Source organism: Lampetra fluviatilis, chromosome 45 (genome assembly GCF_964198595.1).
Source record: "Lampetra fluviatilis chromosome 45, kcLamFluv1.1, whole genome shotgun sequence".
Classification (NCBI taxonomy): Eukaryota; Metazoa; Chordata; class Hyperoartia; order Petromyzontiformes; family Petromyzontidae; genus Lampetra; species Lampetra fluviatilis.
In genome coordinates, this window is record NC_136319.1 from 6,786,660 (window position 1) to 6,858,748 (window position 72,089).

The 72,089-nt window shown below is 46.3% G+C and overlaps 2 protein-coding genes across 2 annotated transcripts; both read left to right on the top strand.

The window, feature by feature from the left end:
• The first annotated feature begins 10,869 nt into the window (after positions 1 to 10,869).
• LOC144947496 (E3 ubiquitin-protein ligase TRIM11-like) lies at positions 10,870 to 34,028 on the top strand. Its single transcript, XM_078876721.1, has 6 exons — positions 10,870 to 11,427; positions 11,739 to 11,834; positions 20,313 to 20,546; positions 22,625 to 22,647; positions 23,047 to 23,150; positions 33,481 to 34,028. The coding sequence occupies exons 1-6, from the start codon at positions 10,870 to 10,872 to the stop codon at positions 34,026 to 34,028; spliced, it is 1,563 nt and encodes a 520-aa protein (XP_078732847.1).
• A 13,708-nt stretch (positions 34,029 to 47,736) lies between these two features.
• On the top strand, positions 47,737 to 66,354 carry LOC144947498 (E3 ubiquitin/ISG15 ligase TRIM25-like). The gene is made up of 6 exons (XM_078876722.1): positions 47,737 to 48,323; positions 48,853 to 48,943; positions 52,191 to 52,424; positions 61,133 to 61,155; positions 61,617 to 61,720; positions 65,768 to 66,354. The coding sequence occupies exons 1-6, from the start codon at positions 47,737 to 47,739 to the stop codon at positions 66,313 to 66,315; spliced, it is 1,587 nt and encodes a 528-aa protein (XP_078732848.1). The 3' UTR covers positions 66,316 to 66,354.
• The last annotated feature ends 5,735 nt before the right edge of the window (positions 66,355 to 72,089 follow it).

The following is a 72,089-nucleotide window of genomic DNA, read 5'->3' on the forward strand; positions in this document are numbered from 1 at the left end:
GGTATTTGGTGAGAGGGGAGACAGATGGGCAGGAGGATGGCGTGAAGGGTGGGCGAGCAGGCGGTGAGGGAGGGAGGAAGGGTGGCTGGGAGGGCGTGCAGTTGAGTGGTTGGGTCACTGGGTGGGTGGCCTCACGAATGACCACAGCGAACAGCCCCTGGCTCAACAAACATTTAAGCTTATTAACTGTATGACTTTCACTGTACATTTTCCTATTATGCGTAAAAAAATCGAGGTTTTAAATCAATATATATTCGTCCACTATTGTTAATGTGAATATTTTACATCCTGGACTCGCTGAGTTTGGCCCATTCTATAAAAAATATTTAATTCTATTTTACCAGGTAAGGCCCACTGAGGTTTATAGCTCTTTTCAGAAGCGACCTGGCCACAATTGATAGCTCAACGACGTGGCTTATTGCGTGGACATTTCTAGCAGCCAAACGCTCTAAACGCACTTTTCTAAGTGTGAAGGGAATAATCGGAGGATCCGGAGAAAATTGCACGCGACCACGGGGAGAGAGACAAGCAAACTCCAAGTACACGTACAAACATCGTGGTTGGGATCGACCCCACGACCTCTTGTATACCGGGTGAGTTAGTTAACATCTTCCAGCCACCGCAGCGAGATGTAAAAAAATCAGAGCAGCGACAACGAACAAGGAAACGAGCTGACTTCCCCTGCAGCTAAATTATAAACACCACGAGACGCGCCCTGGAATGTTGCACGCGGCAGCCCGTACTCACCTGTGCAGACGTGGCGTCACATTCACACACACAGTGTCAAGGTTAAAGAGTCGCAATTTATATATTTTTACAAAAACCCCACGGTAACCATGAAAACGGTGATGGTTTGTCCTATAGACTGGTTACACCCGCTTGGGCGAGGCTGTGTTTTCCACTATAAACCTCACCGTGTAAATTCTTATTAAAGATTTAAAATAATAAATAGGCTATCGTGACCAATATTATCCATAAAACGTGTTTTTGGGTTAGATCGCTTTAATATAAAAGTGTCGTAAAACTCGCCACCACCCAACACAACCAATGAGTAAGGTTTGTCACCTAAACAAAAAAACATTCCCGCTAGGGTGAGGCTGTGCGTTTTGCCCAGCAAACCACACAGCTGTCAGTTCGTATTCAAGGTTTATAAAAAAAAACGATTCCCCTAAACTAGGGGGGTCGCCAACCAAAACAAGGAGAGACATTTTTTCTTATTTTTTACATTTCGGTAAGTAAAATAGAAAACAACCAAATAATTATTTCAAGAGCCGCAATGCAACGTGGTGTGAGTACGAGAGACCAGTGGTGGTGGTGGTCCTTGATAAATAAAAACGTCTCACGAAGCAGCGGTCCCTCAAAGAGCCGCACGCCGCTACGGAGCCGCAGGTTGCCGACCCCGTGCCCCGAACAAATTGGCGTGAGCGTCAAGTAATAATAATTTAGTTATTATAATGTAATAATTATAATTGTTAAATTATAATTACTAAATTGTAATTATTTGATAATTAGAATTAAAGTGGAAATTGATAATAAAAAATGATTTAGCGATTTTCTTTTTACATTTTTATCTATTAATAACTTAATAACAATCTTGATTTGAAGCTATCGTGACTGCAGGAATCCATTCTCTTTGGTTCTTTCGATAAAGTCACGTAGGTAGAAAATAAAATAAATCCCGACGTTTCAGGCGCAACACAAGCATCCGTCATCAGGTGGGAAAGCATGGTCTGCAGCTGAGGGAGACTGTTTTAAAAGGTTTGAAATGGGTGTAACCCAAGGGTTGTGAAGAAGTGGCCGGGGCTAGTGATGTTAATGTGAGAAATTAGCATGTAACTGTAGAAAAGAAGAAAAGCGGCCTCCTCGACGAGGAAACGGAAGTGGCTATGTTAATGTGAGAGATTAGCATGATGTTAATGTGAGAAATTAGCATGATGTTAATGTGAGAGATTAGCATGATGTTAATGTGAGAAATTATAGGGGAGAGAAGTGGCTTTGTTAATGTGAGAGATTAGCAGGATGTTAATGTGAGAAATTAGAGGGCACAGAAGTGGCTTTGTTAATGTGAGAGATTAGCATGTTACTGTAGAAAGAAGGATAAGAAGAGCAGCTTCCTCGACGAGGGAGTACAACCCAACGGGTGTAATCCGAAGGGCCTTTGGATATGAGAGTGTAATCCAAAAGACATGTGAGCATGAGAGTGCAATCCAAAGGCATGAGAGTGCAATGCAACGGACATGTGAGCATAAGATATTTAAGAGAGAGGCATAGAGAGACACAGAGAGTCGAAATAACAGCTGACATAGGCAGGTTGGATGGAAACATCACTGTCAGTTAAGATTTTACCTGGTTAATAACGTCCTTCCAATGATTGCTCAGTTTCTACCCATCCTCTCGGTTGAAGTTGTGTCTGTGTTTATATATCTGGATGGCTTCATGCACAAATCTGAAGGGAGCCGGTAGGTTTGCAGATTACCTCTGTTGTGTGAGCCCACAGCGTTAAAACAATGATCGGCAATGGCAGAGGTATTTGTCCTACCGTGTTTCAGATCTGCCTTGTGTTCACGGACGTGGTCCGAGACATGTCGTTTCGTTTCCCCAATGTAACTGCTGCCGCAACCACAACTCAGTTTGTAGACAATAGGGTATTGCATGTCAGGAATCACATATTTTACAGATGGGATTCAATCACGGAATTTGTGTACTGTAAATAAACGAACCTGGATCTTGTGTTTGTTTAAGACTTTGGAAATCTTTTTGGTAACCCCTGCTATGTATGGTAAAGTGATGGTTTTGATGTGGTTGAGAAATTGGTTCAGTGCTGGCAGGCCATGTGGCCAGATGACAAACGTGTCATCTACGTATCTCTTCCACAAAGAAGGACGTAGGGTGGATGTCTGGATGGCATCTGTCTCAAATTTTTACATGAAAACATTCGCTACCACTGGCGATAAGGGAGAACCTATTGGGGTACCCTCATTTTGCCTGTAGAATGTACCATTCCAGGTGAAGTATTTGTTGGTAAGACCGTGCCTTCCCAAAGTTGGTACATCTGGATTCAGTCCTTGTTGGACCAAGTCTTCAATGATTGCAATGGTGTCAAGTACAGGTACATTGGTGAAAAGAGAGACTACATCGAAACTGACAAGCAAATCATCCGGAGAGAGTGAGATGTCCTTGATTAGAGAAACCAAGTGAGCTGAGTTAAGTACAGCTGAGGTGGACTTGCCAGTGAAAGGAAGCAGAGTCTCAGTCAGAAATCGGGCCAGTTTGTAGGTGGGTGAGTTAATCGTGGAGACAATAGGACGGAGCGGGGTACCTACTTTGTGGATTTTTGGAAGGCCACACAATCTGGGTGGTCTAGCAGCCGAAGGTTTTAGGGAGCTCTGCTTCGTTTGATCGATTAGAGAAGTCGATTTAGTGATGATATTGTTGGTTTTAGTAGCTAAGCAGTTGGTGGGATCTCTGTTGATTTTGGTATAGCTGCCATTATTAAGAAGGTCCTGAATTTTGTTGTTGTAAATTGTTGTATCCATGATGACAGTGGCATTGCCTTTGTCGGCTGAGAGGATGACAATGTCATCTCTGTTTTTTAATTTAGAGAGTTCAAAACGCTCGTCAAACACAAGATCCAGGTTCGTTTCAATACAGTACACAGAATCCGTGATTTAATCCCATCTTGATTTGGCGCTTTCGTTACTGCAGGAATTACTCTTTGGTTCTTTCGGTAAAGTCATAGAAAGATAAAAGAATAAATATAATAATAGCATACGATGTTTCGATTGCAACACAATCAATCATCATCAGGTACAAATGAAAGAGAAAACAAACCTAGTAAACTAAGAAATATAATGCAATACAACACAGATAGTCGGTTAATATAACAGTCAACACCCTACCTGGTTGACTACGTTATTCCAAAGATTGCTAAATTTAAGAGATAAAACACAGAACCGGAGACACATAGACATACACATAAGCAGAGAGAGATGACACAGAGACACACAGAGAAACAACGCCTCTGTGTCGAGGCATTAAATAGAGAGAGAGGGGGACAGAGAGAGAGAGGGGGGGTAGAGAAATTAGCATGTCCATGAGAGACCAGACGCAACAGCAGGAAACAAAGCAACACAACGAGGGGAGACAGAGAGAGAGAGAGAAACCACACTAAATCAAACAAACTTAGTAAAATTTGGAAATGTAATGCAATGCAACACAAATTCGGTAAACACACAATTAACGCATGGCCTGGTTGATTACGTTCTTCCAAGGATTGTTAAATTAGAATTTAAGTGTGAAATTTGAGAGAGAGACAAGACACAGACACGGAGACACAAAGACAGACACACGGGCAGAGAGAGACAGCACAGAGACACACACAGAGAGAGAGAAAACAAACTTAAAACTTCCCCGTAGAGGTGGTTCAAACTTGATTTGGCGCTTTCGTGACTGCAGGAATTACTCGCTGATGGTTTAATTCTCCGTTTTTCCTTATGTTTTGAGTCACGTGCAGAGTAAAGGACTTCAATAGTACTTTACTAAGCTAAGAATTGTGAGAAGCTAAGAGGTGTGCGAATGTATTTTCATATAATATTGTGATCAGCTAAGACGTTTGAGATGTCAAGTAGAGATTTTGTATATACACTAATATCGAGAATGCATGAAATGTTGTCCAAGCTGTCGGCTGGAAAAGTTCATTCTTGATTTGAAGTTTTCGTGACTGCAAGGATCCATACTCTTTGGTTCTTTCGGTAAAGTCACGTAGGTGAAAAAAAAAGTAAATTAAATCACTTACTTTAATTTATTTTTATTTTTTCACCGACGTGACTTTACCGAAAGAACCAAAGAATATGTAAAAGTTCAGTTGACCAAGTGACTGATACTCTCATGATAAGAGTCTTGATGAGTTCTGGAGAGCGCTAAGCGCAGTGAGACAGCAGGGCACAACAGGAGACCTACCGAGGGAAGTGGGGGACACCAAGGGTGCTCACGCGAAGCATTGCAGCTGCTGACAAGGAATGATGAGCAACTTAGCCACAGAGGATTCTGACTGCTGATCGAACCTGGTGTGCTGATAACCTACAAAGGTGCAGCGCAGCAGGTAATGGCTGACCATGAAGCTCATAATATAGGTTTTTGGGTCAGATCGCGTTATTTATAAATATGTCGTAACCCTCCACCACCCGACAGAGCCAAACAGTAAAAAATGTGTCACGTTTTCAAAGGACAAAATAATTCACTTCTTTAGCCCACCGGTGTGCTGAAGAGAGAATCAACAGCATTTTAAAATTTGAGTACGACGTTTCGCTGATAATTACAATCAGCTACATCGGGCAAGAATGGTGAAGCTCTCCTGTTGCTTCCGGTCTTAAATAGAGCAGCATCAGGGTGACGTCATCATTTAATTCAATTCAATCTGGTGCAGTGATTCGAGGCAAGGAGGGGGAGGGTATTGTAATTATATAGATTGGTAATCATTCAATTGTTATTCATTGGTATTTGTTTCCCTTATAAAAAATTGTAATTGTATTTATTTGATAATACGCTTCCAGGCTGCACTAAGTCTGTAGCTGACACATTTATGAATAACGCGATCTGACCCAAAAACCTATATTATGAATAATATTGGTCGCGAAAGCCTTAAACGTGTTAAATTGACCATGAAGCTGCTGACTCGGGAGCCCTGAGCACCCTCCAGCGTGGACCGAGCACGATGCACAGACCACAGAAAGAAGGCGCAACAGCGAGCAGCAGGGCCGCGAGCGCATTACAACTGTGGACGAAGCCTGCCGTTCTAAACATCATTGTGGGACTTGTCCAGAAAGAAGAAGAAAGGAGAAACATTTACTTGACAATCTTGATTTGAAGCTTTCGTGACTGCAGGAATCCATACATAAAGAACCAAAGAGTATTAACTTTACACTCACTCACTATTTTTAACTGTACCTTGTATCGGTTGTGGGCCAAGAAGAATCTCGGCTTGCATGCCTCACACACCATAACAAGGGCATTGTGTATGGTCGCCTTACCATGAGATAGACTATTGTCTTATTTTAATCACGTGATTGGGAGATCAGATCGTTGACGTTTTCGAACTCATTGACACGCGTTTGATGAGAACGCATTCTGTGCGAATTCTAGATTTGAAGCTTTCGTGACTGCAAGGATTCATACTCTTAGTTTTTTCGGTAAAGTCACGTAGGTAAAAAATGAAATAAAAATTAATAAAAATAAAATAATAAAAATCACGACGTTTCGGAGGCAATACAAGTCTCCGTCATCAGGTGCTGTATCAAATGTATCAAGTGATACAGCAAATCTGGCTGTGACGGTCCCACCTGATGACGGAGACTTGTGTTGCCTCCGAAACGTCGTGATTTTTATTATTTTATTTTTATTAATTTTAATTTCATTTTTTACCTACGTGACTTTACCGAAAAAACTAAGAGTATGAATTCTGTGCGAATATTGCCATTTCGAGGTGTTGCCTATTGGCTTGGTTTAACCACGTGATTGTGAGATTCGATCGTTGATGTTCTTCTAACCATTTAATAGGAATGTATTGTATGAACCCATATGCCTGCATGAATATGGTAATTTTGATATTAGCTGTGTGTTTGTCTGTTAATCACATAATCTTGCAAATCTGACTTTTGATGCTTTCTAAACATTTGCTAAGGATACATTTGCTAACACGTATGCTAACATTGATACTGTTGGTGTGGGTTCGCCTTAAGTATTCTTTGATCACGTGATCATGAAATCCGATCGTTGATGCTTCTGACATATTTGATATCTATAATTTGTTTTGGACACGCATTCCGTACGAATATTGATATATTTTAGGATCTGCCTATTGTTTTTTTTCATCACGTGATCGTGAAGATTAGGCAATACTTGTTTTTGTCATTTCATACGGATTGATGAGTACGTATATTTGCATGGGTACTGTCGTTGCTATTAATCCCTTTTGATAAGAGTTTGATGTTAGAGTAAGTTGATATTAAATTTGCTTAGATTAAAACAGGTTCCGAGTGCTTCTTTCCTAAATTCGTGCACCATCGTCGTAATGACGAACTGTGTCCTGCAGTGAGATCTGAATCCTGATACCTGTCATAATTACACAACATAATTGTTAAAGCGAGAATCATAAAAACAGAGCGAGAATCATAATTGTTAAAGGGAGAATTATTGAAATTATCACGATTGGTGAAACATACCCCGAGACAACGAGAGCCAACAACGTGATCACACACACACACATAATCACATACTTTTTAATAATCACACACACATAATTACATACATAATAATCAAACACATATACATAATAATCAAACACATACAATTACATACGCAATAATCACACACATAATCACAAAAACATAATCACACGCACACATAACCACATAAAAATCACAAACACACCCATATTTTGCTGAAGCAGTGGGGCGGAGGGCTAAGCAGCCATTCATGTGAGTAGGTAGATGGATGATGATGAAGTGGATGAAAATAATAATAATAATAATAACCATGATGAAAAATTCTAGATTTTAAGCTTTCGTGACTACAAGGATTCATACTCTTAGGTTTTTTTTCGGTAAAGTCACGTAGGTAAAAATAAATAATAAAATTATAGAAATAATAATAGCAATAAAATTATAAATCACGACGAGGCAAAATTCCTCACTTGATACAGTAAATCTAGCTGTGACGGTCCCACCTGATGACGGAGACTTGTGTTGCCTCCGAAACGTCGTGATTTTTTATTTTATTTCTATTATTTATTTTATTTTTATTATTTATTTTTACCTACGTGACTTTACCGAAAAAAACCTAAGAGCATGATGAAAAAGTTACAACCAACACCCACTCATTTGCACCCAACACCCTCCCACCCGGTCATCTGCCACTCCCTAACCCACGACCCACCCAGCCATCTACAGAGACCTCCCCCCCCCTCACATCTCCCCGCCAACCCACACTCATCTCATACCTGCATAGGTGCCCATCCAATCACCTGCCCATCCATTCACACACCAACCCAACTGATCACTCACCCACCAAATAACCTGGCCCCCCCTCCAACCTGCCCATCTGCTCACCCGCCCACCTGCCCAACCTGACAACCTATTCACCTGCCCACCGACTCACCCATCCTGCCGATCGCCAACCACCAGGACTAAAACCGCATCCCAAGAAAAAAATGATTTTACAAATGACCATCAGAGATCACGAGGCACAGATCGAACACATTAAGTTGATGTAGATTTGAAACAATTCCAAATTTAGAATTCACAGACACAGATGCTGAACAAACAAATGTTAATGACTGCGACGAGTATAATTTTTAGGGTTAGACTACGTGAATATAAATGTGTCGTTAAAGCCGCCACCACCTGACACAGCCAATCAGTAAGGTTTGTCACTTAAATAAAAAGTGCCAATTAGTTACGACTTCAGCACACCGGTGGTGTATTGGAGAGTAAATCCACAACGATGACAATTCGAGTATGACGTATTGCTGGTGATTACAACCAGCTTCATCAGGCAATAGCCAGAATTGTCAAAAGGTAAATGCTGTGGGTTTACTCTCCAACACACAACCGGCGTGCTATAGTAACTAATCTGAATGTTCTGTTTAAGTGACAAACCGTAATTCATTGGCTGTGTCAGGTAGAGGCGGGTTAAACAACACTTTTATATTTACGCGATCTAACCCAAAATGAAAATAAATATTAAGGATAATATGGCTCGCGAAAGCCTACGTATAACTTTAAAAATTTCATAAGAATTTACAACGTGTAGTTTACGCTAAAAAACCCAGCCTCACCCTATCTGGTGTAACCTGTCTGTGGGACAAACCATCACCGTGTTCATGGTTACCGTGGGGTTTTTGTATGAATATATCAATTGCGACTCTTACTCCCTGACACATCGTGTGTGAATGTAACGCCACGTCTACACAGGTGAGCAGGGCTGCCGCAGGGAACATTCCAGGGCGCGTCTCGTGGTGTTTATAATTTAACTGCAGGTAAAGTCAAGTCGTTTGCTTGTTCATCGTGGCTGCTCTGTGATTTTTTTTACATCTAGCTGCAGTGGATCTGAGATGTTAACTACCTCGCCCGGTATACAGCAGGTCGCGGGTTCGATCCCGACGCTGATGCCTACTGTATATTTGTAGTCTGCGTGTCTCTCTCTCTCATCATCATCCCGGTGTCTCGGAGATGTTAACTACCTCGCCTGGTACACAAGAGGTCGTGGGTTCGATCCCGACCCTGATGCCTGCTGTATATTTGGAGTCTGCATGTCTCTCTCTCATCATCACGGTGGCTAGGAGATGTTAACTACCTCGCCTGGTACACAAGAGGTCGTGGGTTTGATCCCGACCCTGATGCCTGCTGCTGTATATTTGGAGTTTGCATGTCTCTCTCGCCGTGGTCCTGTGGATTTTTCTCTGCTCCCTCTGCTTTCCCCTCGACATTTAGAATCCACATCACGCGTTTTGAGTTTTTGGCTGTGAAAATGTCCACGGGAAAAGCCACTTCGCTGGGCTTTCATTTGTGGCCAGGTCACCTTTGGGAAAAAGAGCTACGTAGCTCAGTGGACCTTACCTTGTGAAATTTATATTCATATTTTTTTTTATAGAATCTGCCAAACTCAGCGAGTCCAGGATTTAAAATGTCAACATTTGACAATAATAGGTGATGAAGACTTGTTTACGTGATGATGATTTTAAACGATGAGCAAGATTTTTTTATGCATATTAGGAAAATGTACAGTGATAGTCATACCGATATTGAGCTTAGACGAACGCCGATGTTTGTTTAGCCAGAGGCTGTTCGCTGTGGTAATGCGTGAGGCCACCCACCCAGGGACCCAGCCACTCAACCGCACGCCCTCCCAGCCCCCCTTTCTCCAGCCCTCCCACACCGCCCGCTCGCCCACCCTTCACACCATCCCCCTGCCCATCTGTTTCCCCTCTCACCAAATAACCACTCCACTCGCTCACTCAATCTGCACCACCACCCACTCACTCGCTCGTACCTTCGATTAGCACGAGTGGCTATGTACACTGCGAAATAATTTCAACATACACACTCACCCAACCACTCACCCACACACTCACCCACACACCTCCGATTAGCATGGTTGACTACGTACGGTGTGAAAGAAGTTCAACATACATACAACCACCGTCCACCCAGAATAAAACGGTGTGGTTGGAATAAAAAAACTAAAATATATATTGACAGATGAACAGAGGTCGCATGAAGCAAGTAGTTAAAATATTAGTTGATAAAGGTGGAAGACGATTACAGACTGCGAACCTTAAAAAAGGCCTTGCAAGAAAAAAATGGATAAAGACACAGATGGAAAAAAACAAGTTCACCTTTACATCAGAATGTTTGTACAAGGTGCGGTTCCATTGTGCAATGCACACAGCCTGACCCTAGCCGGTCAATCAGCCTGTGGGACAAACCATTATCGCTGTGTCCCTGGCTGCTGCTGCTGGGTTTTGTTTGTACAAATATTATATCACTTGAGACCAGTCAAAGCTATGTATGTTTGTTGGATTTCTTCCACACCGTACGTAGCCAACCGTGCTAATCGGAAGTGCAGGGGAAGGACAACAAACTAAACACAAAAATAAGTTTTAGCTCACAGTGCGTGACTGTAACGCCACGTCTACACAGGTGAGCCCAGCCACCGTGTGGAACATTCCAGGGCGTGTCTCGAGGTATTTATAACTTCACTGCAGGTGAAGTCAAGTTCATTTCCTTGTTCGTCTCCGCTGTGTGAGCTGCTGCAGCGATAGCTCCTCCGTGTGCCGCGGCGAGCGACTGAGTCCGAGTGAAGCCATGGGCCATGGCGAGCGCGTCTCCCAGTGATTGTGTCGACAGTGAGCTGAGCTGTCCCATCTGCCTGGGCACGTTTGACTGCCCCTCCACGCTGAGCTGCGGACACTCGTTCTGCCTCCGGTGTCTGGACGGTGCCTGGGAGACAGCGAGCAGCTTCAGCTGCCCGCAGTGCCGAGCGGCCTTCCCTGAGCGACCCCAGCTGAAGAGAAACGTGGCGCTCGCCAACCTGGTGGAGCAGCTCAGAGTTGGAGAGAGGATGGCTGCAGTTGTCTTCTGTGATGGCTGTGGTGATGGGGAGACTCGTGCAGTGAAGACCTGCCTCAGGTGTGAAATGTCCCTGTGTGAGTCCCACTTGAAACCTCACCTGAACAACCAGAGATTGATGGACCACGTCCTGGTGGCTCCTATTGTCAGCCTGGAGGAGCGAAACTGCCAGCAGCATGGAGACCCTTACAGGTTCTTCTGTAAGCAGGACGAGAGCCTCGTGTGCAGGGACTGCACCATCGCAGGAGACCACATAGGACATCGGGTCATCACGCTCAAGGATGAGCACGAGACACGTAAGGTGAGGCCCTCACGGAGTGAGAGCTACTCAGATACAGAAAAAAACTATACCTCAACTCGAGCTGATTAAAGCTGTCACTGGCCATAACAACATGGGAAGTAAATAATCAGTGTCATTGGGATTAGAAACATTTCATGCAACGAACATCACCATGAGTTGATTCTCTCTCCACCGTCCCTTGCCCTTTTAGACTTTTTCAATCAGTCTGGGCTGACTTCCTGGCCATCACTGTTGAGGGCCCCGTGTGTAGTGGGGCTAAGAGGGAGTCGCTCAGAAAGTGGAGTCTCCTCTGGTGACTTCGTCTCGTACAGAGTGGAGTCGGAGAGGAGACACGAGCGGTGGAGGAGAAGAGGAAGAAGGCGGAGGTGTCCGTGGGACAGATGAAGGCCACTCGCAAGGACGTGCAGGTACGACGCGTGGACTTTGTTACCCTGTGACCTCCACCCTACTTGGAGTCTGTGACTTTCCCTGTGAGGACAACTTCATAGACTTAAGTAAACTTTGTTACTTTTGAATCAATGTGTAGTAACTGTGCAGGATTTTGAATTATTATTATCGCTATGGGTGCTTGAAATGTTAACAAATACAACGTTTATGGAAAAAAGGTCATATCTGGTGAGACTGCAAAACATTTCGCAGGATAACTCGAATGACCTGCAATAGGTGAGATAAAATAACACAGTATGGAGCAACAACTGTATTGAATTAGAAACTATACATTAAATGAGTGAACATGATAAAATGCGACTGGAAATAGTCGATTAAATGCTACAATAAACACAAGAGATGCGACTTCAAGAGCGTGTAGGGAATGCAGGAAAACACTTTAGCGCTCATGACACACATCCAACTGTCAAGCAGACACAACACAACGTAGAGTCAATGACTTTAAAATATTTTTAATTGAATGTGAACGAATCGTGATGTATTAGTGAATCACTCTTTCAGTGTTGTACATTTTCATGGCAAGGATAATCACGTGATTGCATCTACTTTTGATATGTCTTCAATGGTATTGCTCTGAGCCTGTTTGCATTGTCGCATGCATGAGTTTCTTCATTTATTCGTTTCTCAATCCACTTGTCCTGGTGAAGGTCGCGGCAGCAGAATATTGAGTAGGACGATCTAGACATCCCTTTCCCTGGTGACAGACTCTAGCACTTCCTGGGGAATTCCCAGGCATTCCTAGGCCAGCCGAGTGACATAGTCCCGCCAGCGTGTCCTGGGTCGGCCCCAGAGTCTTCAACCAGTGAAACATTCCCAGGAGAGTTCCAGGGGCAGTCTACCGGGTCACATCCTTACCAGGTGCCCAAACCACCTCAACTGGCTCCTCTCGATCTGGAAGAGCAGCGGGCTCACTCTGAGGCTTTTCCGGATTACCGAGCTTCTCACCCAAACACGGAAAGTGAGCCAAGCAACCCTGCGGAGAAACCTCATTTCGGTCCCTTGTACCCGCGATCTCATCCTTTCAGTCATTACCCAAAGCTCATAACAATAGGTGAATGTGGGAACATAGATCGACCTCTAAAGCAAGAGCTTTGTTCAAGAACTCAAGTCCCACTTCACTACCAGGGAACGGCACAGTGCCTGCAACACTTGGAAAGCCGCACTGATCCACCGGCCGATCTCCCGCTCCCACTTACCATCACTCGGGAAAAAAATCCCGAGGTACTTGAACTCCTCTAGTAAGGGCAGCTGTTCCCTCCTCACCTAGAGAGCACACTTCACCATCTCCTAGGAGTGAACCATGACCTTAGATTTGGTGCGTTGATCCTCATCACAGACGCTTCACATTCGGCATCAGACCGTTCAACTGCACGCTGGAGATCACAGACTGACGAGGAAAAGAGAATAACGTCATCTGCAAAAAGCACCTCCATGCCCCCGTACTGAATACTCTCCATATTTCGGCTGTGCCTTGATATCCTGTCCATGAATATCACAAACAGGAGTGGAGACAAGACGCACCCTGGGCGGAGTCCAACACCCAGTGTGAACAACTTTGATTTGGCACCAAGAATTTGGACACAGCTCTCACTCTGGGAATAGAGGGACTGGATAGCACACAAAAGCGGCTCTGGTACATCATACTCCCACAGCACCACCCACACGACATTGTAGGGAACACGGTCATATGCTTTCTCCAAGTTTATAAAGCAAAGGTAGACTGGAGAAGCATAATTTCATGACCCTTCAAATATCTGTGAGAAGGAAAAGAGCTGGTCCATTGTTCCACGACCCTGACGGAATCCGTATTGTTCCTCCTGAACCTGAGGATCAACCAACTGGCCGGAGCCTCCTTTCCAGCACTCAAACATTGGCTTTACCTCTTTAGTTGGAGCACACCCTCTAGCCCCTTTTTTAAAAATGGGAACCACGACTCCAGTTTGCCTTCCATGCAACATTGAAGAGGCCTGTTAACCACAACACTCCTATACTGTCCAGCGCTTTCAACAACTCTGGGTGAATCTCGTCCACCCCAGCAGCTTTGCTGCTATGAAGGCCCTTGACCGCCGCAGTGACGTCCGAAGCCGTGATGGATCCCACCCCCCCAGCTGTTTCCATGGCTGCCTTCTGAGAGGAGGGCATGTTCACCAGATTGAGGAGCTCATCAAAATGTTCCTTACACCTCTTGGCTATCTGCTTAGTTGAGTTCAATGTTAGTGAGAACAGCCTGGGCCATGTCCCGTCGACGTAATGCGTCTAATGGTTTGCAAGAAGATCTTTGAGGCTGCCCAGTAGTCTCTCTCCATGGCTTCTCCAAGCGCCTCCCATGTCCGGGCTTTCACTTCAGTTATTGCTACCGCTGCCACCCTCTTGGCAAGCTGGTATCTCTCAATCGAGTTGGGAGGCCTTTTTCTGAGCATAGCTCGGAAAAAGTCTCTTTATTCAACTTGACAGCGTCCCTCACCACTAGTGCCCACCAGCAGGACCTACGTTTGCCACTTTCACAGGCACTAACTGCCTTCCAACAACAGCTTTTCACAGTCGCATCTACAATCGAGGTCATAAACATCGTCCACTCAGACGCAATGTCCATCACCTTCTCTGGAGTGCAGGAGTAGTTTTCCCAGAAGTGGAAGTTGAAATCTTTCTGCACTGGGTCTTCCACCAGACGTTTCCAGAAAAGCTGCACTATTCGTTTGGGCATTCCCCATCTTTCTGGTCGGTGCCCCAAGCATCGGATCTAACTTACCACCAGGCGGTGATCAGTAGACAGCTCTGTCCATTTCTTCACCCGAATGTCCACAAAATATGTCTTCAGGTCCAATAATACAACTATAAAGTTAATCATTGACCTTCGGCCCAAGGTGCGCTGATACCAAGTACACATCAGCATCCTCATGTTCGAACATGGTGTTTGTTATTGACATTCCGTGACTATTGTAGAATCCCAGTAACATCTCACCGTTCGGGCTCAGATCAGGGGGGACATTCCCCCTAATCACGCCTCTCCAGGTATCTCCATATTCTCCCACGTGAGCATTGACATCGCCCAGTAAGACTATGGAGTCGGTAGGCGGCACGATTGAGCACTGCACCCATCATCTCCAAGAAGGCTGAATACTCTCAATTGCTGTTGGTACATATGCACAGACAACAGTCAGAGTTGTCCTTTCTGAGAGCCAGGTCTCATTGAGGCGACTCTCTCATCCACTGGGACAAACTCGAACTGAACAGCACCCAGCCGGGTGCTTGTGGGTATCCCCACTCCCACCCGAGGCCTTGTACCAGAAGTTTCTCTGGAATAGGAGAGCGACCACCCCCGATCGAGAAGTTTGCTTCCAGTGCCAATGCTGTGTGGGGAGGTGAGACCAACTACATCTAGACGGTACCTTTCCACCTCCTCCACCAGCACCGACTCCCCCTCCCCCCTAGTGACATTACATACCACGTCCTAATAGCGAGCGCCCATTTCCAAGGTCCAGTCCTTCTGAGACCATCCTTCTCCCTGCCATACTATTGTAGATGAGTAGTGTGGCGACGTGACGCCATGAGCGCAGTGAGGCGCGATGACGTCATGTCATGGGGAATACTTAAGGGGGGACCCCCCGTGACGAAAGCGGGGTCGTTGTGGGATGGTGATGGTCTGAAGGAGGTCTCTCCTGCTCGTGACCGGACAGTGTTGGCTAATCCCCCGTCCGAGTTCTACGAGTAGGAGAGCCGAAGATACTGCCAGGTGTAGGGCTCATAGAAGTCTGCAAGAGTCGGATAGGGTTACGTGAATTGCTGCTCTCCTCGGTCGGGCAGTGTTGGTTGAGCCCCTGTCCCAACCCGAGTGAGAAAGCCCTAGAGATAGCCGAGCTAGGGACAGATAGAGCCTGAGGTCTGAGTGAAGGACCGAGTATAGGGACACCTATCTCTGGTGTGGAGCTTTTTTTTGTGTTTAATAAACCGGCGTAAGCCCTTACCAGGAAATCTGCCTCCGAGTCGTCATGCACTACGCAACACTAGCATCACACCCGCCCCTCACCTTTCGTCCTGAAGATGGTAGGCCCACAGGACAGCTCCACGTAGCCGGGTTACGTGGGTCTCCCACCCACTAGGCTCTTCTCGGCGAACACCACAACCGAGGCCTGGCTCTATGTGGTTGTCCTGGTATACCTTGTCTGGGTGAGGTTCTCTGATTTTGGTATTTTTTAACCACTCATAAAGTGATGTTTTTTGGACCATTATTTGTCTGGAACCTCCCCCCTTACCTGTTCACGAAGGGACAACCTACCAGGAACACAAGACTCCAGGCGACATAGGTCTGAGGGTCATTGAAACACACAAACCCCACCACCACGATAAGGTTACAAGTATCCAATGTCATGCAAATCCTACTGTAAAAGAGGGCATCAAGTCAGCTGGTGATAATGTACACAACATCTCCGTGTTGTGAAAAATATTAGAAATAAAAACAGATAAGCAGATAATAGGTTCCCATCAAATATCTACCTCTGTATAAAAATCATGAGAAATTGACACATCCCATTAGCCCCACGACGTGGGAGTGCATCATTTCAAAAGTATTGAATGAGTACAAGCAAGCTCTGGACTGGTTTCCACACCCAGTGTCTCAGTATCAGTCAGGTTTTCTGTAGTCAATGCTGGTGTGCTTCCCTATGTTTATAGGCAAGGACCTTCTCGTGAAGATATTGGTCGTAGTTCGATGCCAAATAATAATACACAACTCAACCATAATAATTTTATTTTTTGTGGAGAATATAACTAAGAAAATATATAAACGGATGATATTTTTTGCATTATAGATTTGTCTCTCCCCCTAAAATACATATTTCTAACATCCACAGTCTTCTGTGAGTGCATAGATATAGCAGCATTTATTCAGTATATGTGTAGGAAATAGAATGGATCACTACAGCGCATAGCGCGAGGTACAGTAGAATGAGGAATTGTGGGTGTAGCAGTCAGCACAGCAGGTAATGCCACTATGGGGCGTGGTGCTGGCTGCTGGCGGTGGGGGGCATGTGGGGACATGGCAACCCGGCTGGCTGGCGAAGCACGTGATGTGCGTTGGTGAGGGAGGTCGGGCAAAGGTGACCGAGGGGACACGGGGAGCATGGCCCAAGACCTTCTAGAGGGTTCCAGCAGGGGGCGTAGCCGAGGGGGGAGCTAGGCCACGCTAAGGGGCATAAAAGGGAAGCCCTGAGGCTGAATCGGGGCTGTCTACAGGTGGAATAGAACCCGAGGTGCTCCGTCTCCGTCTCCGGCATCGTGGGTCAGACAGCATGTTGGCTGCTCTGACCCGTAAATAGTTATCCCGTATGTGAACAGTGTGTAAGATATAGTGTAGAATAAAATTGTTGCCTCATCAAATAGTGTCTCAGAAGTGACTCACTACATATTTCCCAAATATACACATCTCACTCACCATGCAACTCCACCATCATTACACTTCCACTTAGAGTTGACAACTACCCAGGTTTGACTTGGACAGCACAGCCATTGGCATCTGTGTTCAGGTGGCAGGAATTTATTTGTAACGAAATCTTGTGGAATTGTGTTGAAGTTTATTACAATATACTGCACAGCTTTGATAAATATAGGCTGACTGAAATATGTCCAGGTTTGGTCCGAGGAAAAGGAAGCTATCCTATGTTTACTGTCATGCGTAGTGATAGGGCCCTGAATATTAATTGTTACACAGAAATCTCATTTTTCCAGTTACCCAGTTAATTTGCAAGGGAAATCCTTGATGCATCAGCATAGAACAAAAACAATATTGAGTTGATAGCTGCGGAGGGACATGCGACATTTGAAAAAAATGCGTAAGAGCTACGGGAGGAAAGAAAACATTAAAAACAAACATTAACAATATTAACAAAATAAACAAAAGGCGTATTGTACCAAAAAAGGGTTCATTAATGGTTAGAGAACAGATGAGTGCGAGGTGAAGTAAACATAATTGCATGCATGCCAATCGTGCTAATCAGAGGTGCGGGGTTCAGACAACTAAACACAAAAAGCAGTTCTATAGAAATTAGTTTTCAATCTAGATGATGAAAAATGCATAGCTCCAGTGGCTTCCTAATGTAATAATCCTTCTGGAGACGGCTTCGGAATCAGTCCTTTTATTTCCACTCCACGATACACTTTGCTCACTCACTCTCCGTTGCTGGCAGACAACAGAGAGAGGACAGACTACGCACTCAGTCTCCGCCGCGCACGTGGCACCCAGAGCCCCCGTCCGTGCGTGACCCTGCTCTCGTTAGTTTCAGTCTGCTCCCGATCGTTCCCTCTCACTCGCTCTTAATACCTTCGTCACGTGGTTCTCCCAGCCAATCATTGATGGACAGCTTCGACCATTCTCGATGGTTCCCTGTCAATCCCGGGACCACGCCCCTCATCCGGCTCCCCATTAGCTGGGGCCCCGAATGGCTAGGCCAATCACTCCTGATGACCTGTCGTGATCACGCCCGGGCCATGGTCCCTATCTCAACCCTTATTGGCTACAAGCAGGACCGGCAAGCCAATCCCCACGTGAACCCTTTATGGCTGTTATTACATCACCCCCCCCCCCCCCCCCCGGTGAAAAAATTTAGCCATCTCGGCTGGGAAAAGGGTGAAGAACCAATTCCGCAATGTGTTATTAGGGCACCAAGGTGCGTTTAACAATTTGAGGGTGAACCGGCGTTCCCACGCCTAACAACATTTAAAACAGTCACCCATAATAAAAAAAATCACAACATACATTAGGGCGCCCCTGCAGCGCAGTAACGACAGGGAATCAGCGAACCGATCAAACGTTAACGAAACGGAAGAGATTTCGACCGCGTACGCGACGCGGGACCCTCTCCGCTCCCAGCGCAAGGTCGCTTCGCTTCCGGATGGACAGGAGGTGGCAGGCTCGAAGAAGAAGTCGGTTGTTGGTGCTTGGTCACGTCCAGGGCGGGCCCCGTTGGAGGGGGGGCAGCGGGGGCTTCCTCAGCCCTCAGAACCTGTTCATCTGCAGGAGGCACAACACAGTCCCCCCTGGGATCAACAGGCGTGTCAAGCGGCGTAGTCGGCCCAGCAGAACCCGGCAGGTCAGCTATTGGGGATGAAGGACCGACACGCGCGTCAACATAGGGTTTAAGTCGCGAGGAATGAACATACCACCGACGTTTTCCATATTGAACGCGGATACTTTGCGAGTTCCGAACCTCTATGAGCGTCACCGGCCCCCGCCATGGCCTGTGCAGTTTAGGGGATGTGCCCGCCGGGACCTGGGGGCAGTGGAGCCACGCCAGGTCTCCTACTGACCAAGGCATGCGAGTATGCGATCGACGCGCGTACCGTTCGTTCCTTGCCTGAGCACGGGCCGTCGCACACCGGGCAGCCTCTCGCGCCTCCGTCACTCGTTCAAGCGAGTCACGCACGTGGCACCCAGAGCCCCCGTCCGCGCGTGACCCTGCTCTCGTTAGTTTCAGTCTGCTCCCGATCGTTCCCTCTCACTCGCTCTTAATACCTTCGTCACGTGGTTCTCCCAGCCAATCATTGATGGACAGCTTCGACCATTCCCGATGGTTCCCTGTCAATCCCGGGACCACGCCCCTCATCCGGCTCCCCATTAGCTGGGGCCCCGAATGGCTAGGCCAATCACTCCTGATGACCTGTCGTGATCACGCCCGGGCCATGGTCCCTATCTCAACCCTTATTGGCTACAAGCAGGACCGGCAAGCCAATCCCCACGTGAACCCTTTATGGCTGTTATTACACTAATATTGGAAGGAAGAATGTTCCAGACGGCCGCAGAAGTGCACCTGAAAGCGTGCGATGCAGTAGCCGTCTTTGTTCGATCTAGTGAATAAAAACACATAACGGAAATGCAAAAATAACAGCAAAAAGGTTGGGTCCAGGTACAGCAGCTGAAAGTGTGAAGTCCTGAGCTAGAGTGATTTTAAACAATGGAGGGAGGGAAAAGTGGCCAGCCTATGCTGAGAGGCATGGACATTCCAGTAATGTGAGGTAATTTTAATAACAGGTAATTTTAGTAAGTAATTAGCAGTTATTTTCTCCATATTTGTGCATAAAATATCTCAGTTGTATTGAACAATGTTTTTTGTATGTTTTGGGTAAGTACATTTGTTTTAGGAATGCATCTTAGGCAATATAATGGGACCGTATGGAAAATTATGTTTCGATTTACAATTGAATAGTTTCACTTAATGTTGTGATTATTTCCGCAGAGGAATCCAATTTAACGTTTTTATCTTACTTACCATATTATAAATGTGAAGGAACTATATACTTAAAGTTATCGACCTGTTCAATGAGATGTGAGTACAGAGACATAATGTGGTGGTAGGGCAAACTAGTGGAGTAGCCAGAAAACAACGTGACTTTGGTATTTATAGCATGGAATATGAATTGATAGCATCCGTCACACACCCTTGCAGGATTGCATGGTCCAGACCAAGGCGCGTATCACAGACGAGTTCAACCGCATGAGGGCGATGCTGGATAAGGACGAGAAGACGGCTCTGGATCGCGTGGATGTGAAGGGGCGTGAGCTGCTGTCCCAGATCGAGAAGAACATCGCTTATTACGAGCACGAGATCAACGAGCTCCAGGCAGCAGCCACGCGCCTGCGCACTCTGCAGGAGGAGAGGGACTCGCTCGCGTTCCTGCAGGTAGAGCTTTTGCGGAGTCAGGGAAGTACTCGCCTTACGAACACAACTCGTTCCCAGGCATGTTCGTAAGTCCAACCATTCATAAGTCGGAACACAACAATGTACTCTTTAAATGCCCATACAGTCGATAAAGTAACATAAATATAAAAAAATCCGTGTTATTTTCACTTACCTTGAGTCCTGATCCTCTTTTTCTTGTTGAAAGAGGTGCAATGAGTTATTACAATTGAATACAAACACACGGGGCACAAAGGCACACACACAAAAGACAAAGACACGTAAATAGACACCCACACGGACACTACAGAGACACACACACAAGGCACGCGTGCACACACTCCAACAGACTATGAAGGTGGCACCTCACATAAGAGGGTGAGTGGGCATCACCTCACCTGACCACCATTGACCACTGTTGCCTCCGCAGTGGTGATGTTTACACACTGAAAAAGTAAATCAGTTGAAGCTGAATCGACCTAGGGGAGGCCCAGGACCCATTCAGATAATCGTCACTGGTGTTGGTCGTGAGTGGGAATCGAACTCGTGTCGCTGGGTTGGTAACGCAGCGCGCTTACCATTGCACGACCACTCCCCCCACACTAATTTGTACACGCACGCACATACAAGCGCCGGCGCACACATGCACAAACACTCACTGCCAGCACGAGGCTGACTCATTACATCTCGCGGAGGATTGCTCTGCTGAAAAAACATTGTTCCATGATTAAGTTCACATTTTACGTCAATGTAACAAAAATATTAAATTCATGGAAGCTGGTTTGTAAGTCGGGTGTTCATAAGCCGAAAACTGCCTGTACATTTACCAAGGTGGCACATGCGAGGTATCACTAAGAACAGATAAACGCAACTTGCATTGTCAATACAATCTATGGCCCATGCGATCTGAAATTAAAGGTGGAACAAGTCCACCAACGTGAATTTCCAGTTAACATATATTAATTACTGCTATATTTCCAAATAATAAATACTTTATTAACACATAAATTCCTCGAGTTAATTATTGGCTGGTAATTTATATAGACGTTGCCACTACAATATCTAACCACATGGTCCTGTAAGAGACAGATTTTATTTACTTACCGCTAGATTTAGTTTATTCATGTAACAAAATGTCGACCAACCAAGAGTAATACTGAAACAGAAGAGCTTTTAACATCAGGAAAGCCACAGGAATTCGTTTTTTATCAGTCTCGAAAAGTTTAAACCGATCCGACGATTGTCTGCTTCAACAAGTGTTCACCCTCCATAGATGTTTTTTTGGGTTAGATCGCTTAAATATAAATGTCGTTAAACCCGCCACCATCCGACACAACCAATTAGATTTGTCACGTAAACATAACATGCCAATTTCGTTACTAGTTCAGCACACCGGAGTGTTGTAGAGTAAACCAAAAACATTTACAATTGGAGTACGATGTTTTGCCAGTAATTACAACCAGCCTCATCAGGTCACCGTCAAAATTGTGGAGAAATTCTTCTGTTTTGGTCTTAGAGGAATAAATGTGATGTCTTCACTGTGAACCAATCAGGTGCAAAGCCCAGAGTGGGAGAGGTGAGTTAATGTATGCATATAAATGACAATAGATCTCTATTATTAGTTGGGTTATTCAGTTAATCAAGACACAATGTACGTACGTTATAGTATGTACATTACCGACTTTTGGGCCAAAAAATCGTATCAAAGGTGGGCTTTTCTGAGGTTTTTGGGCCCGAAAATCGTCCCAAAAATGCTAGACAAAGATAACGCAATGCTCTGGGTGTAAGTCACCCTCGCAGTGGATAATTATTTCCAATTTTGGTTCACAATCACTGCCACTCGATGTCGAGTACCACGTACACCTCATTGCCCGTGGCAATGGTTTGAGAGGCCACACCTTGCTTATGAAAACCATCGAGTCCAAACGAGTCCACGGCTTTGTCTTATTTACAACCAACAACACTGGGATACGCAAATGGCTGAGTGCAGCTCAGCTCATCGCCTCTACCAATCACCGTGTGGTTAATGTGGCTGGAGGTAAATTGATTCACGTCCCCTGTCCTGTGTCTGACTCCTGCAGGTTCACCTGAAGGAGACAAACCGGTAGGGACACATGAAATCGCACAGATTTATACACGGGGTGACGCCTTGTGTGGGACATGGGCTGCGTGATGATGAGTGCAATATCGCTGTGTGGAATGATGCTGTGTAAGGCACTGGCTGTGATGATGTTGTGTGTGATGCTTCGTAAGACACTCGCTGTGTGTGATGCGATGTGTGATTATTGTGAGCGATGAAGCTGTGTGTGATGATGATGCTGTGAGTGGTGATGCTGTGTGTGATGCTGCATATGATGATGCTATGTGTGATGAAGCTGTGTGTGATGAAGCTATGTGTGATGATGAGCTGCGTGTGATGATGATGCTGTGATTGTTGATGCTGTGTGTGATGATGATATGTAAGACACGGGCTGTGTGAGTCACTCTGGTTCTGATCTTACAGGAGAGAGGCTCAGAAGGGATCTCCACCCTCATCTCCCAGCAAAACAGATATCGCATCTATCAGCGCCCTGCAGGGAGCTGTGGTCAACCTGCTGGCATTCATGTGTGAGTTCCACGGACTCTTACCACCTGTGCGTGTGTGTTATTGTGTGTGTACTTGGCCTGGCACAAGCGTCGTGGTGACGTCACCGCCACTTAGTGGCGAATGGCGGTTGTTGTTGTTGTAATTGTGCTTGTACAAGTATGTTGTGGAGCGGTAGTGCAGAAATTAGTGCACTGCGCTATGACCCTGGCGTCCCGAGTGTGATTCCTGCTCAAGGCCAACACCAGTGATGGATCATCTGAACCGGTCCTGGGCCTCCCCTAGGTCGACTCAGCCTCAATTGAGTACCTGGTGCGGTGTGTAAACATCACCACTAGGGAGACAAAGGCGGCCTGACGTGGGGCTGGCCACTTACCACCTGGTGTGCCATGCAGGCCTTCACAGGTGCTTGCTAACAGCACTTGCCCCAAAAGTTTGTTGAGTATATACGGGGGCATCTTTGTCTTTGTAAAGTGTATAGATCTACATTGAACTTCTTTCACACCAACCGTGCTAATCGGAGGTGTATGGATGAGAGTGAGTACGGATGTCCAGTGAAGATGGGATGGTTTGTGCACTGAGCTACAAACATCGTCACCAACAGGCTATTCACAGCCATGGCTAACATCAGTGGTGAGTGGATTCAGAACAAATTTTGGAGCCCTCCTAGGTACATTCAGCTTTAACGAGTACCTAGTACATTTTGTAAACATCACCACTGCAGACACAAAGGCTGCCTGTAGGATTTGTACGGTTCAATGATAAAAATGCGATATCCAGAATCACACATTTAGGATGCATAGGGTTTCGTGTTAATGCCTAAAGCTCCAAGACACAAAGGCACGTTGACGATTCTGTGTTACAATTCAGAGGTTAATCAGACAGCCAGTCAAGGGCTTGACCTTAGTTGACCATCTAAATCATTACCTAGCCAAAAAGGTAAATTACTAAAAAAACATATATCAATATACCTACACATTAAAATATAGCACATACACAAATGGGTGCAAACAACTATTACATGAGCTCTATTAACACTACACGTGTGTATAATTGAGTGAGGATGCTATTGCTATACTGCGTGTGAGTCTGACACACACCTTCTTAGGTTTTTTCGGTAAAGTCACGTAGAAAGTAAAATAAAGAAGAAGATGATTCCTTGCAGTCACGAAAGCTTCAAATCTGACACACACGCGCTATGGCTAAGATGTTTAGCATTCATTATTAGTGCATGAGGCAACAAGATACAGACATCTTGAGGATTCTTAGGGTTGAGTGTTACAGCCTGAAGCTCTCAGATTCAAAGGCAACTTTAGGTTATACTGGTAGGAACGAAGTGGACCAGCCTACAATAGATTATTTCGTCCGTCCGTCCGTCCAATGTCCGATTACGTGTAGCAACATCGCCCCCTACTGAAAACACTTGGCATGACCATACAAAAAGTGTAACATTCCCTTATAATTCCCTCAGATAGCTTTTAATTAAAACATTTACATTAATAAGGCTTTCCTGGCTAAACACGTGTAACATTCCCTTATAATTCCCTGAGATAGCTTTTAATTAAAACTTTGAAATTAAATAAAAAAAACTCACAGCACCCTAAAGCCTACAGCTAGGCCTAAAGCCTAGAACTAGGCCTCAAAGGCTCCCTTCGTATTGTACCCCCGCGTGTGTGCAAGGGAGTTAATGTTTAACAATGTTACATTCCCTGATGCTTTTAAATAGAAAAATTCAAATTTAAAGCTTTTACATAAATAATAAAAACATTTAAATTTAAAATTAACTCACGGCGGCCTAAAGCCTACAGCTAGGCCTAAAGCCTAGAACTAGGCGTCGAACTCTCCCTTCGTATCGTACCCCCGCGTGTGTGAAAGGGAGTTATGTTTAACAATGTTACATTCCCTCATGTTTTTCAATAGAACAGGGGCGGTTTCTTCATTAGGACGATTGGGCGACGCACCACCAATGTCATTCAACCACAGAGTCACGCTAGCTGTCACTGTCAGCCTCTGGATATAGTCCAATCAGCGTCATGTCACGTTCTGTGGAGTACCGCCTCTTTTTGGGCGATTTCACTACGGCTGAGAATCGCCCCGAGTGGCCCCATAGACTTACATTCAAAGATGTTTTTTTTCGAACGGGGGCGCTGCAATGCCTTCTCTATGGCTTCCGGGAGGGCATGCACTAACGTGCTTACGTCATCATACGTGCTAACGTCATCATACGTAAGCACGTTTCATCCAACAATATAATTTATCGCCACCTAGTGGAATCTTTAATAAAATAAACTTGAGTGGTTTGTTTTAATAGTGAGTATATAAACAAACAAGATGTATTGTAAGAGTCACTTTATTTTTCATTAATATTAAAGAAGTGAAGTTGCCTTTACATGCTTAAGCTGTTAATTTATTCATTGCATGGGTGGACCTTATCAATCATCCAGACATTTGCCCCCCCTGAGAGATTTTGCAGGAGCCGCCACTGCAATAGAAACATTTACATTTAAAGCTTTTACATAAATAATTAAAACATTTTAATTAAAAATTAACTCACAGCGGCCTAACGCCTACAGCTAGGCCTAAAGCCGAGAACAAGGCCTCACACTCTCCCTTCCTATCGTCCGATTCGGTGTAGCAACATCGCCCACTACTGAAAACACTTGGCAGGACCCTACAAAAACCTTTAGACTCAGTGGGGCTTTCCTGGCTAAACAAGTGTAATAATACATTATGTTTATATTCTTTGGTTATTCGTTCCTACCAGCCCACCCCGCAGGGTCCTGTTATTAGACAGCCAGGCCAAGGCATAAGCAGAGTTGCCCGTGTAAATCACTACACGGGCAACAACAAGTTAATTACAAAAGAAAACGTATCACCATGGTGATACGTTGATATAGACAGATATCCCTCGTATGGCCTTAACAGACTGTTGGGGCAAGTGCTGTTAGCGAGCTCCTATGAAGGGGTGGGTGGCCAGCACCACGCCCGACCGCCTTTGTCTTCCTAGTGGCGATATTTAAACACCACAGTCTTCACTACACTATCACACACACACGAGTGTACATCACTACACTATCACACACACACACACACGAGTGTAAATCACTACACCATCACACACACACGAGTGTACATCACAACACTATCACACACACACGAGTGTACATCACTACACCATCACACACACACACACGAGTGTACATCACTACACTATCACACACACACACTAGTGTACATCACTACACTATCACACTTACACACGAGTGTACATCACTACACTATCTCACACACACACACGAGTGTACATCACTACACCATCACACACACACACGAGTGTACATCACTACACCATCACACACACACACGAGTGTACATCACTACACTAGCACACACACACACTAGTGTACATCACTACACTATCACACACACACACACACTAGTGTACATCACTACACCATCACACACACACGAGTGTACATCACTACACCATCACACACACACGAGTGTACATCACTACACTATCACACACACACACACCAGTGTACATCACTACACTATCACACACACACACACACTAGTGTACATCACTACACTATCACACTTACACACGAGTGTACATCACTACACTATCTCACACACACACGAGTGTACATCACTAAACTATCACACACACACGAGTGTACATCACTACACCATCTCACACACAGACGAGTGTACATCACTACACTATCACACACACACACGAGTGTACATCACTACACTATCACACACACACACGAGTGTACATCACTACACTATAACACACACACACGAGTGTACATCACTACACTATCACACACACACACGAGTGTACATCACTACACTATCACACACACAAACGAGTGTACATCACTACACTATCACACACACAGTGTACATCACTACACCATCACACACACACACACGTGTACATCACTACACTATCACACACACACGAGTGTACATCACTACACTATCACACACACACACACGAGTGTACATCACTACACTATCACACACACACGAGTGTACATCACTACACTATCACACACACGAGTGTACATCACTACACTATCTCATACACACGAGTGTACATCACTACACTATCACACACAAACGAGTGTACATCACAACACCATCACACACACGAGTGTACATCACAACACCATCACACACACGAGTGTACATCACTACACTATCACACACACACACGAGTGTACATCACAACACCATCACACACACGAGTGTACATCACTACACTATCACACACACACACGAGTGTACATCACTACACTATCACACACACACGAGTGTACATCACTACACTATCACACACACGAGTTTACATCACTACACTATCACACACACACGAGTGTACATCACTACACTATCACACACACACACGAGTGTACATCACTACACTATCACACACACACGAGTGTACATCACTACACTATCACACACACACACACGAGTGTACATCACTACACTATCACACACACACACACGAGTGCACATCACTACACTATCACACACACACGAGTGTACATCACTACACTATCACACACACACAGTGTACATCACTACACTATCACACACACACACACGAGTGTACATCACTACACTATCACACACACACACACGAGTGTACATCACTACACTATCACGCACACCCACGAGTGTACATCACTACACTATCACACACACACGAGTGTACATCACTACACTATCACACACACACGAGTGTACATCGCTACACTATCACACACACACACGAGTGTACATCGCTACACTATAACACACATGAGTGTACATCACTACACTATCACACACATGAGTGTACATCACTACACTATCACACACACACGAGTGTACATCACTACACTATCACACACACACACGAGTGTACATCACTACACTATCAAACACACACAAGTGTACATCACTACACTATCACACACACACGAGTGTACATCACTACACTATCAAACACACACGAGTGTATATCACTACACTATCTCACACACACGAGTGTACATCACTACACTATCAAACACACACGAGTGTACATCACTACACTATCTCACACACACGAGTGTATATCACTACACTATCTCACACACAAGTGTACATCGCTACACTATCACACACACACACGAGTGTACATCACTACACTATCAAACACACACGAGTGTACATCACTACACTATCACACACACACGAGTGTACATCACTACACTATCAAACACACACGAGTGTACATCACTACACTATCACACACACGCGTGTTCATCACTACACTATCACACACACACACACGAGTGTACATCACTACACTATCACACACACACGAGTGTACATCACTACACTATCTCACACACACGAGTGTATATCACTACACTATCTCACACACAAGTGTACATCGCTACACTATCACACACACACACGAGTGTACATCACTACACTATCAAACACACACGAGTGTACATCACTACACTATCACACACACACGAGTGTACATCACTACACTATCAAACACACACGAGTGTACATCACTACACTATCACACACACACGAGTGTACATCACTACACTATCAAACACACACGAGTGTACATCACTACACTATCACACACACACGAGTGTACATCACTACACTATCAAACACACACGAGTGTACATCACTACACTATCTCACACACACACGAGTGTACATCACTACACTATCACACACACGCGTGTTCATCACTACACTATCACACACACACACGCGAGTGTACATCACTACACCATCACACACACGCGTGTTCATCACTACACTATCACACACACACACGCACACGAGTGTATATCACTACACTATCACACACACGAGTGTACATCACTACACTATCACACACACGAGTGTACATCACTACACTATCACACACACACACGCACACGAGTGTACATCACTACACTATCACACACGCACGAGTGTGCATCACTACACTATCACACACACACGAGTGTGCATCACTACACTATCACACACACGAGTGTGCATCACTACACTATCACACACACGAGTGTACATCACTACACTATCACACACACACGAGTGTGCATCACTACACTATCACACACACGAGTGTACATCACTACACTATCACACACACGAGTGTACATCACTACACTATCACACACACACACGCACACGAGTGTACATCACTACACTATCACACACGCACGAGTGTGCATCACTACACTATCACACACACACGAGTGTGCATCACTACACTATCACACACACACACAGAGTGTACATCACTACACTTTCACACACACACACACACGAGTGTACATCACTACACTATCTCACACACACACACGAGTGTGCATCACTACACTATCACACACACACGAGTGTACATCACTACACTATCACACACACACACGCGAGTGTACATCACTACACTATCACACACACACACACCAGTGTACATCACTACACTATCACACACACACGAGTGTACATCACTACACTATCACACACACACGAGTGTATATCACTGCACTATCACACACACACACACGAGTGTACATCACTACACTATCACACACACACACACGAGTGTACATCACTACACTATCACACACACAGTGTACATCACTGCACTATCACACACACACAGTGTACATCACTACACTATCACACACACACACACGAGTGTACATCACTACACTATCACACACACACGAGTGTATATCACTACACTATCACACACACGAGTGTACATCACTACACTATCTCAGGCACACACACACACGAGTGTACATCACTACACTATCACACACACACGAGTGTACATCACTACACTATCACACACACACGAGTGTGCATCACTACACTATCACACACACACACGAGTGTACATCACTACACTATCACACACACACACACGAGTGTACATCACTACACTATCACACACACACACGAGTGTACATCACTACACTATCACACACACACGAGTGTGCATCACTACACTATCACACACACACACGAGTGTATATCACTACACTATCACACACACACACACACGACTGTACATCACACTATCTCACACACACACACGAGTGTACATCACTACACTATCACACACACGAGTGTACATCACTACACTATCACACACACACACACGAGTGTACATCACTACACTATCTCATACACACGAGTGTACATCACTACACTATCACACACACACGAGTGTACATCACTACACTATCACACACACACGAGTGTACATCACTACACTATCACACACACACGAGTGTACATCAATACACTATCACACACACACGAGTGTACATCACTACACTATCACACACACACGAGTGTACATCAATACACTATCACACACACACGAGTGTACATCACTACACTATCACACACACACGAGTGTACATCAATACACTATCACACACACACGAGTGTACATCAATACACTATCACACACACACGAGTGTACATCACTACACTATCACACACACACACACACGAGTGTACATCAATACACTATCACACACACACGAGTGTACATCAATACACTATCACACACACACGAGTGTACATCACTACACTATCACACACACACGAGTGTACATCAATACACTATCACACACACACGAGTGTACATCACTACACTATCACACACACACGAGTGTACATCAATACACTATCACACACACACGAGTGTACATCACTACACTATCACACACACACGAGTGTACATCACTACACTATCACACACACACGAGTGTACATCACTACACTATCAAACACACACGAGTGTACATCACTACACTATCACACACACACGAGTGTACATCACTACACTATCAAACACACACGAGTGTACATCACTACACTATCACACACACACGAGTGTACATCACTACACTATCAAACACACACGAGTGTACATCACTACACTATCACACACACACACACGAGTGTGCATCACTACACTATCACACACACACGAGTGTACATCACTACACTATCACACACACACACACGAGTGTACATCACTACACTATCACACACACACAGTGTACATCACTACACTATCACACACACACACACACGAGTGTACATCACTACACTATCACACACACACGAGTGTACATCACTACACTATCACATACACACGAGTGTACATCACTACACTATCACACACACACACGAGTGTACATCACTACACTATCACACACACACGAGTGTACATCACTACACTATCACACACACACGAGTGTACATCACTACACTATCACACACACACGAGTGTACATCACTACACTATCACACACACACGAGTGTACATCACTACACTATCACACACACACGAGTGTACATCACTACACTATCACACACACACACGAGTGTACATCACTACACTATCACACACACACACAGTGTACATCACTACACTATCACACACACACAGTGTACATTACTACAATATCACACACACACAGTGTACATCACTACACTATCACACACACACACGAGTGTACATCACTACACTATCACACACACACACACACAGTGTACATCACTACACTATCACACACACACGAGTGTACAACACTACACTATCACACACACACACGCACGAGTGTACATCACTACACTATCATACACACACGAGTGTACATCACTACACTATCACACACACGAGTGTACATCACTACACCATCACACACACACACGAGTGTACATCACTACACTATCACACACACGAGTGTACATCACTACACCATCACACACACGAGTGTACATCACTACACTATCACAAACACACGAGTGTACATCACTACACTAACACACACACACGAGTGTACATCACTACACCATCACACCCACCTCGTGTGCCGTGCCGGACTTCACAGGTGCTCACCAACACCACTTGCCCCTACAGCCTGTGAAAGGTGACACGCGGGAGATGTTTGTGTTTGTTGTACACACACAGAGACGCTGCGGCGGTGTTGATATCCATGCTGCTTCTGCTGCTGTGATCCACTGCCTCCCACGGGCACTACCGCACAGTGGGGCTGAACGATGAATCGATTTCAAATCGAAGTCGCAATTTGAGACAATGCGATTTGCAAATCACAAAAGTTGCGATTTTTGAAAAGTCCTATTACTGTACTTTCTTATTGGAATGTTTTATTTTTTATTATTAGAACTTTATTGATTTAACTTAACAATTAATTCTAGATGTGAAGCTTTCGTGACTGCAAGGGTTCATACTCTTAGGTTGTTTCGGTAAAGTCACGTAGGTAAAAATAAATAAATAATAATAAATGAAAATAACTTAATTAAATCACGACGTTTCGGAGGCAACACAAGTCTCCGTCTTCACGTGGGACCGTCACAGCTAGATTTACTGTATCACTTTATATTATTATATTACTATTATTTTATTATTATTAGTTAATTTTATTATTTTTTATCATTATTAGTTAATACTATGTTATTTTATTATTATTATGCAATTATTATTTTATTATTAAAATATCTTATTAGTATTTTATGATTACTTTATCAATATTAATTTATTATTATTTTATTTCAATATTGTTGTCGTTTTATTTTTTTATTTTATTACTATTATTTTATTACTATTTTAATATTTTATCATTATTTTGGCGCTATTATTATTTTATAATTATTTTATGTTATTAGCATTTTATTATTATTTTATTATTATTGTGTTATTATTTATTATTATTATTATTTTACCTACGTGACTTTACCGAAAAAAAATTAACAATTGTTCTATGTTTGATCGTTCTATTTCAATTAAGACATTTTAATAAATACATGTTGGAAGCAATTCATATCTTTTAAGTTTTCAGCCTTGCATTAGAATATATAGAGCAGTTCACATTTTGATGGTATCATAACATGTTTTACATCTATTACACAGTGAATATTGAACTGAAGCTCGACTTTTAAAAATGTAGATGACGAGGCAGACAAACGCACCGCTGTACTGTACTTCTGTGCTCTCGAAAGCCGCGCCGCCTGCCTTCGACAACGCGCGGTGACCGGCATGGTGAAGTATGGTCAAATATCCCCCGCGACCCGCACGGTGTAGGGAGGCCCTCATCCAGCAGTGGATTGACAAAGTGCCCGTTACATGTCATCACACCGATAGCTACGCATTACAACGTTGTATAACAATGCTCATTATGAATTGCTCTACTGTAGTGTACGTGCGTGTTAGTGCACGAGTGCTGTTGTTATAGTGGTGCTGTTGCTACATGGCTACTGTGATTATCGTTACTGCAGACGGACGCTCACCGACTCTGGACCCAAACTCGGCCTACAACGACCTCCAGATTTCCTCGGACCTCAGGACGGTGACGCGGACCGCTGTCTCCCAGGGTCGCCCCGATCACCCGCACCGCTTTGATGGCTACTACCAAGCCCTGTGCTCCGAGAGCTTCTCGTCGGGTCAGCACTACTGGGAGGTGGACGTGGGGGGTGCGGCGGGGCGCTGTGAGGTTGGAGTCGCGTACGGGACGATCGCACGGAAAGGGAGTGGTAAAGAGTGCGGGCTGGAACAGAACGACTCATCCTGGGTTTTATATAAAACTAACAACAGCTGCTACGTGTGGCATGGTGGTGTATTGACCTCAGTGCCGGTGAGGGATCCTCCCCATAGAGTCGGGTGTCACCTGCACTGGGAGGCGGGGCTGCTGTCGTTTTACCGCGCCGACTCAATGGAGCTGCTGCACTCCGTCCACCGCTCGTTTAGTCAACCGCTCTACCCTGCACTGTGGGTGGGTGGTGATGGTGACTCAGTGAGGATTCTGGATCTGAGTCGTGCGTCCTGAGAGCACAGAGTGTAAGTGGCGAAGAGAAACGGGCACAACGCACAGACTCATGCACACAAAGACACAGATCCCCCGTGTAGCCTTCACAGGCTGTAGGGGCAAGTGCTGTTAGCGAGCACCTATGGGGCCGTCCATAAATGACGTCACGCACCTAGGGGGGGGGGGCAGACATTTGTGACGATGAGGGGGAGAAATATGACGTCATGTCAAAATGCGCAACTTAAATAAAAATAGACAACACGTTCTACTTAATTAAATATACTTTTTAATAAATGTTTTCTCCTACAACATCAGAGTGCAGCGCCACATTAAATACACACTAGAATGACAATAGCTTGAAGCGATTTGAAACATGTTTTATATTTTTGGGGGGGGGGGGCAGAGCTTTGTGACGTCATATTTGAAGGGGGGTCTGACTTTTGTGACGCCGTGTGACGAAGGGGGGGGGGAGGGTCAAAAATCGCGTGACCAACCCACTAACCCAAAGAAAATTATCACCAAAGTAGCCTTACATAACTGTTGGGGCAAAAGCTGTTTGCTAGTAGCACCTATGAAGGCCGGCACAGCACACTAGGGGGTGGGTGGCCAACACCACGCCCGGCCGCCTTTGTCTCCCCAGTGGTGATGTTTACATACCGTACCAGGAACTATTTTTTCAGGCTGAGTTGACCTAGGGGAGGCCCATGACCGGTTCATAAACACCAGTGACGATTATCGGAATCGGTCCAGGTTCTCCCCTAGGTCGACTGAGCCTCAAATGAATACCTGCTGCGATGTGTAAACATCGCCACTGGGGAGACAAAGGCGGGTCGGGCGTGGTGCTGGTCACCGACCCCCTCGTGTGCCACAGTGCCGGCCTTCATAGGTGCTACTCGTAAACAGCTTTTGCCCCAACAGTTTTGTAAGGCTACTTTGGTGATAATTTTATTTGGGTTAGTGGGTTGGTGTGTATGCCGTTGTCTGGGTGTGTGTCTTTGTTACTGTGTCTTTGTGTCTGTGTGTATTTTTGTTTTGGTGCTGGCCACCCACCCCCTCATGTGCGAGAGTACCAGCCTTCACAGGCGCTGCTACTTGCTACTAACAGACCTTTCCCCAACAGTCTGTTAAGACTACACAGACACATATAAATAGACACACGTACATACACACAACAACCGCCATTCGCCACTAAGTGGCGGTGACGTCACCACGACGCTTGTGCCAGGCCATGTGCACCTTGAGGCCACGTGAAGTGTCGAACGCCCGCTGGCAGGAGGTCACGGGGCAGACCCAGCAGGTGCCACGGGTCGACTGACCGAGATGACCGAGATGACTGGCTGATGCACCACCTGTGCCCCCTACTGTACCAACTTGCTGTGCTTTAGCCACCCGGCGCTCCGCTCGTTGTTGTGAGCGTCGCTCCTCCGCTCTCCGTTGTTGTTGGAGGGCGACTGCCTCCAACTGCCCAGTAGCGTCCTTCACGAGCCTCCTCCACTGAGGCCGATCTTGACACCGCTGGTACCAGTCATCGGCAAGTCCACTCAGCTCCACGTCCTCCTGTACCACATCACTCCATCTCTTCTCTAGCCCATGCCGCGCCCGTTTAGCCCCCTCGATCCGGCCGAACAAAAGCTGTTTAGGCATGCGGTGGCTGGGCATGCGGGCTACATGACCCAGCCAACGCAGCCTTGCCTGCCGGAGGAGCTCACTGATGGGACTTTGCCCAGATCTTTCAAGGATTTGTGAGCTCCTCACACAATCCAGCCTGGTTAAACCCAGGATGGATCGTAGGCAGGCCAGCCTAAATGTTTCCAACCGGCGAAGATGCTCCACTAGGGGGGTCCACGTTTCGCAAGCGTAGAGAAGGGAGGGAATGACCGTGGACGAGAAGACCTGAAGCTTCGTGCGGAGCGACAGACCAGGTAGCTTCCACACAGCGTTACGCAACCGATGAAAAGATATTGCCGCTAGACTGATTCGGAGTGAGACCTCTGCTGATAAACTGGAGCCGGTCATAAGCACACTACCCAGGTATGGGAAACTCTCCACTCTCTCCACAACTGCCCCATCACCAATTGGGAGTTGTGGGGGTGGAGTGTCCGATGGTACAAAATACCCAGGCAGGTGCTTAGTTTTGGTGGGGCTGATGGTAAGGCCCCACCTCTTAGTGGCACGCTCCAGTCTCAGCAGCAGCGTCTCCAACTCCTCTTCCGAATGAGCAGCTATTACCAAATCATCGGCATACATAACGTGGTTGACCAATAGGGAGCCATCCCTTGATCGCACCCGGGCGTCGATCAGCCTCCCATTATATCTGTACCAAATGGAAATTCCCCCGGTACAGCTATTGAAGGCTTCACGAACTACGCAGTCGAAATAGATGTTAAATAATGTGGGAGCCAGAGGACATCCCTGTCGCACCCCAAGGTGTACAGGGAAAGGCTCCGACTCCCGGCCACGTAGTTTTACCCGGGCCCGCTCACCATCATGAAGGTCCTTAATGATCGTGAGCAGAGGGTCAGGGACTCCGAAAGCACGAAGAACAACCCAGAGCCCAGTCCTACTGATGGTATCATAGGCCTTGACCAGGTCAATAAAGCAGAGATGTAGGTCTTTTTGGAATTCCCTACACCTCTGCTGTAGCAGACGGACAGAAAATATGGCATCTGTGCAGGACCGCCCTTTCCTGAAACCGCATTGGGGCTCCGCAAGCCTCTCCTCAGCGTGCCTAGCAAGGCGATGTTGAATAATCCTTGCCAGGACCTTACCCGGCACACTGAGGAGTGAGATGCCCCTGTAGTTGTTACAATCGGTACGGTCCCCCTTCTTAAAGAGGGGGACCACCAGGGCATCCTTCCAGTCCTGCGGAACCCGTCCAGTGGTCCAGACTGTTGTTATGATGTCATATAGGGCAGTCTGTGCACAAACGCCACCCTCCCTCAGCATTTCGCTTGGGAGATCATCTCTGCCCGGTGCCTTCCCTGGTCTCAGACTCCGGATCGCCCTCAGTACTTCCTCAACAGCTGGCACCTCAGCCAGCCACTCACAGGGGGTGACCTCTTCCAATATTTGAGGCACCGCAGCCTCAGCAGGGTTATCCCCACTTTGTGCCATGATGTTTTCCTGGCTGAGAGATTTTCCCTCCCCCAGGACCTCACAGAAATGCTCAGCAAATCTGCAAACCTGTTCCTGGGGGTCGGAGATTGGATCACCGTTTTTTCCTCTAATGATGGTAATAGGTGTGGCGCTGCAGGTTACTTTTTTTGATGGAGTTAAATAGTGATTTGTGATCGCGGGCCACTGAGGCAGACTCCATCTCCTCAGCAACCCGCGACCACCACCCATCCTTACAGCGCCTTACGGCTCTCCGAACCTCCGAGCGAAGGCTGCGGTAAACCTCCTCATTCTCTGACGTGGGATGCTGTAGGCGATGAGAGTGGGCCTGTCGCTTTTTATCAATTAACCTGAACACCTCCTCTGTCAGCCAGGGTTTCTGGGGAGGTCTGGACCGCGTACCCAAAGCAGCCATTGCAGCTGCATGAGTCACAGTCTTAAACCTCGCCCATTTACCCTCGACATCAGGTGGAGTGGGGGACGATGCCAACCCCAGCTGCAAGCGATGATGAAATTCTCGCTTGCAACTTTCATCAGCTAACTGAGACCAGGCCACTTTTGGTTGGAATGGGATCCTGGGTGTACACCCACCACCGGAGTGGAAGAATGGCAGGCGCATCTTACAGATGACTAGTCGATGGTCAGAGGGCAGATCAGCTCCACGGTAGGTCCTGGTGTCAAGGACATGGGCTCGCATCCGCTGGTCCGTCACTATGTAGTCCAGCAGATGTTCTTGCTTGGACCCGGCATGTATCCATGATGTTGTGTGGATGCGCCGATGCCGGAAGAGCGTGTTGGTAATTACAAGCCCATGGGCTGCACAAAAATCTAGCAGCCTCCTACCGTTATTATTGAGCTGATCTGGCCCATGCTTTCCAATCACTCCAGACCAAGTACCAGCATCATGACCAACTCGGGCATTGAAGTCACCCAACAAGATGACTCTGTCCCGAGTGGCCACTTTAGCCAGCACCTGTGACAGGAGGTCATAGAAAGCGTCTGACTCATCGGCTTTGCCTGCATCCCTCCACGGATGTTCGTCTTCGGTGGGGGCATAAGTAACCACGACCACCACTCCTCGCCTCTGATTGATGGGAAGGCGAGCCCAAAGTATCCTGGGGCTTACAGCTTCCCACACCTCACCGCCACGCTCCCACGCCCCCTTCATTCTTTTGTTCAGAAGAGCCACACCCTGTTGTTTGGCAGTCTCCTGGCCCGAGTAGAGGACTGTCCACCCCTCATGGTGGCAGGATCCAGAACCGGTCCACCAGACCTCCTGAATGCCACAGAGATCCAGGCGGTACCGGTCCAGCTCCCGACAGAGGAGTGGCAGCCTCTCCTCCGCAGTGAGCGTTCGAACATTCCACGTGGCCATCCGCAATGGTTTTTCGTTGTTTCTGGAGGAGCCCCGAGGGTGAAAATTCAATCTCCTGGCTCCGCCAAATGAGGTTTGGCCAGGAGACGTCATGAAAGCCTGACCCCCCGGGGCCTCCGGCACAAGCTTATTAGTTACAGGTTTATGTTTAATTCGTAGTTTAGTGGTGGTTAATTGAAGGTGGAGGGGTTACCAGCCCCTCGCACCCGTCCAGAGCCCCCGTTTAGCCACTGTGGTGGTCACAGACGCCATGAGGGGAGAGGCCATTGGGCATTGGCCCTCCCCCCACAGCACTGGCCACGACAGTGTTGCCCGTCCGGCACCGCGAGGAGGTAGGAGGTTGTTTTGCCGGACTACAAAGATCCCCCGTATAGCCTTAACAGACTGTAGGGGCAAGTGCTGTTAGCGAGCACCTATGAAGGCCGGAACAATACACGAGGGGGTGGGTGGCCAGCACCACGCCCGACCGCCTTTGTCTCCCTAGCGGCGATGTTTACACACCGCACCAGGTACTCATTTGAGGCTGAGTCGACCTAGGGGAGGCCCAGAACCGGTTCAGATAATCGTCACTGGTGTTTGCCGTGAGCGGGAATCGAACCCGGGTCGCCAAGTTCGTAGCGCAGCGCGCTAACCGCTACACTACCGCACCCCACACAGACACACTCTCACACACATATACATACAAACACAGATACAAACACACAGATACACACAGATATACAAAGACAAAGATCCCCCGTATAGCCTGAACAGACTGTTGGGGCAAGTGCTGTTAGCGAGCACCTATGAAGGCCGGAACGGTACACGAGGGGGTGGGTGGCCAGCACCACGCCCGACCGCATTTGTCTCTCCAGTGGCGATGTTTACACACCGCACCAGGAACTCATTTGAGGCTGAGTCGACCTAAGGGAGGCCCATGACCGGGTCACCAACACCAGTGACGATTATTGGAATCGGTTCAGGCTCTCCCCTAGGTCGACTGAGCCTCAAATGAGTACCTGCTGCGACGTGCAAACATCGCCACTGGGGAGACAAAGGCGGGTCGGGCGTGGTGCTGGTCACCGACCCCCTCATGTGCCACAGTGCTGGACTTCATAGGTGCTACTAGCAAACAGCACTTGCCCCTACAGTCTGTCAGACTTGGACCTGAAGCCACAATCTTCTAATCATTGGATAACGCTTCTGCTGACAAAAATGGGAACTGTGTTTTGACTTTGAAGTTGGTTAAAGTTATTAAGCACCTGATATATATCTAGTGACAATCTACCTTACAATACGACACGACTAACATTGTCTCAACACGCATTAATAACACAGATACACTGTGTTATTACAGGGATAGAGACAACGCAAACTCCAAATTTCCAGCAGCTTTCAGGGTCAGAATCCAACCCACGACCTCCTGTATACCAGGCGAGGGAGTTAACATCTCCGAGCCACCGAAGCGCCCCTCCTTAACGTGAGACACCAATCCGTTGTGAACCAAACCTCGAGTCTCAGGCTGTTTAGCATCACGTAGATGATTTGGGACGCATTGATTATCTCGTACCAGTTGTGTAATTATGTGAACGCTAATCGCATTGTGCTCTGGGCTGTGGGTGAGATTTATATTTGCTTCATTGCTAGCATGGGTTTGACTTGTTTTTCTTTTTTAATTTTTGTGACCCAGGTCACTCTTGTCAATGAGACTCATCCTGATCTCCTGAGTTCTCACCTCGTTAAATTTAAATTCAACTCGACTCGATCACCAGCATCAGCAGAAGTATCATCAGCAGAAAAAATTGTAACAGGAGCAACAGCATCAACAGCAGTAGCTCCATCATTATCTTAATCAGCATCAGGAGTAGAACTAGCATCAATAATGATAGAATCATTATCAGCAGTAACAGAATCATCAACAGCAGCAGCATCATTATCATCACTCCGTGCAACCGAGACTCATCCTGGTTCCTTGAGTTCTCACCTGGTTAAACAAATCGACTTTAACACGTAGGCTTTCGCGACCAATATTATCAATGATAAAGGTTTGTTGGGTTAGATCGCGTAAATTTACATATACCTGATTGTGTTCTGGGTTACCTGTGAATTGTAATCACATTGTATTGTGGGTCAAGGGTCAATGTGTTCTGGGTGAATAAAAAATAAAATCTGAAAATCTATTGTCAAGATTGTCATCCAGGCTGTGAATGTGACTCTCTCATAGCTGAGACTGACTTGTGTAAACATGTATTTTTTTGGGATGGTTACTGTTGTTTTGTTTCATGGATGTTATATTATCCGAGATTAAACCCGGGCACGGTTAGTAAATCTACAGCTTACGCCTTCACAGGTAAGTGCTGTCTGTAGCCTTGGGCCACATTCCATGGCGCATCTCGTGGTATTCTTAGCTGCACTCTCAGTCAGTTTGCTTGTTCCTCGTCACCATGAGCTATGATGATGAATGGATCCTGACTGATGGATGATGATGATAATGACGACGCTTGGTAATGATGACCACAACCCACTCACCTGCACCCAACACTCTCCTACCCGATACCTGTCACTCCTTCACCCACGACTCACCCAGCCATCTACAGAGACCCTCCCTCCCACGTCCCCACACTCACACCTGCTCGGCCATACACCTGCCCATCCTGCCACCCGTTCCTCCTCCTACCCTCCCACCTGCCCATCCACTCGCCTGCCCAACCTCTCACCCGTCCACCTCATGCATATTCAGGCACCCATTCCCGGCTGATCTCCCTCCCCCCTGATCGCCTGCAAACCCGCTCACACACACCCACACGAAGACAAAGATCCCCCATATAACCTGAACAGACTGTTGGGCAAGTCCTGTTAGCGAGCACCTATGACGGCTGGCATGGCACACGAGTGGGTGGGTAGCCAGCAGGTTCGTAGCACAGCGCACTCACCACTGCAACACCAATCTCCACCCACCCACACACACCTGCTCAACCACCCACACGATCACCCTCCTCCCCTCCCATCTGATCCCCCACTCATTTACACGTGAAGTTACGAGATCATTTGTCAAATAATTAACAATATAAAGTTTAATATTTTTAAACACAATTTTAATATATCATGCTCAAATAAATCCTGAATAAATAAATGGCAATGATAGAGACGACATACTTTTAAAAAAAAGTTAATTAGAATGTTTTACAAGGTACGGTTTGGTGCAGAAACCCACAAAGCCTCACCATAGCCAACGACATCAGTCTAAGGGACAAACCATCACCGTTTGCCTGGCCACTCTGGGTTTTGTAGAAATCGCGACCCGTAAACCCCAACACCGCGATGTGAATGCAACGCTCCTGTCTACGCAGGTGAGAGTCGATTCGTGTCTTGGTTCGTCGCCGCCGTGTGCGCTCCAGGGACAGCGTCTCTCAGCCACAGCGAGCGGCTATCGGTGAGAAGCCACTGAGAGTCGTGGCGAGCGCAGCCCCCACTGAGAGCGTAGCGAGTGGACCTGGCTCCCATCTGGAACTGGTCAAAGCCGACCGTGTAACGCGTCTCACGGTGCGTCTAGACAGCTGCGTGCGATACGAAGCTCGTGTCTGTGACCTTGACCACCTGAGCACATTTCCACGGAGTGTCTCGTGAGGCTTGTAACCTCGTGCTAAGTAATGTTGGCTTCCTTGTTCGTCTCTGATGTTGTGAGCGCCCAGGATGTTGATGGTTAAAATATTTTACCTGGAAAGTCGCTCGATTAAACTTCTCATTTGCAAGGGTGTCCAAGGTGTCAAGTGACACATGCGTAAAAACTTCAATAAAATTATATTTTATCAGGTAAGGCACACTGAACAATGTAGCTCTTTTTCAGAAACGATCTGGCCATCACAGATGATAGCTCAACGGAACTGACTTATAATCACGTGGAAATGTATATCAGTAGCTTAATACTCGAAACGCGTGATGTTGATTCTAAATGTGGAGGGAAAACCCGACCACGGGGAGAGAGAAACACGCAAACTCCTAATATGCAGCAGGCGTCGGGATCGAATCTACGACCTCCTGCAGACCAGGCGAGAGAGTTAACATCTTATCACTCCAAATAAAAACGTTGAAATCTACATGTTACACGGTTTACGTTTATATACAACGTGAATCACATTGATACAGAGCCAAGAACAGAGGCAAGGCATCGCACCTACGAACATCAGAGGGCAGTCAAACGCACGAATGCACGGTGCACACTGCCGGTTCATGTGGGACGTTCTCTCGCTGCCACAAAATAACTCGACGCGTTCGTCAAATAACACTGTGTGGCCCTTACTGGTAACATATATTAAATGACGTTTCAGGCAACGGGCCTATTCATAGGACATCATTGAGAGATAAAGCAGGACTGCGATTCTGAATGAGTGCGTGCGTGTTTGGGGTTTTTAATCTGATGATCCTTGCTAGAGTGAATGTAAGGATTTGGAATTGGTTCCAACGCACGCGTTTCTCTCTCTGTGTGCACGTGGCAGAGTTTAGCGGATCAACAGCGAATTAATAAATAAATAACAACGCCAGTTTCTGCAGCGCCGTAGCGTGGCGAGCCGTTCTCAAATCACCGAAATATTTTGGCGATGCTGTGTTTGGCAGTGGCGCTCAAATAACAACAACAAAACAATCTCAGCACATTCGTAGAGTCGCTCTACCTCTTCTCCGGGCTCGCGATGTGCTGTGGAGAGGGGCCGTTGCTCGAAACGTCGCCTGTTGTATACAGTATTACCTTCTAAGGCCACAAAGTGTCATGAATAAACGGGAGAGCTGTAAACAGTCAACGGCGAGGTTATTGTGAGAAAATGATGAAAAGTAAACTCATTGGTTCTTTCGGTAAAGTCACGTAGATGTTTTCACCGAAACAACCAAAGAGTATGGATTCCTGCAGTCACGAAAGCTTCAAATCAAGAACGATGAGAAGTGTCTGTCGTCAAAGTAAAAAAGTTGCATCGGTGATAAAATCGTGCGTAGTGAATTGAAAGAGACATTGATGAGGCGTCAACCATTAATGTTGTACAACAACAACAGCTGCTGCTGTGCGTCAACGAGCTGCACCACCCGCACGCCGTTCGCCACAACGCGCTACAGACGCAGTCCATGGCGACACGGAGCCAAGGCGAAGTCGTCGCTGCACTCCGACAACAAAGAAAGAGGTGGATAAAGCCAGAGGTGTGGACTCGAGTCATGTGACTTGGACTCGAGTCAGACTCGAGTCATGAATTTGATGACTTGCGACTCGACTTGGACTTGCATAACAATGACTTTGTCCCACCTATGAGATGTGGACTCGAGTCATGTGACTTGGACTCGAGTCAGACTCGAGTCATGAATTTGATGACTTGCGACTCGACTTGGACTTGCATAACAATGACTTTGTCCCACCTATGAGATGTGGACTCGAGTCATGTGACTTGGACTCGAGTCAGACTCGAGTCATGAATTTGATGACTTGCGACTCGACTTGGACTTGCATAACAATGACTTTGTCCCACCTATGAGATGTGGACTCGAGTCATGTGACTTGGACTCGAGTCAGACTCGAGTCATGAATTTGATGACTTGCGACTCGACTTGGGCTTGCATAACAATGACTTTGTCCCACCTCTGGATAAAGCAAAGCACTTTCTGGCAATCACCCGAATGTTAACAAGACGCAGGGAACTACTAACTTTTATATTTATATATACTGTAGATGTCCATAATGCAGGTTATTTGGGTTAGATGGTTAACCCCAAATAAAACTGTATAATTGAAATTGGTCACGAAAGCCTTACGTGTTAAACTACTGTAGATGTGTAATGGTGATGTGTTAACTTTCGTTGTACTTGCGCTACTATCATGTTTGTATACTGTTTGTTGTTGTAACGTTCTTACCCCGTGCTCCTACTGGACATCTGTTACAAAGAGCTTTACAGGTCATCGGATTCCTGCTGCAGTATAAATATTCCGATTCTGATGGACGTCAGTCCAAAGATGCCAAATTCACATATGTGATAATAACAAATCGCGTTACCGGTGTCTGCTTTGATCCACATTGCTCCCCGTAGCTGTTGGGCTGTTTGGAATGTACCACTCAGTCAGCGGGGGGGGGGGGGTTACAACAATTTCGCATTAACTTTTACCTTATTAAAACATAAAACAAACGCAAGACATAGCATTATAAAATCACTATAACTGTTATAGTACAACTATTAACAAATTCCAATTTGAATCGACGGAATATGGTAAAGTTGTATTCATAAAATTATCCATTTCCAATTACATAATAATTAAATTAACATAATAACTTTATTAAATTATACGAATTCAATTATTATTATTACTTGACGCTCACGCCAGTTGGTTCAGGGCACGCGGTCGGCAACCTGCAGCTCCGTAGCGGCGTGTGGCTCTTTGAGGGACGGCTGCTTCTTGAGACGTTTTTATTTATCACGGACTACCACCGTCTCTCGTACTCACACCACGTTCTTATTTATCAAGGACCAGCACCAGCACCGTCTCTCGGTCTCACACCACGTTCTTATTTATCAAGGACCACCACCGTCTCTCGTACCCACACCACGTTCTTATTTATCAAGGACCAGCACCAGCACCGTCTCTCGTACTCACACCACGTTCTTATTTATCAAGGACCACCACTACCGTATCTCGTACTCACACCACGTTGCATTGCGGCTCCTGAAATAATGAGTTGTTTGGTTTCTATTTTACTTACCGAATTGTAAAAAATAAGAAAAAATATCTCTCCTCGTTGTTTTGGTTTCTGAACCCCCTGGTTTAGGGGAATCTTTTTTTGTTAAACCTTGAATACAAACTGACAGCTGTGTGGTTTGCTGGGCAAAACGCACAGCCTCAACCTAGCGGGAATGTTTTTTTTCTTATTATTACACGCTTTTATTGAACTCACTGTTGTTGTTGTTGTCGTATCCTCAAATCTTGTAACTCAATTTTAACCCACTTCCCAATGTGGTATCGACTGCAAACTTGGTATACTTACGTCATACTGATGACAATACTATGGGTCTAATTGTCCACGCTCAACTGACGTTGGTTGTAAATCACCGCGGTCCCTTACGTTATGGCAAGCTTCGGGGCCACTTCCTGGAGTCGTCGAGTTCTGCCATTCCGAGTAGGGTACATTTCATTAAAGCGTGTTTAAAAAAAAAGTATTTTTAAACATTACTTATTTTGTTTACGTGACAAACCTTACTCATTGGTTGTGTCGGGTGGTGGCGAGTTTTACGACACTTTCATATTTACGCGATCTACCCCCAAAACACGTTTTATGGATTATATTGGTCGCGATAGCCTACTTATGATTTTAAATCTTTAATAAGAATTTACACGGTGAGGTTTACAGTGGAAAAACACAGCCTCACCCAAGCCGGTGTAACCAGTCTATAAGACAAACCATCACCGTTTTCATGGTTACCGTGCGGTTTTTGTAAAAATATATCAATTGCGACTCTTTAACCTTGACACTGTGTGTGTGAATGTGACGCCACGTCTACACAGGTGAGTACGGGCTGCCGCGTGCAACATTCCAGGGCGCGTCTCGTGGTGTTTATAATTTAGCTGCAGGTGAAGTCAGTTCGTTTCCTTGTTCGTTGTCGCTGCTCTGTCATTTTTTTACATCTCGCTGCCGTGGCTGGAAGATGTTAACTACCTCGCCTGGTATACAGGAGGTCGTGGGATCGATCCCGACCCTGACGCCTGTACATGCACTTGGAGTTTGCTTGTGTCTCTCACCGTGGTGGCTTGAATTTGTCTCCGGTCCTCCAATTTTTCCCTCCACACTTAGAAACATGCGTTTAGAGCTGCTAGAAATGTCCGCATAATAAGCCACGTCGTTGAGCTATCAATTGTGGCCAGGCCGCTTCTCAAAAGAGCTATATACCTCAGTGGGCCTTACCTGGTAAATTAAAATTGGTTTATAGAATCGTCCAAACTCAGCGATTCCAGGATGTAAAATATTAACATTAACAATAGTTGATGAATATATATATTGTTTAGGTTATGAAGATTTAAATCCTAGATTTTTTTACGCATAATAGGAAAATAGACGGTGAAAGTCATACAGATAATGAGCTTAAATGAACCACGATGTTTGTTTAGCCAGGGGCTGTTCGCTGTGGAAATGCGTGAGGCCACCCACCCAGTGACCCAACCACTCAACCGCACGCCCCTCCCAGCCACCCTTCCTCCAGCCCTCCCTCACCGCCTGCTCGTCCATCCTTCACGCCATCCTCCTGCTCATCTGTCTCCCCTCTCACCAAATACCCCCCCCACTCACTCAACCTCCACCACCACCCACCCGCACCTTCGATTAGCACGAATGGCTACGTACGCTGCGAAATAAGTATAACATACATACTCACACACTCACTTACCCACACACCCACTCACCCAACCACTCACCCACACACTAAATTAATCACCCACCTACACACACTCCCACACACCTTCGATTAGCACGGTTGATTAAGTATGGTGTAAAAGAAGGTCAACATACATAGAACCACCGTCCACTCAGGATAAAACGGTGTCGTAAGAATAAAAAAAAATTGACAGATGAACAGAGGATGCATGAAGCCAGTAGTTAAATATTAGTTGATAAAGATGGAAGACGATTACAGACTGTGAGGCTTAAACAAACAGGCCTTGCAAGAAAAAATAATGAATGAAAACACAGATGGGGAAAAAAACAAGTTAACCTTTACCATCAGAATGTTTGTACAAGGTGCGGTTCCACTGTGGCAATGCACACAGCCTGACCGAGCCGTTCAATCAGCCTGTGGGACAAACCATTATCGCTGTGTCCCGGGTTGCTGCTGCTGGGTTTTGTTTGTACAAATATATCAATTGAGACCGGTCAAAGCTATGTATGTATGTTGAACTTCTTCCACACCGTACGTAGCCAACCGTGCTAATCGGAAGTGCAGGGGAAGGACAAACTAAACACAAAAAGCAATTTTAGCTATTACACAGTGCGTGACTGTACCGCCACGTCTACACAGGTGAGCGCAGCCGCCGTATGGAACATTCCAGGGCGTGTCTCAAGGTATTTATAACTTAACTGCAGGTGAAGTCAGTTCATTTCCTTGTTCGTCTCCGCTGTATGAGCTGCGCACAGAACAACTCGTCAATTATATTCAACTTCTCACGATATTATAAACACAAAGTATTTTTGTTGAACTATATTCTCTGAGGCACAGTGAAGAACTATTCTGGGTGCATCCTCGGGTCATGGCGAGCGCAGCTCCCGCTGAGAACGTGGACCGTGAGTTGACCTGCTCCATCTGCCTGGACACGTTTGACTGCCCCTCGACGCTGAGCTGCGGCCACTCATTCTGCCTCCAGTGCCTGGATGACGCCTGGAAGAAGGCAGACTCCTACTGCTGCCCGCAGTGCCTCAAGACCTTCCCTCGACGACCCCAGCTGACCAGGAACATGACGATCGCCAACCTCATAGAGCAGCTGCGAGTGACTGATACCATGGCTGCTGCTGCTGGTGGTGTTGTTGTTTTCTGTGACCACTGCCCAGAAGGCAAGACGCTTGCAGTGAAGACCTGCCTCAAGTGTGAGATGTCCTTCTGCATGGAGCATCTCGCGCCTCACCTGGAGAGAGCGAAGTTGAAGGATCACGTCCTGGTTTCACCAGATGTGAACCCTGAAGAACGCAAGTGCAAGAGGCACAAACAGGAGCTCATGTTCTATTGCAAGCAAGACATGAGCCTCGTGTGCACAGTCTGCGCTTTCACTGGAGAACATAGAGGGCATGATGTCGACACGCTGGAGGTGAGGCCCGCATGCCAACAAAGAGAACCACTGAGGTGCAGAAAAAAATATACATTGAGATTATTTGGCAGCTATACATTTCCACATGATAAACCACTTTGATGAGTTATCATTTGTGGCCAGGTCGCTTCTCAAAAATGAATTGATACCTCGGTGGGCTTTGCCTGGTATGATGGGGATGGTTTAGTTGTATATGTATGTTATTGGGTGATTTGTTTACCTTTCTTGTACTTTGCACTACACTCTGGTTTTTGTATAGTTTGTTGTTGTAACGTTCTTACCCACCCCTACTGGACATTTGTGAAAAGAGCTTTATAGCACATCGGATTCCTCCAGTATGAATACATATACTGATTCTGATACCTCTACATGAGCTGATAAAAAAATGTCACCTGTGTATAATAGAAACATATCATACAACAAACATCACCGTGGGTTGATTCTCTGTCCACAGGTCCCTTGCCTATTAGACTTTTTCAGTCAGTCCAGGCTGACTTCCTCACCACGCTTCTGGTGGGCAATTCAGAACTATCTCCTCTGATGACTTCGTCTCTTGCAGGGTAGAGTCGCTGAGGAGATGCGGGCAGTGGAGGAGGACAGGAAAAAGGCGGAGGCGTCTGTGGGACAGATGAAGGCCACTCACAAGGACGTGCAGGTACCACGCGTGGCCTCTGTGGCCCTGTGACCTCCACCCTGAGTGGAGTCTGTGACTCTCCCCTTGAAGATAACTCCGTAGATTCAAGTGAACTCTGGTAGGCTTGAGTCAGTGCGTAATAACTGTGCAGGACATTGCATTATTATAGTTATGGGTGATTGATTTTTTTTAATGCAACGTTTTACACAAAACAAGTGTATCTCTCGTGAGACTTCAAAGCACGTCGCAAGATAACTCGAATGTTTTGCAATGGATCAGATAATATAAAGCAGTATGGAGCAACGATTGTATTGAATTATAAACCAGATATTACGCGAGTGAAGATGACGATAAAATCCGACGTAAATTGGCTGTTGAATGCTAGATTAAACAAAAGAGATGCGGCTGTAAAGAGAGTGCAATGGAATGCCAGAAAACACTTTTGCTCTCATGACACGCAGCTACCTCTAAAGCAGCACAACGTAGAGCCAATTATTATTTTAAACGTTTTAAATTGAATATGCACGAATCAAGATGTATTAGTAATTAGCTCTTATGATGTAATACATTTTAATGATTCAGATAATTATGTAATTGAATCTACTTTTGATATGTCTTCCAATATATTGATATGAGCCTGTTTGCGTTGTCGCATGCATGAGTTTGTTAATTCATTCGTTTCTCAATCCACTTGTCCTGGTGAGGGTCGCGGTGGCAGAATGTTGAGTAGGGCGGTACAGACATCCCTTTCCCTAGTGACAGACTCTAGCACTTTCTGGGGAATTCCCAGGTGTTCCCAGGCCAGCCGAGTGACATAGTCCCGCCAGCGTGTCCTGGGTGGGCCCCGGGGTCATCGCCCAGTGGAACGTTCCCAGGAGAGTTCCAGGAGGAGTCTACCGAGGGGCATCCTTACCAGGTGCCCAAACCACCTCAATTGGCTCCTCTCGATCTGGAGGCTTTCCCAGATTACCAAGCTCCTCACCCGATCAAGGAGAGTGAGCCCGGCAACCCTGCGGAGAAACCTCATTTTGGTTCCTTGTACCCGCGATCTCATCCTTTCGGTCATCACCCAAAGCTCATGAGAATAGGTGAAGGTGGGAACGTAGATTGACCTGTAAAGCAAGAGCTTTGTTCGAGAACTCATCTTCCATTTCACTACCATGGAACGGTACAGTGCCCGCAACACTGCGGATGCCGCACCGATCCACCATACAATCTCCTGCTCCCACTTACCATCACTTGGGATATAAACCCCGAGTTACTTTAACTTCTTCACAAAGGGCAACTATAAAGTCAATCATTGTCTTTCGGCCTATGGTGCGCTGGTACCAAGTACACATATTAGCATCCTCGTGTTCAAAAATGGTGTTTGTTATTGACATTTCGTTACTATCGCAGAATTCCAGTTAAATCCAGTTAAATCTCACAGTTTGGGCTCAGATCAGGGAGGACATTCCCCCTAATCATGCCTCTCCAGGTATCTCCATATTTTCCCACGTGAGCATTGACATCGCCCAGTAAGACAATGGAGTCGGTAGGCGGCACGATCGAGCACTGCTCCCACCATCTACAAGAGGGCCGAAAACTCTGAACTGCTGTTGGTACATATGCACAGACAACAGTCAGAGTTGTCCTTTCTGAGAGCTGATGTCTCATTGAGGTGACCCTCTCATCCACAGGACAAACTCCAACTGAACAGCACCCAGCTGGGATTTCGAATATCCCCACACTCACCCGGGGCCACTCACCAGGAGTTTCTCCAGAATAGGAGAGACCACCCCCGATCGAGAAGTTAGCGTCCATTGCCAATGCTGTGTGTGGAGATGAGACCGACTATATTTAGTCGGTACCTTTCCACCTCCTCCACCAGTGCCGACTCCTTCACCCCCCCCCCCCCCCCCCCAGTGAAGTGACATTCCACGTCCTAATAGCTAGTATCCATTTCTAAGGTTCAGTCCGTCTGAGGCCATCCCACTACCTGCAATACTGGCATCGCACCCGCCCCTCACTTTTCATCCTGCAGATGGTGGGCCCAGAGGACGGCACCATGTAGCCATTTTGGGCAGGGCTCAACCGGGTTATGTGGTCACCTGGCCACCAGGAGCTTCTCGGCGATCACCACCCCCAGGCCTGGCTCCATGGGAGTGTCCTGGTATATCTTGTCTGAGTGAGGTTGTCTGATTTTAGTATTTTTTAACCATTCATAAAGGGATTTTTTTTGGACCATTATTTGTCTGGAACTTCTGCCCAAACCTGTTAACCAAGGAAGATCCTACCAGGAGTACAAGACTCCAGGCGACATAGCACTGAGGGTCATTGGAACACACAAACCCCACCACCACCAATTTGTTACGAGTATCCAAAGTATCCAATGTCATGCAAATGCTGCTGTAAAAGAGGGCATCAAGTCAGCTGGTGATAATAATTCACACAACATCTCCATGTTGTGGAGAATATTAGTAATCCAACCAAAAAAGCAGGTCTCCATCAAATATCAGAGCTAGGAGTGATTTGAAACGATGGAGGGAGGGGAGAGAACCCAGCATATGTTTAGAGGAATGGACATTCCAATAACGTGAGGTAGTTTAATTACAGATCATTTTAGTAAGTTATTAGTCATTAATTTTCTCCATATTTGTGCATAAACTATCTCAGTTGTATTGAAAGATATTTTTTAGTATGTTTTGGGTGGGTACATTTGTTTTAGGAATGCATCTTAGGTAATATAATGGGACCGTATGGAAAATTGTTTCGATTTACAATTTCATGTTTCACTTTATGATGTGTTTATTTCCGCAGAGGAATACAATTTTGCTTTTTATCTTACAAACCATATTATAAATGTGAACGTCCTAGATTCTTAAACAGTTATCGACCAAAATTTCGATTTAAAGTTTTCGTGACTGCAGGGATTCATCTTCTTGGTTCTTTCAAGGCGCTCTTCTTCCCCCTCCAACCCAGCTTAAATATACGCTCCAAGCTTGGTGGTGTTTCATTCTTCACCTGAGGACGGCTGCTTGCGTTGTAGCCGAAACGTTGTGAGAATTATTTTATTATGTTTTATTTTTATTATTTTATTATTTCGCTTCTACGTGACTTTACCGAAAGAACCAAGAAGAGGAGTTATCGACCTGTTCACTGATATGTGAGTGCAGAGACATAATGTGGAGGCAAGGCAAACTAGGTTTGGAGTAGCCAGAAAACAATGTTACTTTGGTATTTATAGCATTGAATATGAAATGATAGTATCCATCGTACACCCTTGCAGGATTGCATGGTCCAGACCAAGGCTAGCATCTCAGGCGAGTTCAACCACATGAGGGCGATGCTGAATGAGGACGAGAGGGCGGCTCTGGATCGCGTGGATGTGAAAGGGCGCGAGCTGCTGTCCCAGATCGAGGAGAACATCGCTCATTACGAGCACGAAATCAGCGAGCTGCAGGCAGCAGCCACGTGCCTACGAACTCTGCAGGAAGAGAGAGACTTGCTCACGTTCCTGCAGGTAAAGTGAGTAGGCATCACCCCACCTGGCCACCATTGACCACTGCTGCCTCCGCAGTGGCGATGTTTACGCACAAAACCAGGTACTCTTTAAGGCTGAGTCGACGTTGGGGAGGTCCAGGACCCATTTAGATAATCGTCATTGGTGTTGGTCGTGAGCAGGAATCGAACTCGTGTCGCCGGGTTGGTAACGCAGTGCGCTTACCATTGCACTACCACTCCCCCCACACTAACTTCTACATGCACGCACATACGATCACGGGCGCATGCATGTGTAATGTAGTAACTCGGCGGGAGACGACTTCACGGGTAGCACACTCTTTTATTTGAACCAACTATATTTACACGGGTGACCAACACCCACTTAGCTACACGGGTGACCAACACCCACTTAGTTACTCGGGTGACCAACACCCACTCAGTTACTCGGGTGGCTAACACCAGCCTAACCCTACACAGTTCTCCTGGCTACACCAACACGGGCTCTTACGCCCCGTAGCCTCTCGGAACACACCCAGCCGGGGTGTCCGTCTCGACTCTGGGTCCCACAGTCCCGACCCACATGGGCGTCGGACCACGGGTCCCACAGTCTCGCCTTCGAGCCACACAGGGCCCCGGTCCCGATAAGGACGGCGGGACTAGGGGTCTCGGGCTCTACTCCTTCAACTCCGTCTTCGATCTTCAACTGGTTAACGACCCCGAGTGCTCTCGCGCATCACCCTTTATACCCCTCCTGCGGACGTCGCTGAGAGCACCTATCCCATTTGACCAATCACCGGGCGCTGGCTACGATCCTCTTTTCCCACCTCGTGTCAGCGCGCCTCACCACCCACGCCGCGCCGCCCGTAATCCCTCACTCCCGGCGCGCGCGTCCACACCACGCCCACATCACGTGCCCAACCCCGCACCCCGTGCCGCCCCGTGATCCATCACTGTCGGCGCACGTCAACACCACCACTACACATGCACAAACACTCACTGCCAGCACGAGGCTGACTCATTACATCTCGCCAAGGATCACTCTACCGAGAAAACATTGTTCCGTGATTAAGTTCGCGTTTTACGTCGAAAACTGCCTGTACATTTAGAAAGGCGGCACATACAAGGTATCACAAAGAACACGATAACGCAACTTGCATTGTCAATAACACATTCCTGCTGAGGGAGCTGGTAGGAACGTTGGCTTGCTCGGTCAATGGCCAGGGTAAAAGGCGGCGTGGTGTATTCCGCAAATATGCCCGACTGTGAGGGCGGGCACAAGCCTTACAGCACACGTGTGTACAGTGCCCTGTGCAGAAATGGGTGGGGAGGGGAGGGTGGGGAGGGTGGGGAGGGGCTGGTCACCCCGTGGTGCCCTTATAAAACTCAACGTTTAACCTACTCACGCCGGCTTGTGCCCGCCCTCACAGTCGGGCATATTTGCTGAATACACCACGCCGCCTTTTACCCTGGCCATTGACCGAGCAAGCCAACGTTCCTACCAGCTCCCTCCGCAGGAATGTGTTTCATGTCCATTACCGACTTTTTGGCCCAAAAATCGTATTAAAGATGGGCCTCTCTGCCGTTTTTGGGCCCAAAATTGTCCCAAAATTGATAAACTATTGACAAAGGTAACGCAATGCTCTGGGTGGATAATTATTTCTAATGTTGGTTTGCAACCACTGCCACTCGATGTCGAGTGCCACGTACGCCTATTGCCCGTGGCAACGGTTTGAGAGGCCACACCTTGCTGATGAGAACCATCGAGTCCAAACGAGTCCACATCTTTGTCTTGATTACTACCAACAACACTGGGATACGCTAATGGCTGAGTGCAGCCCAGCTCATTGTCTCTATCAATCACCGTGTGGTTAATGTGGCTGGAGTTTGTTGTATATGTCGGATTAAGAAATTTTGATGAAAATAATATAAATTTCGATTTAAAGCTTTCGTGACTGCAGGGATTCATCTTCTTGGTTCTTTCGGTAAAGTCACGTAGAAGGGAAGTAATAAAATAATAAAAATAAAACATAATAAAACAATTCTCACGACGTTTCGGCCACAACGCAAGCAGCCATCTTCAGGCGAAGAATGAAACACCCCAAGCTTGGAGCGTACATTTAAGCTGGGTTAGAGGGGGGGGAGGTGGGAAGAAGAGCGCCTAAACAAAATAATTTGCATATCAAGAGGAATTCAGCATATGGAAAATGCGTAGGAGGTGGGCGGGGGGGGTTCCAAATCAATACTATGCCCGTGCATTATGCAGGATTAGCAGCATCAAAGGGGGGGGGGGGGGGGGGGGAGAGCATTAACAAAGGAAAGGAATGTTAATAGTATGTAGCTGTAGTTACTAAACAACCACGTAAAAAACGACAGTGTAAACTGCATGACAAACTAAAGTATAAACTACATAGCATCATCAGTAAACTTACTATACTCTACAATAAGCTGAGTTACTAACAGTAAGTAATACATGAAAAATTCTACGTTGTAAAAAAATTATATAATATGCTTCCATCTAAACTTTATTCTCTTACATCACACGGGTCTATACCGTACTATATACTTCCATAGGCAAAACCAACATTAAATTACATACTGTATTGCTATAAACCACCCTATACCTTATACATTTTTAATATAACACTATGTATTATTCTACCCACCCTAATGTGTATCAAAATGGTTTATTACGTCCTTCCAGTGATTGCTAAGCCAGAATCCATCTTCTCGGTTAAAATTGTCTCTGTGTTTGTAAATGTGGATCGCCTCATGTACGAATCTCTCATGATAGCCAGATGGCTTGCAGAGAACCTCTGTCTTGGAGAAGTCAATGTCATGTGAGCCCACTGAGTTGTAACAGTGATCTGCCACGGCTGAGGTGTTTGTCCTACCGTGTTTCAGGTCAGCTTTATGTTCACGGATGCGGTCCGAGACATGTCGTTTGGTTTCCCCAATGTAACTGCTACCACAGAGGCAACTTAGTTTGTAGACACCAGGGTACTGTATGTCTGGAACCACATCTTTTACAGACGGTACCAGATCACGGATTTTATGTACTGTGTTGAATCGGACCTGGATCTTGTGTTTAATCAGGATTTTGGAGATCTTTTTTGTGACCCCAGCAATGTAGGGTAAGGTGATGGTCTTGAAAGGCTCCTCAACAGGATCCTTCTTGGTGGTTGGAGTGATGGCTTTGCGGATTGTGTAGTCGGAGTAACCATTAGCCTTAAGAGCTTGGCGTACGTGTTTGAGTTCACTGGAAATGTGTTCATGGTCGGAGATGCATTGGGCTCTATGATATAGAGTCTTGATGAGGGAATTCTTCTGGGATGGATGGTGGTGGGAATCCGGTTTTAGATAAGCATCCGTGTGGGTGGCTTTCCTGTAGACAGAGTGGCTCATTGAACCATCAGGTCTCCTTTTGATTAGGACATCCAAAAAGGGTAGCTTGCCATCATTTTCGACTTCCATGGTGAATCTGATGGCTGGGTGTATGGAATTGATATGGTCGAGAAATTGGTCTAGAGCAGGCCGGCCATGTGGTTCAATGAGCCACTCTGTCTACAGGAAAGCCACCCACACGGATGCTTATCTAAAACCGGATTCCTACCACCATCCATCCCAGAAGAATTCCCTCATCAAGACTCTATATCATAGAGCCCAATGCATCTCCGACCATGAACACATTTCCAGTGAACTCAAACACGTACGCCAAGCTCTTAAGGCTAATGGTTACTCCGACTACACAATCCGCAAAGCCATCACTCCAACCACCAAGAAGGATCCTGTTGAGGAGCCTTTCAAGACCATCACCTTACCCTACATTGCTGGGGTCACAAAAAAGATCTCCAAAATCCTGATTAAACACAAGATCCAGGTCCGATTCAACACAGTACATAAAATCCGTGATCTGGTACCGTCTGTAAAAGATGTGGTTCCAGACATACAGTACCCTGGTGTCTACAAACTAAGTTGCCTCTGTGGTAGCAGTTACATTGGGGAAACCAAACGACATGTCTCGGACCGCATCCGTGAACATAAAGCTGACCTGAAACACGGTAGGACAAACACCTCAGCCGTGGCAGATCACTGTTACAACTCAGTGGGCTCACATGACATTGACTTCTCCAAGACAGAGGTTCTCTGCAAGCCATCTGGCTATCATGAGAGATTCGTACATGAGGCGATCCACATTTACAAACACAGAGACAATTTTAACCGAGAAGATGGATTCTGGCTTAGCAATCACTGGAAGGACGTAATAAACCATTTTGATACACATTAGGGTGGGTAGAATAATACATAGTGTTATATTAAAAATGTATAAGGTATAGGGTGGTTTATAGCAATACAGTATGTAATTTAATGTTGGTTTTGCCTATGGAAGTATATAGTACGGTATAGACCCGTGTGATGTAAGAGAATAAAGTTTAGATGGAAGCATATTATATAATTTTTTTACAACGTAGAATTTTTCATGTATTACTTACTGTTAGTAACTCAGCTTATTGTAGAGTATAGTAAGTTTACTGATGATGCTATGTAGTTTATACTTTAGTTTGTCATGCAGTTTACACTGTCGTTTTTTACGTGGTTGTTTAGTAACTACAGCTACATACTATTAACATTCCTTTCCTTTGTTAATGCTCCCCCCCTCCCCCCCCCCCCCCTTTGATGCTGCTAATCCTGCATAATGCACGGGCATAGTATTGATTTGGAACCCCCCCCGCCCACCTCCTACGCATTTTCCATATGCTGAATTCCTCTTGATATGCAAATTATTTTGTTTAGGCGCTCTTCTTCCCACCTCCCCCCCCTCTAACCCAGCTTAAATGTACGCTCCAAGCTTGGGGTGTTTCATTCTTCGCCTGAAGATGGCTGCTTGCGTTGTGGCCGAAACGTCGTGAGAATTGTTTTATTATGTTTTATTTTTATTATTTTATTACTTCCCTTCTACGTGACTTTACCGAAAGAACCAAGAAAAGGAAAATAATATAAATTAATAAAAATTGGAAAAATGCGTAAATCGCGGAAATTATGCTAATGTGTGTAATTGTAAGCATAAATTATGATAATCACGGAGATAATCGTATTAATTTATGCGAATGCTTGCGATTATGTTAATGTGTGCAGTTATGATAATTAGGCCTAGCTTCGTTATCCAGAGTTGTATCAATCAGGATAAAACGATTATCTTTGATTAAACATTTATTGATTATCTTAGTTTGTTGATGTTATGTTAGGTCTCCAAATTCATATCTCAACGCAGGATACAGTTCTTATAAATAAGAGTTTTGCATGGACTTGGAAAAAAACACTCAACCACTTGTGTTAAGCAATTTTAATTCTAAACAAAATATGACACTCTAAAATGCGACTCTCATGTTCGGAGTTATCCACGGTACCATCGGGGAGATTTCTCTCAGTGAGTAACACTCTTAACCATCAAGGTGTGCGTTGTTTAACTTTTGCAACCGCACATCTCATTAATTCCACCGCGTACCGAGCACATCCGGCGACAGGCAGAGTTTTAAAACAGGCATGCAACGATATTCATATCAAGGGCAATTAAAGCACTTATTATACCCCAAAGGCGAAGCATACGTCAATGGATTCGTCGGCAAGATTAGATTTGTTAACGAAATGTTTGAGACAATGGTGGGTGAGTGCGCGTGTTTGTGGGAGAGCGTATTCTGGCTCTGCTTTAATTAATTCTTAAGCAAAACTCTATGACAAAGGAACAGGTTTGACACGATATTCTCTCTCTGTAAACGTGTAGATTCGTAATGAGGATTTCAAGAGTTTCAGTTTGCATCGACGAATCTATTGGTCGTTTATGCGATAAGAGACGACGAAAAAATAAAACGCCTAATACTCCTATAACCGACGGATTCTTAATCACTCGATGGCCACGATTCCTCACGGCCAGCTGGTGTTCAAACTTTATAATTAGTCTTCTGATGATTATCTAGGGTCGGTCCTATTGTGTGGGAGAGGTGGATTGTCTCTTAGATAAATTCTTGCATGAGCCCTGGGGATGTAGATGTGTGCGTGTATGTGCTTCCTTGGGTTTGTGAGTGGGGGAGGTGATACGAACGGCTCGGAGTTTTCCTCTCGCACGTGCGGGGTTGCAGCCGCTACTTTCTCCGCTGGGAGATGAGCGGCGTTGGCCCGCTTCTGTTCGTGGAGAGGCTTGCTCGCTGGGTGGTGCCCGGTTGGGCTTGGCGGCGCTTCGGCGCTGGCACTCGTACTCTGTAGCTCTGACGGCGCGGCGGCTCGTTCACTTGTGCGCTGGCAGGCTGGCACCTGTGCTCGGGCACTCCCTCTCTCCACTGCTGGATGACGAGTCGGTTCTCAGCGGTGCTGGTCGATGTGTGTGTGTATTAAACACACGGCGCATTCGATGGCGCTCTCCTCTTCCTCACGGGCGGCCGATCAGGCTCTTTCCACTGCTCCGTTCTCTCTGCTTTGCTCGCTTGGTCGATGCTTGGCGATTTCTGCCCTTTTCTACAGGTTGATTGCTTGTTGTCGCTCTGGCGATGAACTATGCTCTCGATCGTTGCTGGGTTTACGTTGGGTGTCCTCGTTGGCTCGAGAATGATAACTGGAATCTCCGTCAGTTTCACTCGCACCTCGGCGGCTCGGTGTAGCGATTCTTCTCAGGTGGTGCAGACCTCGGCTTGTCATTGGACATCGCTACTCAGCGAGCATCGCCATTCGAGGTGATGAGAGAGCTCCTCCATTCGAGGTGATGAGCTGAGCCCCGGTGATGAGCTGAGCTCCAATGAGCTCCGACGATCTTCGATGGTCTTCGATGGTGTGATTTGAGATGATCGTGTCTCGGTATTTATCGGGAAAATTCACTCTGTTTTTCGAGTTGTTTCAAAGGGCCGGAACCATATAATTTTTTTCGTTTGTGTGTGTGGACACAGCTGCATCCGTGTGTGTCCGTGTGTGTGCGATTTATTGGAGGAATAAAGTTCTTCAAGCGAAGCAGCTGTCCGTAATAATTAACCTGGAAAGAGGGGGGGATCTTCCTCGCGAAACGGCGTCACAGATGAGTCATCAGACTAAAACCAGGCTGACGATTCGCGTTCGCACCGAGAATTACATAATCATAATCAACGTTTTTGGGTTTAGATTATGAATAATATTGGTCGCGAAAGCCTACGCGTTAAACGAGTTATATAATCCCTTCCCTCGCTCTGGGCGTTATCCTTTGTCTCACACAGCTTTAAGTTGTTCGTTTTCGGTTTGGAAGTTAAAATGAGACTCACTTTACTGCTTATAGTATTATTGTAATTTGATTTTAAGTGATTCAAGGTATGTTGTAGCCGTGTTCACGGTATTTCCATCGTGGTTTGATTTCTTTATGGGGAGATGTTATCTGCTTGTGTGTGCAAATCTTGCTATCCGTGCTGCGGGAAGACAAAGGCGGTCGGGGCTCCCTCTCCACAGAGCACACTGTAATCCTGCACCCCGGCTTGTGCGTGTGTCTTTAATTAGAGTGAGGATCAATAATGTTCCCCCATTTTGTCGCTAAGTTTCGGATTTTCGTTATTAGGGGGAACATGAAAAGTTAATCAAAGCGAGGCCTGTGTCCTCTTTTATGGGGGGGGGGGGTATGCGTGTGTGTTTCCTTTTATGACTGATTCTTCCGATGGAGGGGGGTATGCGTGTGTGTGTTCTTTATTCTTATTGAGACATCTGTTGAATTTCTTTTCTCAACCTGTTCCTTTGTCGATGGACACAGATTCCCAACTTGCAATAAAACCTTTTATGAGGGCCATTTCCCTGCTTTGGTGTGCTCGCTGCGCCGTCCCGATGTTTGGGGAAGACAAAGACGGTTGTGAGGCCCCCTTCCTATGGAGTATGTTACATATTGGTTAGGTATGGCATACTGATTTCGCCTTTAACTCTTCTAGGAGATCCTTGGTCTAATTTCATACTTATTATTTGGTTTGTGTTTATTCAAGATTTGTGACTTAGCCTGTTATTACCACGTATTTCATAGGGTTTCACTAATCTTCGTTCCACTGCCGGTATTGTGGGTTCTCTGGCTGTTTGTTCTTGAGTTATTATTTTTATCTCATATCCCGGGGCTAGGGAATTTGTTTTGGCTTAGGAGCGACCCTGACTGCCATAATTTTTATTTGATGCTTCGGTCAGGTCGCGTAGAAAATTATTAAAGGTAAATAATATCAGTATTGAATTAACAAATGAGGTCTCACGACCCCCTGGTGCAGACTGTAGTCTGGTTTTCAATTGGAGTGAGGATGGGGATAGATAATGTTTGCTTAATCTTCGTGGCTAAGTTGGTAACTTTGTTTGCTTAATATGGCTCAAAACCCATCTGTTTGCTTTCCCTGTTGCCAATTTTTGAACTTTTAACCGTTACAACAAAAATAATGCCTGTTGTGTGGGGGCCTTTTGAAGTGTGGGTATTGTTTTAACCCCATTTGCGATTCCCCCCCCCCCTCTCTCTGTGTGTATACGGAGAGGGTTTATGACTATTTATGGTTCATCTCCTGCCCTCTGGCCTTTTGTTGATAGCGTGTCTGAGCAGCTGCTCGCGGAGGTGGGGAAATGGGTGTTTGCGCTTCCGAGTGACTATGTGAACCAAAAAAAAATTATTGGCCGAATTATTCTTAATATTAATTTTTGGAAAAAGGGGCATACACACAACAAGTTGAACTGACTCGCGCCCCCTGTGTCTGACTCCTGCAGGTTCACCTGAAGGAGACAAACCGGTATGGTTTCATGAACTCACACAGATTCACACACTGGGTGACTTTGTGTGTGGGACATGATGCTGTGTGTGATGATGCTGTGTGTAATGATGCTGTCTGTGAAGATAATGCTGTGATGATGCTGTGAGTGATGATGCTGCGTGTGATAATGTTTTGTGTTATGATGCTGTATGGAGTGTATGTGATGATGCTGTGTGATTATTCTTTTTGATTATGCTGTGTGCGATGATGCTATGTGTGATGATGATGCTGTGTGATGATGCTTTGTAGGACACTGGCTGTGTGTGATGATGATGCTGCGTTTGATTATGCTGTGTAGGACACTGACTGTGTGTGGTGATGCTGCATGTGATGATGATATGTGCGATGATGCTCTGTGATGATGCTGTGTGATGATTGCTGTGCGTCATTATGCTGTGTAAGTCAAGGGCTGTGTGAGTCACTGCTGGTTGTGGTGTCAGGAGAGACGCTCAGAAGGAAGCTCCACACTCATCTCCCAGCATAGAAGACATTGCCACGATAAGCGCACAGCAGGGAGCTCGGATGAAACTGCTGCCGTTCATGTGTGAGTAACACGGACTCTTGCCACGTGTGCATGTATGTTATTGCATATGTAATGGTGGCTGTGTGTATGTCGCGATGAAATGGAGTGTGTGGAAAGGGGTCGTCTAGCAGTTAGCATGCTGTGCTACAAATCCAGCCACTGGAGTTCGAATTCTGCTCACGGCCAACACCAGTGATAATTATCTGAACAGGTCCTGGACCTAGGTAGACTCAGCCGTAAATACATGGTCGGCTATGTGCGGTGCAAAAGAGGTTAAACATACAAACAAATTAGTATCTGGTGCAGTGTGTAGACATAGACACGAGAGATCCAAAAGCAGTCGGGCGTGGTACTGGCCACCCACCCCTCATGTGCCATGCTGGTCTTCATAGGTGCTCGCTAACAGCATTTGCCCCAACAGTCTGTTAAATATATACGGGGATATCTTTGCCTTTGTAATGGTCTATGTGTAGTGCTGAACTTTACGCGGACAACTTCTTCCTTTTCTGTCGTCACTTTATTTTATCCAACACAGCACATTTCGCCACCATTCTCCAGCGCGTTCTCCGCCCACTCGCCATGATCTGCCGGCCTCGCTCGCCCCGTTCCTCCCTCTCTCTCCGTCTCTCCCGACTCCCCTCTCTGCTTTTCCGTCTCACTCCGACTGTCGCTCTCTCTCGGCTTCTTCGTCTCACTCTGACTATCTCTCTCGTTCGGCTTCTTCGTCTCCACTGCTACTCTATGCTTCCTCTTCTACTCCACTGCTACTCTACGCTTCTTCTTCTACTCCACTGCTACCCTACACTTCTTCTTCTACTCCACTGCTACCCTACGCTTCTTCTTCTTCTGCTCCGACCAACTCCCTCCAGCTCCCATCACAACTTCCCATCTCACTCTCACTCTCCCGTATTTATACCGTCCCTATTAATTTCCAATTAATTAGTTGGCGTCCCCCCTAATGCCCCCTGTCCCCATTCCCAGACTTAGTGGCGCCACCCTGACCCTGACAACAAAAACCGGCCAATCACTGCCCTGCATCCATAATTGCCTAACGGGTCTTCTCTGTCTCCTCCGTTGTCCCCCAGCAACACCAGCCTGTCCTGGTACGACCCCACTGTTCCCAGCCCACACGTGTTTACAATTACCCCCCTTGGCGCGCGTTAAACCACTACATATGTATGCATGTATCTTTAACTTCTTTCACACTGTACGTAGCCAACCATGTTAATCGGAGGTGTATGGGTGTATGGATGAGCGAGAGTGAATGTTCAATGAAGATGGGGTGGTCTGTGCACTGAGCTACAAACATGGTCACCTACACGTGATTCACGGCCATGGCTGGATTCAGAACCAATGTTGGACCTCTCCTAGATCGACTCAGCCTGAATGAGTACCTAGTACATCTGGCAAACATCAGCACTGTGGGCACAAAGGCAGCCTGCGGGAATTGTATGATTCAATGATGAAGGCTATGGCTTTAAAACGAGATCAAGGTAATTATAGGAATCTTATGGATGATTGTTAATACCCAAGGATTATACATCTAGACCAAGACACATTTGAGATTATTAGGCTTCATATTAACAGACTGATGCTCAGATAGTCAAACTAAGGCACTTTAAGAATTCTTAGGTTCCCCAGTTAATGACTGAGGATCACAGAGCCAGACTAAGGCATAACCTTGGTTAATCTTGTAACGCACTGCACGTGCAAATATCAACATTACGAATGTAATGTATTTGTAACGGGTTCCGGAGACACTTGTAGAGGTAACTTCTTTTTTTATTACAATACAACACTCCAACAGTCCTGATACTCTGTTACAGCCTAGGTACACAGCCTAGGTACACAGCCTAGATACTCTACTCTGGCTACGCTCTGGAACTCGCCCTCACAAGGTCGTAGAGTCGGGAGTTCCAGAGTCCCACCACTCGCTCTCACAACATCCCAGGGTCTTCAGATGGCTGGTCGTGGGTCTTGGGTCTTGAGCTACGACTGACCCTGATCGTCCAGGGAGCTCCCCTTTTATGCCCAGTCCCCAACGAGGGGTGGGGCCGTGTGCGCCCCCAGATATCCCACAGAGCACACACAGCCCCCCCCTTTGGCGGCGCCAAGGGGATTAAAAGTGCCTGGGAACCCAACGCCTGACGCCAAGAGGCTTAAGCGCCTGGCCCACCCAGGGTCCCAGAGCCCCCAGCAGCCCCTCCCTTCTTATGTCACTACATTTTCATTGGACAATACTATATAGCACAACCACGAGTGTATTTCACTATTACATGAGCTCCATTGATATTACATGTTTGTATTAACCAGTGAGGATGCTGTTGGACAAAGTAAACATTGTAGCAGATTAATCTATGACTATAAGTCTTCTCTGTGATCGATGTCATCATCAGACTAGAGCCAGACTACATCACCGTTGTCATGCATAGGGTTCATTGTTAATGCTGTAGGCTCATATCCAGACTAAGGCAGCCTAATGAGTCTCAATATTCATTAATGATGCTTGAGGCTACTATATCCCTACTAAGGCACCTTAAGAATTATTGGGGTCAAGGTTAATACCCGAGGCTCACAAAGCCAGACTGGGCTATCACTGTGGCTGACCATGTGTATCACTGTACATTCATACAGATACAAAGTCACGTAATAATAAAAATTAAACATAATAAAATAAATATTTAATTTTATTATGTTTTATTTTTATTATTTTATTATTTCCATTCTCCGTGACTTTACCGAAAGAACCAAGAAGATGAATCCCTGCAGTCACGAAAGCTTTAAATCGAAAGATGCATTACTATTGCCTAGGATGCTGTTGCTATGCTGACTCTGTGAGTGTTTTACACAGAGACGCTATGGCTGAGATTCTGAGGATTCATTATTAGTACTTGAGGCAGCGTGATACAGATTCAGACACAGTTAGGATTCTTAGGGTTCAGTGTTAATGTGTAAAGCTCTTAGAATCAAAGGCACCTTGAGAATTATTTGTGAATATTCAGAGGTTTATCAGACAGCCAGCCAGCCAAGGGCTTTCACCCTGGTTGACCGTGTAAATCACTAAATAGTGACGACACTACACTATCACACACACACACACACGAGTGTACATCACTACGCTATCACACACACACACGAGTGTTCATCACTACACTATCACACACACGAGTGTTCATCACTACACTATCACACACACACACGAGTGTACATCATTACACTATCACACACACACACGAGTGTACATCACCACACTATCACACACACGACTGTACATCACTACACTATCACACACACACACAAGTATACATCACTACACTATCACACACACACATACGAGTGTACATCACTACACTATCACACACACACGAATGTATATCACTGCACTATCACACACACACGAGTGTACATCGCTACACTATCACACACACGAGTGTACATCACTACATTATCACACACACCAGTGTACATCACTACATTATCACACACACACCAGTGTACATCACTATACTATCACACACACACACAGTGTACATCACTACACTATCACACACACGAGTGTACATCACTACACTATCACACACACACACGAGTGTACATCGCTACACTATCACACACACGAGTGTACATCACTACATTATCACACACACCAGTGTACATCACTACATTATCACACACACACCAGTGTACATCACTATACTATCACACACACACACAGTGTACATCACTACACTATCACACACACGAGTGTACATCACTACACTATCACACACACACACGAGTGTACATCACTACACTATCACACACACACACGAGTGTACATCACTACACTATCACACACACACACACGAGTGTACATCAAATATCCCCCGCGACCCGCACGGTGTAGGGAGGCCCTCATCCAGCAGTGGATTGACAAAGTGCCCGCGACATGTCATCACACCGATAGCTACGCATTACAACGTTGTATTATGAATTGCTCTATTGTAGTGTGCGTGCGTGTTAGTGCATGAGTGCTCTTGTTATTGTTGTTCTGTTGTTACACGGCTACTGTGATTATCGTTACTGCAGACGGACGCTCACCGACTGTGGACCCAAACTCGGCCTACAACAACCTCCAGATTTCCTTGGACCTCAGGACGGTGACGTGCACCGCTGTCTCCCAGGGTCGCCCCGATCACCCACACCGCTTTAATGGCTGTACACAAGCCCTGTGCTCCGAGAGCTTCTCGTCGGGTCAGCACTACTGGGAGGTGGACGTGGGGGGTGTGGCGGGGGGCTGTCGGGTTGGAGTCGCGTACGGGACCATCGCACGGAAAGGGAGTGGTAAAGCGTGCCAGCTGGGAGAGAACGACTCATCCTGGGTTTTACGTATACATAACAACAGCTGCTCAGTGATTCATGGTGGTGTCTGGACCTCAGTGTCGGTGAGGGATCCTCCCCGGAGAGTCGGGTGTCACCTGCACTGGGAGGCGGGGCTGCTGTCGTTTTACCGCGCCGACTCAATGGAGCTGCTGCATTCCGTCCACCACTCGTTCAGTAAACCGCTCTACCCCGCACTGTGGGTGGGTGATGTTGGTAACTCGGTGAGGATTCTGGATCTGAGTCGTGCGTCCTGAGAGCACGGAGTGTGAGCAGCGCAGAGAAACGGGCACAACGCACAGACTCACGCACACAAAGACACAGATCCCCCGTGCAGCCTTAACAGGCTGTCGGGGCAAGTGCTGTCAGCGAGCACCTATTAAGGCCGGCACGACACTCGAGGGGGTAGGTGGCCAACACCACGCCCGGCCGCCCTTGTCTCCCCAGGGGTGATGTTTACACACCGTACCAGGAACTCATTTTTCAGGCTGTGTCGACCAAGGGGAGGCCCATGACCTGTTCACCAACACCAGAGACGATTATCGGAATCGGTCCAGGCTCTCCCCTAGGTCGACTCAGCCTCAAATGAGTACCTGCTGCGATGTGCAAACATTGCCACTGGGGAGACAAAAGCGGGTCGTGAGTGGTGCTGGTCACCGACCCCCTCGTTTGCCACAGTGTCGGACTTCATAGGTGCTACTAGCAAACAGCTTTTGCCCCAACAGTTTTGTAAGGCTACTTGGGTGATAATTTTCTTTGGGTTAGTAGGTTGGTGTATATGCCTTTGTCTGTGTGTGTGTGTCTTTGTTATTGTGTCTGTGTCTTTGTGCTTGTGTGTGTGTGTCTTTGTGTGTATTTTTTTTGGTGCTTGCCACCCACCCCTCGTGTGCGAGAGTGACAGCCTTTGCAGGCTCTGCTACTTGCTACTAACAGCCCTTTTCCCAACAGTCTGTTAAGACTACACAGACACACACACAAATAAACACACACACACTCACACACATACAAACACACAGACACACAAACAGATATACACATGTACATACATACACACACATACATACACTCACAAATACACTCACAAACAGATACATACACACAGATACACACACAGATACAAAGACAAATATCCCCCGTATAGCCTTAACAGACTGTATGGGTAAGTGCTGTTAGTGAGCATCAATAAAGGCCGGCACGGCACACGAGGAGGTGGGTGGCCAACACCACGCCTGGCCGCCTTTGTCTCCCCAGTGGCGATGTTTACACACCGCACCAGGTACTCATTTGAGGCTGAGTCGACCTAGGGGAGGCCCATGACCGGTTTACAAACAACATTGATAGCGATTATATGAATCGGCCTTGGCTCTCCCCTAGGTCGACTCAGCCTCAAATTACTACCTGGTGCGATGAGTAAACATTACCCCTGGGGATACAAAGGCGGGTCTCTCCCAGCCTGGCCTTCATAGGTTAAAACTCACTAACAGCACTTAACTCAACAGTATTTTAAAGTTATACGGGGGAACCTTGTCTTCGGGGAAGTGGGTTGGTTTGTATGCCTTTGTGTGTGCATTTGTCTTTATTGTGTTTGTGTCTTTGTTACTGTGTCTGTGCGTATCTTTGTCTTTGTGTATTTCTGGGCGTGGTGCTGCCTACCCACTCCCTCGTGTGTCACAGTGCCGGCCTTCATAGGTGCTACTCGCTACTAACAGCACTTGCCCCAACAGTCTGTTAAGGCTACCCTGGGTATCATTGTCTTTAGTGTATAGAGAGCCATGTGCGTAGTGTGGGGTTGAGCGGTGGTGCAGTGGTTCGCGCACTGGTGGGGGAGGGCGGGGGGAGCCAAGCTTCTCTCTGACGTCATCGTCCCTCGCACCGCGCGCCGCGTGGCGCTCAACGCCGAGAGGACGGAGCTCCACCACGGGCATGCTGGGAACACGCGTCACGTGACGCTGCGGGGTGACGCGCACCATCCCCCTCGCGGTCACTCGCTCGTTGGGCGATAAACCCGGGGTGGGAATGGGATGGCATTACTAGGGGGGGGACTACTCGTGGTGTGTGCTGAGCGTCACTGGGCTAAAACATTTTTGTTTTAACCAGGGGTCGAGGGACTCCTCCACCCACCCAAGTAGTATTATTTTACAGGGCATTGACAGAGAGAAGCCATTTTTAAACCTAGTAGGAGGGCTTTCGCCACCATTATTTTTCGTAATAAAGGTTTGTTTTGTTTAACAATTTAATTATCTTTGGCCCTCTAGCCACAACATTCGATTCATGGGATAACGCCTTCCTCTGCTGACAAAAATTGGAACTCTCTTTTGACTTTGAAGTCTGTTACTAAAGCCTGATATATATCTAGAGTGAAGATCTACCTTACACTACACCACGACTAATATTTTTTGAACACGCATTAATAACACAGCGACACTGTGTTATTACAGGGATAGAGACAACGCAAACTCCAAATATACAGCAGCTTTCAGAGTCGTAATCCAACCCACGACCTCCTGCATACCAGGCGAGAGAGTTTACATCTCCGAGCCACCGCAGCGCCCCTCATTAACGTGAGACACCAATCCGGTGTGAACCCAACCTCGAGTCTGAGGCTGTTTAGCAACGCGTAGATGATTTGAGACGCATTGATTATATCGTACCAGTTGTATAATTGTGTGAACGCGAATCGCATTGTGCTCTGGGCTGGGGGTGAGATTTCTGTTTGCTTCATTGCTGGCATGCGTTTGACTTTTTTTTCTTTTTTCATTTTTGTGACCCAGGTCACTCTTGTCAATGAGACTCATCCTGATCTCCTGAGTTCTCACCTCGTTAAATTTAAATTCAACTCGACTCGATCATCAGCATCAGCAGAAGTATCATCAGCAGAAAAAATAGTAACAGGAGCAACAGCATCAACAGCAGTACCTCCATCATTATCTTAATCAGCATCAGGAGTAGAACTAGCATCAATAATGATAGAATCATTATCAGCAGTAACAGAATCATCAACAGCAGCAGCATCATTATCATCACTCCGTGCAACCGAGACTCATCCTGGTTTCTTGAGTTCTCTCTCACCTGGTTAAACAAATCGACTTCAACACGTAGGCTTTCGCGACCAATATTATCAATGATAAAGGTTTATTGGGTTAGATCGCGTAAATTTACATAGACCTGATTGTGTTCTGGATTACCTGTGAATTGTAATCACATTGTATTGTGGGTCAAGGGTCAATGTGTTCTGGGTGAATAAAAATTAAATCTGAAAATTTATTGTCAAGATTGTCATCCAGGCTGTGAATGTGACTCTCTCATAGCTGAGACTGACGTGTGTAAACATGTATTTTTTTGAGATGGTTACTGTTGTTTTGTTTTATGGATGTTATATTATCGGAGATTAAACCCGGGCACGGTTAGTAAATCTACAGCTTACGCCTTCACAGGTAAGTGCTGTCTGTAGCCTTGGGCCACATTCCATGGCGCATCTCGTGGTATTCTTAGCTGCACTCTCAGTCAGTTTGCTTGTTCCTCGTCACCATGAGCTATGATGATGAATGGATCCTGACTGATGGATGATGATGATAATGACGACGCTTGGTAATGATGACCACAACCCACTCACCTGCATCCAATACTCTCCTACCCGATACCTGTCACTCCTTCACCCACGACTCACCCTCCCACCTGCCCACACTCACACCTGCTCGGCCATACACCTGCCCATCCTGCCACCCGTTCCTCCTACCCTCCCACCTGCCCACCCACTCGCCCACCTTCTCGCCTGCCCAACCTCTCGCCCGTCCATCTCATGCATATTCAAGAGGGCATTACCGGCTGATCTCCCTCTCACCTGATTGCCTGCAAACCTGCTCACTCACTCACACACCCACACAAAGATCCCCCGTATAGCCTGAACAGACTGTTGGGCAAGTCCTGTTAGCGAGCACCTATGACAGCTGGCATGGCACAGGAGTGGGTGGGTAGCCAGCACCAAGCCCGGCCGCCTTTGTCTCCCGAGTGGCGATGTTTATACTCTACACCAGGTACTAATTTGAGGCTGAGTCGACCTAGGAGATGCCCAGGACCAGTTCAGACAATCGTCAGTGGTGTTGGTGGTCGTCAGTGGGAATAGAACTTGGGTCACCAGGTTCGTAGCACAGTGCACTAACCACTACAACGGCAATCTCCACCCACACACCTGCTCAACCACCCACATGATCACCCTCCTACCCTCCGACCTGATCCCGTTAAGTTTGGAGATAATTTGTCAAAAACAACAATATAAAGTTGATTCTTTTTAAAGACAATTTTAAACAGTTATGCTAAAATAAATCCAGAACAAATAAATGGCAATGATAGAGACGACATAATAAAAAAAACCTTTAATAAGAATGTTTTACAAGGTACGGTTTGGTGCAGAAATCCAACGAGCCTCACCAGAGCCGACGACATCAGTCCAAGGGACAAACCATCACCGTTTGCCTGGCCACTCTGGGTTTTGTATAAATCGCGACCCATGAACCCAACACCGCGATGTGAATGCAACACTCCTCTCTGCGCAGGTGAGAGTCGATTCGTGTCTTGGTTCGTCGCCGCCGTGTGCGCTCCAGGGACAGCGTCTCTCAGCCACAGTGAGCGGCTATCGGTGAGAAGCCACTGAGAGTTGTGGCGAGCGCAGCTCCCACTGAGAGCGTAGCGAGTAGACCTGGCTCCCATCTGGAACTGGTCAAAGCCGACCATGTAACGCATCTCACGTTGCGTCTAGACAGCTGCCGCTTGTGGCGTCTGTGACCTTGACCACTTGAGCACATTTCCACGAAGTGTTATGTGAGGTTTGTAACCTCGTGATAAGTAATGTTGGCTTCCTTGTCCGTAATAAAGTAGGGCAATGATAAGGGGTTGACAGCTCTGCATACCCACACATTGTGCTATATCTGAGCTGTAAACCAGGGGTCCTCAAACTTTTTAAACAGGGGGCCAGTTCACTGTCCCTCAGACCGTTGGAGGGCCGGACTATAGTTTAAAAAAAACTATGAACAAATTCCTATGCACACTGCATATATCTTATTTTGAAGTGAAGAAACAAAACGGGAACAAATACAATATTTAAAATGAAGAACAAGTAAAGTTAAATCAACAAACTTGCCAGTATTTCCATGGGAACTATGGGCCTGCTTTTGGCTAATGAGATGGTCAATGTCCGGTTCCATATTTGTCACTGCTAGTCGTAACAAGTGATGCAAGTGTGCATCCGTTAGTCTAGATCTGGTTGGAGATTTCAAATGTTTCATTCTGGAAAAAGTCTGTTCACAGACATAAGTGCTGCCAAAGATGGTTGCCATTTTGAGTGCATGGTTCCTGAGATGAGGATATGTCTCAGAGGGGAGAGATGCATAGAAATTATGAAGGCTGCTTGACTTGAATGCGTCTTTCAGAGAGTCACAATTCTGCAGTTCAGCCAGTTCCATTTGGTAAATTGTATCCACATTTTCAATGTCAATAGAAAATGGGTTACGGAAAAGCTGTATGTCCTGTTCATGGAGATGAAGCTCTTTAAATCTAAATTAGAACTCCTTTTGCAATTTTTCCAGTGAATTCACACATATTTGTTTGGGAATGCAACCAATGGTTTTTCCGCTAACAGATTTTGAGTTGTGGGGAGATGGCAGAAGTTTTTGTTGTATGTGTTGGGTTATGAAATTTTGTTAAAAATAATAAAATTAATAATTTTCCAAAAAATGCGCAAATCGCATTAATTATGTTAATGTATGTGTAGAGGTGTAATTGTGTATGGGAGCGGATGGCAAACAAACACAAGGGGCGTGGTTAGGGCCGTACACATAGGAGGTGGCCACACCGACGTCCGCACCTGCATCCCCCACGGGCCCCTCCCGTGGGGCCGCGGACTATAAGAGGGGGTGAGCCGGAGGGCTCGAGGTCGAGGTATCAGCTTTAACCAGCGAAGACGGAAGACCAGCTAGAATAGGCCCCGGAGCTCCCCTGGCTCGCTGTCCTTGTAAGGGCCGACCAGGGCAAGCCG

What these genes read in the sequence shown, in the direction of transcription:
- LOC144947498 (XM_078876722.1), top strand. Translation starts at nt 47,737, where the DNA reads ATGGCGAGCGCAGCTCCCGCTGAGAACGTGGACCGTGAGTTGACCTGC. An exon ending in CCACTCACAAGGACGTGCAG is followed by an intron (nt 48,944 to 52,190) that starts GTACCACGCGTG and finishes ACACCCTTGCAG; the next exon opens with GATTGCATGGTCCAGACCAA. An exon ending in ACTTGCTCACGTTCCTGCAG is followed by an intron (nt 52,425 to 61,132) that starts GTAAAGTGAGTA and finishes TGACTCCTGCAG; the next exon opens with GTTCACCTGAAGGAGACAAA.
- LOC144947496 (XM_078876721.1), top strand. Translation starts at nt 10,870, where the DNA reads ATGGCGAGCGCGTCTCCCAGTGATTGTGTCGACAGTGAGCTGAGCTGT. An exon ending in ATGAGCACGAGACACGTAAG is followed by an intron (nt 11,428 to 11,738) that starts GTGAGGCCCTCA and finishes CGTCTCGTACAG; the next exon opens with AGTGGAGTCGGAGAGGAGAC. An exon ending in CCACTCGCAAGGACGTGCAG is followed by an intron (nt 11,835 to 20,312) that starts GTACGACGCGTG and finishes ACACCCTTGCAG; the next exon opens with GATTGCATGGTCCAGACCAA.